The sequence below is a fragment of the Macrosteles quadrilineatus genome, unplaced genomic scaffold (assembly GCF_028750875.1).
Source record: "Macrosteles quadrilineatus isolate MER2022 unplaced genomic scaffold, UCM_ALF_1.0 Scaffold_9__3_contigs__length_116548681, whole genome shotgun sequence".
Classification (NCBI taxonomy): domain Eukaryota; kingdom Metazoa; phylum Arthropoda; class Insecta; order Hemiptera; family Cicadellidae; genus Macrosteles; species Macrosteles quadrilineatus.
The window spans coordinates 46,231,525-46,282,922 of record NW_026542602.1 but is presented as its reverse complement, the minus strand read 5'-3'; the positions used below and the strand labels follow the sequence as shown (position 1 = coordinate 46,282,922).

General features: G+C 33.4%; 2 protein-coding genes across 11 annotated transcripts; both read right to left on the bottom strand.

The window, feature by feature from the left end:
* Positions 1-8,081: 8,081 nt before the first annotated feature.
* Positions 8,082-20,531, bottom strand: LOC129002337 (zinc finger protein 668-like). Of its 4 annotated transcripts, none has more exons than XM_054430069.1 (2): positions 19,643-20,511; positions 8,082-9,832 (listed from the first exon to the last, which is right to left on the bottom strand). In XM_054430069.1, the coding sequence occupies exons 1-2, from the start codon at positions 19,656-19,658 to the stop codon at positions 9,075-9,077; spliced, it is 774 nt and encodes a 257-aa protein (XP_054286044.1). In that variant the 5' UTR covers positions 19,659-20,511; the 3' UTR covers positions 8,082-9,074. The 4 variants fall into 4 exon arrangements, with proteins under 4 accessions (XP_054286044.1, XP_054286045.1, XP_054286046.1 ...); XM_054430070.1 differs by having other exon boundaries at positions 19,513-20,510; XM_054430071.1 differs by having other exon boundaries at positions 19,744-20,506.
* A 5,846-nt stretch (positions 20,532-26,377) lies between these two features.
* Positions 26,378-48,427, bottom strand: LOC129002338 (longitudinals lacking protein, isoforms F/I/K/T-like). 7 transcript variants are annotated; one of them, XM_054430072.1, is made up of 3 exons: positions 47,977-48,427; positions 34,469-34,561; positions 31,587-33,912 (listed from the first exon to the last, which is right to left on the bottom strand). In XM_054430072.1, exons 1-3 carry the CDS (start codon positions 48,026-48,028, stop codon positions 33,002-33,004), a joined length of 1,056 nt encoding a protein of 351 aa, XP_054286047.1. In that variant the 5' UTR covers positions 48,029-48,427; the 3' UTR covers positions 31,587-33,001. The 7 variants fall into 7 exon arrangements, 2 of the variants coding, with proteins under 2 accessions (XP_054286047.1, XP_054286048.1); XR_008491570.1 differs by lacking the exons at positions 31,587-33,912; positions 34,469-34,561 and adding exons at positions 38,141-38,675; positions 40,352-40,678 and having other exon boundaries at positions 47,977-48,033; XR_008491572.1 differs by lacking the exons at positions 31,587-33,912; positions 34,469-34,561 and adding an exon at positions 26,378-26,470.
* Between the last annotated feature and the right edge of the window lie 2,971 nt (positions 48,428-51,398).

Here is a 51,398-nt window from a genome sequence, read left to right as displayed (position 1 = left end):
GTTGGCAAACCAATTGGTTGCTGTGGCAACAACTTTCAATAACTAAAAGGCAAAAAACAATTTTTTTCCACTTTAACCTCTAATAAAATAAAGAAATGCTTGAATTTAAAAGATGGTTACAATGGACACGTATGAATAGTTGTTTGTAAAAATGAACACTGAAGTGATGACCTAAGAAAATCTTGAATGTAGCCATCCCTTCAACTAAATCAAATATTGAGACATTAGAGGGAGCTGATGATGGTACTGTAAGTGATAATCAAGGTGAGTTTTATCATTGACTGTACTGTATTATACTGTTCATTGAGTATGGTTTTTCCTTAGCCTTTATGGACATGGGTTAGGAAACCTAGGAAGAATGCTATATTCATACTGGTGATGTCTTACTGAAGACACCCTCTTCTTGTCTGTTCAGTCACATCTTGCGCTATGGAGCTATTAGTAGAGGTTCACCTACAGACATACTAACATAAGGTAATTTATGCGTTGATAAAAATAGTCAATCACAGTATTTGCTGAAAAACAACTTGAATAAGTATTTTTAATCAGTCTTGATAGACTATATTTACACTTTTGAGTCGGTATGTGTCTGTATATGTTTATTTTTTAGCGGTAACTCTTTTTAACTACATTATGAGGAGAGATAATGTTCTGTTCTACTTAAAAATAAAATTTTGTGTATAAAACCATCAGTAAGGTAATTGAAGATTGTTAAGATTATTATATTTTAAAGTAGCCCAAGTGCAAAACTATGGAAAATAAACAAAGTTTTTGTTTAAAATTATTTGTTGAATATCTGACTACAGTAACAACAACAACAAAATAGTTGCACTTTGACTTCCAAGGTACTTTTCAAAGAAAGTTCGATTCAAAACTTAATAACCTAAAAAGCCAAGGAACAAGAGGAGAAAATTAAACCATAAATCTGAAAAGAAGTCAATCTCTGGTTTAAAACTAAGTAAGTTTTTAATATTTTATGACAATTTCATGTCTTTGATCTTCTAATGTCTGTAATTTTGAGATTATCTGTAAACTATATGATCAATAGAGAATCAAACATCTTATTATTCAGTTTTATTTCAGTAAAAATTTTCATCAGAGTAGTCTACCGATTCGTAGTATAAACAACGAATTAACGTGTAGCAGACGCAACAAATAGTCAGCTGATCACATACCCACAATTCTATCTAACCACACAAAGTGGAAGGGGTAGACCCAAGCCGCCAGCAAATAGTCTGTCTGTTCCTCCCTTGTCTCCAACGTAGCTAGTTGGTAAAACTTTCGTTTCGTGCAAATTAAATTCATTTCGCGGTGTTGGTCGGATAAATCTTTATTTTCTGAAAATCGTTTAGCCTATATCCCGAAGGGAATTGCAACGCGAGTAGAAAATAGAATCAGTTTTGTTTGTGAAACAAGTTGTAAAAAGTTTGTTTTTGCCGATCAACACAATCCGCCATTTGAAAATTTCACGTTTGTCACAAGAATCAAATCGATCGCGTTTCTTTCAATAAACCGTCTAGTTACAATTCCCCATCCTTATCCCTGTATGTGTATCAGTGTTTTTGTGGACGTCCGAAATCTGTAAGTAATTTGTGTTATTTATTGATATATATTAGTTTCAGTGAGTCGCACATGTGGTAAATTTCCTGTTGTATTTTGTTAGTACCTGTTAAATAAGCACATGTTTCCAGGTTCGATCTCAATTTGATGATTTTTCATATCCATTCATAGCGTAACAATCTGTATTATTCATTAAGCTGTGATAATCTAATAGTATTAAAATTAAATAGATGAAAATGTTTTTGTAGGATAGTTCAGAGTTACTTTATAAGATTTTTATAGCATTGGTATTTATTGCAAAGTTGTTATCGAAGTTCATTATTGAATATTAAAGGGTAATACATTTAAGAGTGCCACAGTCAGTATTTTATTTGGGGGAAATTAAAGTAATATCAAAGGTGGGAGCAGGTAGCTGGTTCGACTTGATACGGAGGTGTTATCGGAGGTTGTGACAGTTTATAAAATAGATGAACCGCCATAGTACCAAATTAGCCATAAAATAATAAGCAACATTCCAATACATATTACTACGATTAAGCACAATATTGTTTAATCAGTTGGACTGCAAGACTCGACCTTCGTTTTTGAATCGTTGGCCAACGAACAAGATTTGCTTGGTACTGGTCATCTCAAACAATTAAATTAAATATCACTCTTCCGTTGACACATTCGCGATCAGTGTGTAACCGCGTATCTTCCCTTTTGATAGATCCATTTCACATTCTTAAACAAAGACTTCAAATAAATTGATTGTAGCACTCGAGGTCATTCATTATTGTATATAAACATAACAAGCAATTATTAGGTACAATCAATTGTATAACTCGTTAAAACTGTACAATAAATCAAATTGTTACTCACTTTTTAGTTCTCAATAACCTTGGTAATTCATTATTAGCAATATTGGTTATCTGGTGCAATAATAGTACAATTCAGTAAGTCACAGGCCACTACAAAAGATTCACCTTTGAAGTGCAACACTAAATTCTAGTGTAGTAGTGAGCAGGTTAAATTCAGTGTAGATTAAGATTGGTTATTAATCATTATATTAAAGGTATTTCAGTCTGGAAGAACTTCAAACAGTACCAAGGACGTCCCATAAGGACTTCTGGGGATAATTTTTTATTTTACAGGGCCCACTTAAATATTTCTTTAACACCAAGCTTCCACTGCCAAAGCTCTGTTCTATATTATTATTGCCTTCCAAGTTCTTCAAACCTAGGGACAACCAAAATTTGTAAAGAATTCATTTTGAGAGCATTGCAAGGAGTAAATATATTTAAATACAATATTTAAATATATAAAAGTAGAAGTCAGAATATTTTTATTTTTCTTTACAGTAGAGACAAAAACAAATAGTAAATAAACCTAATAAAACTAAATTTTGATAGTTTAGTTAAAATTAGAGTGTTATAGCAGTATTTATTGATACGCTGCTTTAAGATGTTTCCATTAGACTTATAAGTAATATGACCGACTGTTACAGATATTTTTTATTTCTCTATTTTACTGATAAAATATTGCAATGCTGAAGAGTGAGACCATATAAAATACATTTTTTGCTTGTTATATTAATAAATAGCAAGTTATGGGATGAAGGAATAACATAAAATAATAACAGAAAGATTTATTTACCATCAAAGTGCACCCTGAAAATACACACAAAACATCCAAAAAAGTTTACCAACACATTTAGTATATTAGTTGTGAAACAATATTAAATGGTACCAGAAATACCACTAAAAACAAAAAATAAATCGATAATATAGTATTAACGTATTATAAACTAAGCTACCAAGAAATAAACCATAGACCTACTCCTTTATTGGTAATGCTATTCTTTGTGCTACGGAGGATCATTTTACCAAATTATTCTCATTACCAATCCATTTCCCAATCTTTGCTGGTTGTCAAAGTCCTTCTTCAGAAATAATGTTAAAAATACAACCGCTATAGACATTTTAAGGGAACATTTATAACATACTTAATTGATGTTTACAGTGAACTATTAACTTTCAGGTATATTAGTAACACAAACAATTTTTAGTTAAAAATAATTTCAAAAGTTTGCATTTCAATTGTAAATAGAAATGCTTAACATTATACTAAATACTATTTTAGCATATAGAGGTGTTTAGTCAGTAAGTTTCTAAAATAATTCCTTAAGATGTTAATGATATAATGAGGAGTCTAACAATTAGTTGTAATTGGCCACTCAAAGATAATTAATTGTAAATTTACAGTTCTATATGAGTTTTTGTATTTATTATTGTATTTTTATTCAATGAATATAGCAAACATAGACCAACATAAGAAACAATTAAACATTACTAGATTATATGTAATAACATGAAACTTTATATCATGTACATTTAGGTTACAATATATTTTACAACTATGTTTGTCACAATAAACACTACATACATGCTCTAAGTTTTATTAAAACTTTTAGATAATATTATTACTTGACAATAGTTAAAACAAACAAAAATTAGTTTCAAAATTCAGCAAATGGATAGCTGCTCTAGTAATAATGTACACCTTTAAAATCACAAGTAAAATTTGCTATATTAAAATATAAACTATTAAATATTTGTATTGGAAAATATAAATGTAACAACACTAATATGACATAATGTTACGACACTAACATTTATTTACACTAATTCTAAACAAAACCACAAATCCAACAAAACGTTTTACTATACAATAGTAGCAAAATACTATCCTGAATCTTATATGTATTGTTATATATAGAATATTATGTTGGTAGGCCTACTAAAAAAACTGTAAAACAACAACTAAGTCATTAATTTAAATCTCCAAAAGCTGTTTTGCTTAGCTATTGCAACATATTGGTAACTAAATACGAGTAATAATAAAGGTAACTTAATTATCTATTAATATGCTGTTAGTAAATAAATAAAATAAAACAAACCCTAACAAATATTTAAACTGCAACAAACTTGTCAAATAAACAATATTTTGTATATACTCAAGTTTATTCACATTTACAATTTTTTGTTTTCTGAAAACTTACAAAAAGTTGTGAAATAAATTTATGTATTTTCTTATTTATATTATGTATAAAATATGATTGCAAATCCATTCTTTAAAGAATGCAACTGAATTGTATCTGGGATTTTTTTTAAATAAAAAGTGAAGTTCACAAATATTCAAGCTGCTGTTTCTACAATACTAAACTAGCTTATGACCTTTTGAAGCTTTATTTACTTAAAAACCTCTTACTTCACTGTTATACAATTGTAGTGCTTGCCTGTGAATTATATTTCCAATTTAATGAGATTATGGTTACAGAACCTGCAAGTCCGTGACTCTTAGGCAATCTTTCCAAAAGCCTCATAAATTAAGTTTGTATATGACATGGTTTTACTCAATCTGTTTTCCTTTTCCTTGACAATTTAGAGGACTGGTAGAACATACTATACCATCGTGCAAATGCTTGGGTATGCTCACCGTGGACGTGGTTTCGGATTTGATGTCGATATCGGAATTTCAAAGGGCAGTATGGACATGGAAATTGAGGTTCTTGATTGCATTCTAGCCTCTGATGTTGAAGCATGCCTTTGCGATATTTGTAGGTTCGTCCACAAAACTCGCACTTGTGTCCTCCCGGCCAGGCAACATGTTTTTTTCTTCTTTTTTTAACAGAAGGTGCTGGTAGTGGGACCTCAGATTCGTTTTCTGTAGAAATTGTGTTGTTAGTATCTTCCAAATCCCCACTGAAGGATGGGTATTCAGGTTCAAATTGGGAACTCGTTGAAGGTTCATCTGGTGGTTCTGTTTTGATCTTAGGGGATTCAGAAGTTTTTGTAGAGTCGTCTTTCTCCTCAAGGGTATCTTTTGGGGTTGTTGTGTATGATGTAGATTTACCTGGGGATGGAGATCTAGAGTTTGATTTCTTGGAAATTGAAAGATCAGAAGTTAGCTTCTCTGATTCTGTTTTGATTTTTTGTTTATGAATTTTCTTGGAGCCTTTCTTTCTTTCTTGGGGGCTCTCAGAGGTTTTTGAAAGGATCGATCTGGCTGGAGAAGAAGACTTATAGTTTGAATGTTCTGGAATTGCAGAATCCAAATTTATTTCCTCATCTGTAGGCTCTTGTTTTATTTCAACAATCGGCAGCTTTTTAATTTTCTTATGACTTTTTATATTGCGATATCGACACTCTACGCTGACATATGTCTCGCTTTTACGACGTGAGCGGCTACTCTTCCGACGTCCCCTTGGTTCTTTATTATTCTCATCGTCTGAAAGACAAAAAATGTGTTAGGTGTTTGAAATAGTCTTTATTAGATCAATTTTATTGAAACGATTAAGGTAAATCAGTCTACAGTAATGCCAGAAAAACTACTGAGAGGCCTAAGAAATATTTTCCTTAGTCAAAAGAATTTAAGAAACCTTCACATGAACAATTATTCTGTGTCAATAGAAATATACCAATAGTCCACAAACTGGAAAACCGGATTTACAATTTTACCGAATTGAATTTCGGATGTCTTACATTTTTTATTCTATGCTGATAAAATTTTACTGGGAAAAAGATTTTAGTTTTAGATAAGGTTTCATGGTCAAACAGATAAACCCCCATATAAATCAATATCGAATCTCTCCACTATGTTGATACGCTACTAAATTAAACTATCCAAAGGCACCTGTTTTTAAAGGATTAACCTAATCTCTTTTCTAAGTTTTAATACAAGAAACTTTCCCACCTTTAAAAACATAAATATATATACTGTAAATACAATATTTTTCCAATATCAAAATGTCAGCCTTTGTCAGTAACAAGATTACAAGATCGAGCCACTTATCCTACACTTATCTCCATTCACTTAAAATACCTACCTTTGCATGGTCGCCATTGTTTAAAGTATTCATATTTAAGACAATTATCCCCCACCACAAAAAATTTTATATACTACGGGGAAATATTTGTTAGGAACCACAGAATAGAGTCTAACGCCTAAAATGTCCCTAATTATAAAGAAACTTCCTTTTCTATGCTAGTTTCTTGCCGAGATACTGTGTACTATAAAATCTGTATGGACTTTGGAACCAGTAATACAGATAATCATAAATAATGGAAATAAACGCTATCAGCAATCTGACACATACTTTCTCCCATCAGCTTTGCCAACAACCCTTATCAAACGGGTCAAACGGGAGTAAGTATGGTATTTTTATTTTTTTAATAATTTGCAAAAACCCTAGAAAAGTAATTTTTACAGCAATGGGAGTTGTAACATTCTGTTTTAAATTATAAGAATCATAAACTACTAAGCTTAAATGAAAATTGGTAAAGTTTATTTTAAATCAGATTTTTTTGTTATTTTATGAGATTTTCCATGGAAAAATCACATAAGTTACAATAGCTTTTGAACCGTAATTTTTCAGCAATGGGGGATGTACCGGTACTGTATTGTTTAGAGTTAGAAGCAGAGGCGGCCCTACATAAAGGCGAACAAGGCGTCCCCTGGGGCCCTGCGCTTCTCAGGGGCCAAAGCAGTATTTCAGGTATTAAGAGAGGCTCGCTATTGAACTTCGCCTTGGGCCCTGCAATCTCAAGGGCCGGCACTGGAGAAGACTATAACATAGGCCTACCACAGTTTCAATCAAAATTGGTCAGTTCTTTTTATCTCATTTTTTAAATTTCATTTTTCTGGAAAAATTTACAGCAGTTGAGGTGATACCATCTTGTTTATATAGTCAAGAGACTATAACATACTAAATTTTAATCAAAACCAATTGGGCCATCTTAGAAAAAATTGATTTTTCTGTTATTTTATAAATAATACTATTAAAAATCAAAATTAAAAAAAAACCTAAATAAATATAGATACTAATACTATAGATTAGTACCCACACATCAAATTAAAAAAAAATCAGACCACGGTTCTGCACACATTCATGTACAAACACACTTGCACACACGACTTCAAAAATAGCTTTTATGGGTTCGGTTTGATCAATTACAGAGCAAGGCATCGTAATTTGTTGGTTCAAAATCCCATAGGGTGTTCTATTTATGACAAGTTTGTCCGTCTGGCAGATCTTGGTGAAAGCAGAGGCCCACCTAGTGGAAGTTGCCTGCTTGAGTACCTATATTCTTTAGGCTTTATGAATTGCTTTGTACCTTTGAGCAAGCAAGTGTGATTAAATCTATAAAAGTAAAATTGTAAAAAAATAACAAAATTATTAGCAAAAATATTTGCAGTCATCTATTTCTGCAAATGTGCTGGTATATTTGTGAACTACATTTTGAGACAGGCAAGTTTTTAATGTTTTAATTTGACATATTTTAAATTACTTCTTAGTTATACTGAAGTTGAAAATGCTTAAAATATAATAAGTTACATATAGTAAAAAATCAATCAAAAACTTGTTTAAAGAGAAATATGATTTTTAGGTGGAAGGTCGGTAAAGTGATATATTAGAAATATAGTAAAAAAAACCAATCAATGTGTTATCCAAAGGGTTCACAGGGTTGAAAAAATTAACATTAATAGTAGAACTTCATTTTTAATCTCAGACTAAATAACTAAAACTACCCTGAGTGACAAAAATATACAATGGCCTGCACATTTAATTATTCATAATCAAATAACATCTAAAGCTGTTATAACTCACTGTAGATACAAAACTAAGTAAATACTATATTGCCATAACCATTTCAAACCTTTCTGGATTTAATATTCAAATCGTAAAAAAAAAAAAAATTCTAAACCAGGAATTGACCAAGACACTCTCTAGTTATTTCTAGATAACAAACGCGTTACAACAGACTTATCTAAATTACGTTGAGTAGATATACAATTTCTACAGTCAATTCTATACAGGACTTTTTATTTTGAATTACAATCATAAGGCTTAATACAGACAAAGAAAGTTTGCATATAAGGTATTCAAATACACCAATAAATTGTTACATATTCAAATATTCACACACAATAAAAAATACTCTTATTTCAAAATATACATAAAATTGGTGGCCAAGCTTAATCGAAGAAAAGGGTAATAAATGGTGCAGTTATTGGAAAATGTGCAAACTACTAAAACATGTTTAGTTTACACCTAAAGTGAGGAAATGTCAAATACCAATCCTATGCACTTAACTAAAAGATTAATATTTTAAAACACCAAAGATTTCTAGTAATGAAATAACACCCACTAGGTGCCTTTGTTGTAGAAGCAAAGAGGAAATTTAAACTGTGTAGCAAAAGTGGTATAACGGCAAACAATGGTAAAAATGTAAAAGTTTGATAAAGTATACAAATGCTTTAATCAAATATATATATATATATATATATCTTACTATCCTACAAAAAATATTACAGATTTGCTAATCTACTACTCACTTCACTGTGAGACAAAAATATATTCAAATAGTTCACTCCATGTAAGAAATAAACCACAAAACCAAAAATACATAAACACCTCTATTCAGGAGTAACACTAATTTTAAAGAATGATACTCAATGCTTCAACAACCGCATTACTCTTGTTCACTAGTGCTAGTTTGTGATTGCTTTAAAAACCGCATTACATAATGGGCGGCATACCACTTAGGAAATGCTTGTTCGTGATGGACACGAACGTGTTCTCGTATTCCGTGACGATAACGAAACTTGTTGGGACAGTATGGGCATGGGAACTGAGGTTCTACATTGCACTCAAGTTTTTGATGTTGCCTCATTCCTCTCAAATACTTGTAAGATTTCCCACATTGGTCGCACTTGAAGCCCTTACCAACGGCTTTAAAAGTGCGCTTGCGTTTCTTTTTCAAGTTTTTATTAGGAGCTGTGGATGTGGAAGGTTTATGTTTTATATCTTTAACTCTAATTTTTTTTGCTTTCTTGATAACAGCTAATTTTTCTTTCTCTGATTCAGTTTCATCACCATTGACAGTCGTGTCCTCCTCTGCCTTTGTCACAATCTTTCCTACTTTTGGTTTAGTAGTGGTGGTTGAGCCAGCTTTTTCCTTCGGCGGCTTCTTTGTTTGGAGTTCATCAGAGGGTTCTTCTTTAACGGCATATTTCTGCCAGACAAGAGAAGCTCGGCTCTTGGTCGTGCGAGGTTGACTAACGCGAACAGGTGTAAGTTCTGGCTTCTTGAGTCCTTCTTTTTTCATCGGTGAACTGTTTTTAGCTGAACTACAAATCTTCTTCGGTGAACTGAATCCAAGGAATGGAGTTGGGGAGATTGAAAGATCAGGGACAATTTTTTGTTTGTCTTCTGTCACTTTTTCATTATCTGAAAGCAAAATAAGTGTCAGAAGAAATATGGATGAAGAGTGTATTTATCCAAGTTTATAAAGATAATCACCTAAACATTATCAAAGGAATGGATTATTTTTTACTGGAGCTTTTAAGCACCACCCCATTACCAACACCAACTTTGAAATTACTTTATTCTTAACTTTTTTTGTTGTATATGAAATAAACTTAATTTTGATTAAGTAAACTTTCAACTTACAGTAACTTGTGTACAAATATGATCATATACATGATATGATTATATATATATGTATATATATCGGTAGTAATTCAATAACTACGATCTAAGAATTCAAACTTTGATATCATTAGTCAAGTAGAACAATAATACAACTCTAGATACTTATCCTTACATATATTAAAAATTTGTAAAATAAATAATGTGGTAAAAGGGGATTATAAAAAAACCAGTTTCAAACAATATAATATTTATTGAAAACTACAGCTGTCCCCCTAAAACAGAGGAAATGGTTTTGGGACAAACAACAAAAAAGTTGTACTGTAATTTTATTCTGACAGAAAGCTAATTTTTAAGATAAAAAAAATGGTCAAGCAATGATAGAGTGTTTTAACAAATAACTGACAAAATGTTTACTCTATGATCAATGTGTTGTAGCTCTCCTTTTCTACAGAAGCTTTATATGCATCACAACCTCATGCACTCGCCCAGTACAAAACTAGGGTCATAGTCAAGTTAACATTCCAAAATTGGGACGAAATAGGTGAATAATACACTTGTGCGTTATATTATAAAGTCATATATTAATATAACAATCAAAAAAGATACCGCTAATGTTCTAGAAAAGTAATACAAACATTTTAATGTACTAAACTCACAAAGAAATCAACCTACCATTGCTACTGTATCAGTTGACACTTTTTAACATAAATACATTATTTTTTATGTCCCACCTTCACAACCTGAGACGCACAAAGATAAACAATAACATACCATTAAAAATGTATTCAAAGAAATAAATAAGTTAATGCTGTGTGATGGGAATACAATAATTCCAATAAGGTATACATTACAATCAACATTTACCATACAAGAAAACAATTATAAAACCTTAATACCAATATTGTAGAAAACAGAATCTTAGAAATAACTACCTTAAATGGATAATATTTACAGTTACATGTTTTACATAATTTTTATGTTTTACTTCAATGCTCGTTTCTTAAAGTTCTAACAACACTGTAAAAATCTCAACAAAAACTGGATTGTGGAAGAATTACTAAATACAAAATTGTAAATATAAATTTAATAGCGTAAGGTCCACAACTTAAGTTTTATTTGTGGAGCTAACAATCTGAAAAATGATTACAAAAGAGTAATAATAATACATTAACAATAATATTAATTATAATAATTATAGGATTCAGAAAACAACTAATCAATATTGCATAAAAGCATCAGTCTAAGCAATGTTAACACTGTCTTTATACGCTAAATACATGTTATAAGGCTAAAAAAGAGAAACATATCGAAAATCAACTTGGAAAAAGACTAGAAAAATAAGCAATTATCAACGTAAAGTTCAAAATTGAGAATCAGGTCTGTCTATGGACTTAAAATTTTTCAAACAGTTTTAAGTAAAAATCAAACAAGGTTAATATGGTTCCAATACTTGATAGTCACTAACTTGGCACAGAAATTACATTACAACCAATGCCCATAACCAGAAGGTTTTTCCTTCTTTGTCTTTAAATGGTCGTACATCAGTTACATGCTAATACAAAAAGTTTACTGTATTTAATTTCAAATAAAGGTCTATGTTTTGCCATAAGTTTTTAACGTAGAAAACCAAATATTTTAAGTGTAAGTTTTGAATGGGCCCAGAAAAATCAAGAATAATCGCCAATAGCCCATAACCAAGCCCCAATTAATTAACAGTGATTTGTTGGTTATTTTTTAAGGTCTTCATTAATGGAACACCTCTTCTTGTAGTCATGTAGTAAACAGAATGTGATCTTGGAAGACTATCAAGGTAGCGCTGGAATTGTGAAAAATTGTCACGATATTGTTTTGATAGCAGGAGATAATCACAATATTGTCGCTATTGAAGGAGCAGCTTAACAAAATATTGTTTATTATCTATCTGATTAATTTCCAGGCTGATTCAAACAGTTGAGTAATCCGAACTGTTCCTGGTCCCACCTATTTTGGATTAGCAGAATTCGGTTGTAAAACAAAATGATTTACATACCATTTTGGGTAGGCCATCGGATGTTTGCTATTTACGTGATCCTTTATAGCATGACGATATCTATATTGTGCAGGACAATAAGGACAAGGGAACTGAGGTGGGATGTTACATTCCAAGCGTAAATGTTGCCTTAAACCTCGCAAATAGTAATATTTCTTTCCACACTGTTCACATTTAAAGTTAGGTTTTCCACCATGTGCTTTTGGTTTTTGGAGTGTTTTTAATTTTGCATTGCTATAGGGCTTAGTTACTGCATTTGAAACAGAAGGCTCACTTTTTATATTTTCCTCTGGGATTGATACGGATGAGGTGTTTTCTGCTTTTACTGTGTTCTTTTCCAAGTGCTTTTTTTGCACTTTTTTCTGACCTGTCTTTAGTTCTTCTTCGGAAACATATGGCTCATTTTTTATTGATTTCTCTGGTATTGATACAGATGAATCAGTCTTAACGGTTATCACCGCATTTTTCCTTTTTCTACCTCGTTTTTGTCCTATCCTGTTGAGTTTTGTTTTTGAAACAGATGGCTCACTTTTTATCGTTTTCTCTGACATAGATATAGAGGAATCTGCAATTTCTGTTTCCATCGTACTTTCTTGATCAGTGTGTTTGGTTACTTGACTACTGCTCATCGTCTTCAAGAGATGAGCGGATACTTTGTTGTTCCATTGCGCCCAATTTCGTTTTCTATACTTCCTCTGATAGAGGTAGTTTGTTACTTCATCAGCAACATATAAAAGGTTAGGTCTTGTTCTTTTTCTAAACGATCTTCTCCTATTCGCACCATTTTCTGTTTTCTGTGACTCCTCACCTGCTGCTACTGCAGAGGGGTTGACTACATCAGTTCCTTGTGTTTGGATATCCTGTTTCATATTTTCCCCGGGTTTAGAACTCTTTAATATTTGATCAACATTTACTAGCTTCACAGGAGAGAGTTCAACCAAATAATTTCCTTTTTCATCACAACAACGGATACCTGTGGGATGCTCTGTTTTAGACAAATCTTGATCCTGACAGCTAATACTACCTTCCCTTGTACCTTCATTTTCATATAGGTCTACAGGCAATGGAACATAGACACTTTCAAACGCATTTGAATCCTCATTTAGGTTGGCATCTACAGGAGATTGTGGTATGCTGCTTTCATCTTCAAAAGTAACAGATGCATTTAAATCCAAAAATGTGTTTTCTGCTGAAGGAATCGGCACTGCAACCATTGACTGTGTTTCTGTTTCTTGCAAATCTGGTTCTTCTAGAAGAGATTTTACAGATGAAATTATCATTCTGCATTCTGGAAACAAAATATAAATATGTTATAGTTTAAATATCTTCTTATGCTCAAATATGCATGTATCTGTAATAAATAACAACTATACTACTTGTCAAAACTCAACTGACGTTAAATTACAGTAATCCCATTATTAAGGAGAAAACTAACTCATAGTTGTAGGACAAGAAGAAGAAATAGTAAGGTAGTATGTGGTAGGAACGCCACTTTGAACACACAATAAAACTGACAAAAATAATCACAGATCAAAAATCATCAATAAAAACTTTTTACTTTGGTTTCCGAGTGGTATAAACAGTAAAAAAACAAATCCATGTTTTTAATCTTCCGTCTGTTCCATCCTGTTCTCTACGGTTGTAATTAAAGAAAATGGCAAATATAAAACTCACACCAGTAGCAAAAACAACAAGTTTAAACCTTTTCTAACTTTACACACTAACTTTTATTGATTTTTAGTTGAAGAAAATTGCAATCTTCTCTATTAATTATTTAAGTGTATTGCTTAGTGAAAGAAAAATCAATAGGATAAAAGGGTTAATGAACAGATCATAAGGTTTATGAATATTTATTTTGTAAACAAGTGACACATTATTCTGTGCTCATTTTACAAGTGTGACATAAAAAATCACTGCAGCTTCACCAACTCCTGGATTAAGCATGCCTCTGCATGTTTGACAGCGTAATGTCTCTGTAGATGTACCTTCTGTTTAGCCTTATAACTGCACACTGGACATGCGTATTGAGGCTCTACACCACAGTCCGTCTTCTGATGTAGGCTGAGTGACCGTTTGTATTTATAAGTCTTTCCACACTGACATATAAACACGCCAGGTCCATCTCCAACTGAAAAATACTATTGAGTATTAGAATATTCTCCACACCTACACTGCCTATTTTTCTGAACTCGCTTTTACTGTTTCTAATTTTTATTAAATTGATAGAAATAAATATTTTCCTTCAGTAGAAGAAAAAAAAAACAAAACAAAACTATAAGATGCTTGAATGTAACAAAATAACCTTGCACTTATTTTTCTAATATAAATGTGATGGCTCTAACACTGAAGAGTGTGTTTTTAACCTAAAATTGTTCCTATTTTTTGTGACAATGCAAATTATATTTAATCAATTATCTATGATTTTTTTTTCATTTTAGTTTACTTACAAATTATGACTATAATCAGGGCCGTCCGAAGGGGGGGGGGGGGGGCAACCGCGGCATATTTGTATCAACGTAGTATCAAAAATATGCGAATGCGACTATTACTGGTGGGAAAAGGGGGTGCCACGACCATGTTTGCTCCGGGCGCCGCCAACCATGGGACGGCCCTGCTATAATTAAGACTTGAGTGCGTATTTAAGCTGAGTGTGAGTAAAATGTAGTGAGATGATCTGCGAACTATGTTGCTGACTAAAATTAGGTTTTTTTTAGCTAGAACCATTTTCTAGCCAAATGATTAAGGACAGCTGGATCTAGTTTCTAGCCTTCAAAAAGCTACTGACTTTTCTCAGGTTCAGACCATCTTAATAAGTGAGCACTGTAGCTATTCAGCTACAGTGATGTTGAATTAAAATACAATTTACTCAGTAATATATTTTTTATTTTAGTAGGTACCAAATGGGAATTGAGGATAAAAACCTCCATCAGCTAATCAATCTTGTGAGGAACTAGGGCTGCTGTAGGAGACTTCGGTGCCACAAAGCAGAGCATTATAGATCTTGTAGATTGCAGCACATCTTCCTTGCGGTGCTAACAGTATCAATACCACGTTTTGTGATAAATGCTTATGCTTAAGCTTTAAACAACCTAAAACTTAAATATTCTAATGTAATAGTTAAAGACGTTCACTATCCCAATAGCATTAAATTTTTCATTGATATGGACCAGCGATGCACATATTGAAATAATAAATACCATAGTAGGCCTACCCTGTTTAAAATCATTTTATTTTTTAAATTAATTTAAACAGGGTAACATGGTGTTTATTAAAAAAGTATCCCTAAACAGTGATTAGAACTAAAAAGAAATATACGCTTTTAATGTATTTTGTATCACTGATTAAATGAGCTTACTTCAACTATTTTAAATGTAATCTATTTTTGTATTTGAGAAAAATTGAATGATGATAAATTAAGTTTTCCTTTAAGCTTTTAACATTTTAAGTTTTAATGAGTTGGAGATTCAAAATAAGCACGAGCAGCACTCCAAGAAGTAATACAATCAGGTTTTTTCTGACACTTCTTTCAATTTTTTTATTTAGGAGGCCTACTATTTTTGTATAAAATACATTATATAATTATATTATACATTATATTTTACTAATTGGTCCAAACGACTTCTGTGATCGGGGCAAAAAAGAACGATATTATTCTCGGTGAAGACAAAATCGTAAGCGTCCGTGTTTGTGGGGTTGTAATCTCTGTCTCCCGCGGTCGCGCGGCTTATCTCCGAGACCGCGGAGCAATCTTTAACATGTCCTATGTTTACGGTGGAATAGTGAACATCTTTTGCGGACTCTGGGATATATTTGACATGCCGAAATCGTTAACATCTCCAGCGAACGCTTGGACTTAAATATATGTCACATAGGTCTATTCTCTGCGGGATTGTACCTGTGGTGTAAAAACCCGCCAAATGCCTGATAACCAGAAAACTAGTTAACCTAATGATTTAAGTTAAGCTAACCTAATAAAGCGTTGGGTTTAGGTTAAATAAGATTAACTTAATTATAAGGTTTTTTGTGTACTTTGGAACTATCCGGAGGCCACTTATTTTAAAAGGATTTCATTTACCGAGGACCAAAAATAACTAAATAATGGGAATGAACAAACTTTTATCAACTTACTGTCCATATTAGACATGATTATGATTAGCGGCCTTTGAGTTCTGCCTCGACGAGGATTGAGTTGAATGTGTCCACGCTGCTAGCTGCTACATGTACATAACCGCCAGGTATTTAGCATACTGCAGCGATTATGTTAGGTCGGGTTATCATAATAATGTTTGTAAGACTCAGGGCCCTAGCACGACAATCAACAAAGCGTTGGATTCGGTTAGATTGGTTTAGGTTCTAGGTTAACTAGAACCTGAGTTAACCTAGCCAAACCCGGCACTTTGTTAGGTAAGGTCAGGTCAGGTAAAGTTAGCCTTATATTATGAGATTGTTGTATTGTGAGATATGGGTGGACTCAGGGTCCTAGAACGTCAATAACAAATCCTAAAAGATCAACAAAGCGTTGGGTTTGGTTAGGTTGGATTAACTACAAACTAACTTTCACCAAACCAAACCCAACAGGTATAAGATTAGGCCAAACTAGTTTTCAGGTTATCAGGGTTTGTCAAGCTTTTGAAAAGTTATTAGTTTACAGTTGAATTCGCCGTGAATTCTGCATGAGTAGGCCTACCCACAACTAATGGGCAAATAAGCTAAAATGTTTCTGCTTTTCCAGAAAAAAATTGCTGAGTTTTGAATTCAGAGCTAGGCCTATAAAAATATATATAAATACGTTAAATAATCATCAGCCTAAGTTGTAACTAACGTTCTAGCGTCAGGTTGAACCAAACTAGTTTTCAGGTTATCAGGGTTTGTCAAGCTTTTGAAAAGTTATTAGTTTACAGTTGAATTCGCCGTGAATTCTGCATAATAAGAGTAGGCCTACCCACAACTAATGGGCAAATAAGCTAAAATGTTTCTGCTTTTCCAGAAAAAAATTGCTGAGTTTTGAATTCAGAGCTAGGCCTATAAAAATATATATAAATACGTTAAATAATCATCAGCCTAAGTTGTAACTAACGTTCTAGCGTCAGGTTGAAGTTCGGCATTAATACCTGAAAATTTAAAAAACATCAGTAGACCTAGGCCTATCAACTTTTGTTTTTATAAATCCCTATCGCCTTAGACCCTATAATTGTTATTAAGTTAATAGGCTCTAAGGGCACACTTCCATATCTGTTGGCATAAACAACCGAATGAAAATATCGATCGATATATCGATTGTTCGATATATCGTTTGGTTAGTTAGGTAAGGTTAACCTAACCTAACTAACCAAACGATATATCGAATTAAACAATTGAATAATCAATATTACTCATTCAGTAGTTTGTACCAACAGATATGGAAGTGTACCTGGCTCTAACTTACCTATCATAAGTTAAGCTAAGTTAAAACCAAGCCAAACTTGAAAGAGTCTTCTTGAAAAGAACCTAACTTAAAACCCTAACTTAGGCCTAAGGCTTAAAATGTTGGTATTTGTTTACTTTGGGGCATTCTAACATGTTGCAAAAAGAATTTGTCTCATTGTTTGGCCTATTTTGAACACTTTTTACATTTGGCGCAAACGACTAATTTCACCCTGAAAAACACGTTTAAAAATAGCAAAAATGCTAAAAATCAGCGTTAATTGTTATGTTATTATGTTATTAACTTTTAAGTTATTTTTTAGGCTATACTTTTAATGTGTTTTTACTATTATTTATGACATTTTAAATACTTTTTACCTCTGGCACTTTTTCGGCAACTGCCCCGTTTTTAAACAGAAAATCGAGTTAGAAATTTCATAAAAACTGCAAAGACCTGAAAATGCCCGGTCCACTCCTTTACCTAAATACAATCTAATCCAACCAACCTAACCTAACTTAGCCTAACCTTGGTAACAAATAATCCGTCAGTTTCGGCATTGCTAACCTAAGCATGGGTTAGGTTGGTTTAGGTTAGTTAAGGTTAAGTAGGCCTAGGTTAGGTTGGATTAAGTTATATCCTAAGTTAGTTTGGTAAAGGAGCGGGCCGGGCATTTTCGGCACTTTGTGGTTTTTTTGATTTTTCAAACCTGGGTAAAAACGGCAGTTGCCGAAAAAGTGCCAGAGGGGAAAAGTCAAATGTCCTAAGTAGGCCTAGGCCTAAATTAATAGTAAAAACACGTTATTGAAAGAGTCTTCTTGAAAAGAACCTAACTTAAAACCCTAACTTAGGCCTAAGGCTTAAAATGTTGGTATTTGTTTACTTTAGGGCATTCTAACATGTTGAAAAAAGAATTTGTCTCATTGTTTGGCCTATTTTGAACACTTTTTACATTTGGCGCAAACGACTAATTTAACCCTGAAAAACACGTTTAAAAATAGCAAAAATGCTCAAAATCAGCGTTAATTGTTATGTTATTAACTTTTAAGTTATTTTTAGGCTATACTTTCAATGTGTTTTTACTAAATTATTTATGACATTTTAAATACTTTTTACCTCTGGCACTTTTTCGGCAACTGCCGTTTTTAAACAGAAAATCGAGTTAGAAATTTCATAAAAACTGCAAAGACCTGAAAATGCCCGGCCCACTCCTTTACCTAAATACAATCTAATCCAATCTAACCTAACTTAGCCTAACCTTGGTAACAAATAATCCGTCAGTTTCGGCATTGCTAACCTAAGCATGGGTTAGGTCGGTTTAGGTTAGTTAAGGTTAAGTAGGCCTAGGTTAGGTTGGATTAAGTTATATCCCAAGTTAGTTTGGTGAAGGAGCGGGCCGGACATTTTCGGCACTCTGTAGTTTTTTATGATTTTTCAAACCTGGGTAAATCGGCAGTTGCCGAAAAAGTGCCAGAGGGGAAAAGTCAAATGTCCTAAGTAGGCCTAGGCCTAACTTAATAGTAAAAACACGTTAAGAGTAAAAAAACTCAGATTTTTAGAATTTTAGCTATTTTTAAACGCGATTTTCAGGGTGAAATAGGCGTTTGCCCCAAAAATTCCAAATGTAAAAAGTGTTGAAAATAGGCCAAATTATGAGAAAAACATTTTTTTTTTTTCAAATTCGGTACAGGCCTCTCAATCTTAACAAATAGGTAGCCTAGCCTACTAAAATATTCGTTGCCTAGGCCTGGCTTATAGGCCTACAACACTATCGATTTCATATCGCGTGAAAACTAGCCTAGGCCTAAGTTATATCTGCTAGGCCTACAATAAGTTAGGCCTTAGTATTTAAATCAAATGAGGATTTTATCCGAAAATATAGCGTTTCATTGGTTCTCTGCGGAAACGTAGGCCTACATAGCCTAAATCTGCAACATTGTAGCATACGTTTTAAGCTTTGTGTCATGTTTAAATTGCACGCACAATCCACCACCAAACCACGGTTAGGACTAGACGACGATAGCTAACATTAAATTAAAATATTACTTATCATTCTGATGGTAGGCCAAGGATTCCAACGTCTTACTAATGGTTCATTGAAGTTAAAAGAAAATACCAGCCTAATTGTACAAAACTTTTAGAACTTCATACACAAACATGATAATCCTAACCTAACCTTGCCACAAAATCATAACAGGAACAACAAAACAAACAGTCCACAGGCCCAGCTCACGCACCACAGCACAGAGGCAACGACAACCAAACAAACAAACAAACCGATTAAATCGTCCGATCCCACTCCGAAACTGATCCACTGAAAAATTTTACGCCACACTACATTATTTTGATGAACTTTCCACTAGTGATGTGACGAGTGGAGTCGGGTACTTTCCTGACTCGAGTGACTCGACTCGCCAACTGCCGTGAACTCGAGTTACGAGTCGAGTCAGACTCAACTCGAGACGTTCCGAGTTCGTGTGAGTTCGGCATTCTCCGTACGAGTTCGTTAGTTTTGCGAGTCGGCCGACTCGGTACCGGCCAATAGCGTGTCAGCTTTACGAGTCGACTCGACTCGACTCGAGACGTTCCGAGTTCGTGTGAGTTCGGCATTCTCCGTATGAGTTCGTTAGTTTTGCGAGTCGGCCGACTCGGTACCGGCCAATAGCGTGTCAGCTTTACGAGTCGACTCGACTCGACTCGAGACGTTCCGAGTTCGTGTGAGTTCGGCATTCTCCGTACGAGTTCGTTAGTTTTGCGAGTCGGCCGACTCGGTACCGGCCAATAGCGTTGAATCTATGCGAGTTGACTCGTAAAGCTGTGACGCTATTGGCCGAAAGCGAGTGCGAGTAAACTCGAGTCAACTCGTTACGTCCCGAGTTCGTTAAGGTTCGGCTTTCTCCGTATGAGTTCGGTTTCTTGACTCGGCTTTTGCGAGTCGGACTCGTAACGTTACGAGTTCGTGTAGCTTCGGCAATCTCCGTACGAGTTCGTAAAAGAACTCGAGTTGGAATTGAGTTGACTCGACTCGGGTCTTGACTCGAGTCAACTCGACTCGCCAACTCAACTCGTCACATCACTACTTTCCACGCAAGGATTTAGTCCAGAAAACAGCTGTTTGCCGCCAGCTTATTCAAATGGGGTTTCATTGCGTAATACTGTTCTGCAATGAGTTTTACCGGACACCAATCAGCTGATTATACTGTACTAGCTGTGTACCCGTTCTACGCACGGGGATCTTATAATATTCAGTTGAAACCTTCTTATATAAAGAACAGCAGTTGGTTTGCATATTTTAAGATATGCTGGCCAAACTATTATACATAGCTTCATTTTATGTTGTTTTTTGTTGTTCCGGATCGGTATGACAATCAATAAAAGGTTAAATTACCTCTGTGTCTGCCGGTCGATCCTATAACGGTAGGCTTACTTTTATTTTTACTATCTGATCTCGTTTGCATGGCTCAATCACGTCCTGGTTGAAGTTCGTTCGCTACGCTCACTCACCTGTATGTTGGAGCTCGTTCGCTGCGCTCACTTTCCTTCAGGTTAGCTCGTTCGCTACGCTCACTTGCCTTCAGGTTAGCTCGTTCGCTACGCTCACTCGCCTCCAGGTTGCAAATTAGCTGTTGTCATAAATGTAAAAGAAATAATAGTGCTAGTGCTGCACCCTGTTGGTAATCCTTGTAACTTTAATGCTATTGAACATCACAGAACAGAACCAACTTGTTTAATTGAAACAGCTGTTAAGATTCAATAATTTCATTTCTCATAAGGTTAACATGGGCTTCCAGAAATTCCACGTCAAAAATCGACAAAAACTTGATTTTCAAGGGTTTACTGTTAAATATCTAACTGTCTCATATTCGATGAAATACGTCTAAAACCATCTCATATATGTATAGTATTTGGAAAATAAGTTTCAGGCGGGACAGTGCTATAGTTATTGAGGAGTAGTTGTAATAAAGTGCGTATTTTAGCGTTACCAAGAGAATGACAGATAGACAGACAGACAGACAGACAGACAGACAGACAGAAATTGAGATAAGGTTTGATTCGGTTTCTCTGACCTATGAAATGTAAAAATAACCAAAAAGTTCATTATTCTAAGCAATGTACAGACAAAACTCTAATTTTATTTATATAGATTTTCGTGGCAATTAGTGTTTATAAACAAAAACATAACCTCTCTCAGAGGTTATGACTAGTGAGTTTTAGTCCTTTAGTTGGTGGAAATATATAAGGATTTGTACGGATTAAGTAGTATGGCGTAAACTATCGTACGTAACTCGTCCAAAATGTGTGTACCGGACTCGTATGGTAATCCCGTACTCGACTTCGTCTCGCACGGGAACGACCACACTCGTCCGGTAAACACTTATTTTCAGGACTAGTAACGTAATATACTATTACCGCCTACCGGACACCAACCAGCTGATTATACGGGGTGATTGAAAAGTCTGGGTACGGCTTAATATTTTGAAAAATAATAAACGTAGACCTACAAAACTTGGAATCAAGTTATAAGGCATATAAATCTATCTTAACACATATCCAGTGATCCGCTACCTCCTCAGGGGGACGGCCCGCCAGGAGGCAGAAGAAAATCTTAAATGGAAGCATAGGTCAATATGCACATCAAATTAAAGGCCTTTTTTAGTAGAATACAATGCCGCAAACCGCACTTCAAAAGGTTGATCCTGCCTAAAATTACAGTTGTTCAAAGATTAATTTAATTTACATTGCTATTATACGCTTTCTCCTCAGGGGGCACAGCAGGAATCGGAAGAAAATTGTTAACCTAAGAATAGGTCGATATCACTGAGCTATAATTCTAACTGGAGGTAGCACTGAATGTCAAAGATGCGTGTCGCCAGCCGCCATGTTTGCGTGAGGTGGGTGTCATAAGAAGCCATATTATTGCTATAACTATTATTATACTTGGCTTAAAATACCTACTTTGTATGGTCGCCATTTCAAAGAAAATTATTAAAGTATTAAAAGTATTCAAGTATGACAAAAATACTCACTGCTATACCAACCTAGTTATAAGAAGCCATGTCATTGCTATGATAAGAAAACTTACTGCTATACCAACCTAACAAAATCAGCGACACGCTTTTGACAGACTTCTGCCATGGCAGTGCTACCTCCAGTTATAATTTTAGCTCAGTGGTCGATATGCACATCAAATTAAAGGTCTTCACTTTTAGATTACGATGCCGTAAATTCAAGCTCAAAAGAATGCCTGAGTAAAAAATGGCAGCCGTTCAAAGATTCAAAATGGCGGATTCAAGAAATCTATCTGCCATTTTGCGCAGGATCAACCTTTTTAAGTGCGGTTTGCGGCATTGTATTCTACTAAAAAAGACCTTTAATTTGATGTGCATATTGAACTATGCTTCCATTTAAGATTTTCTTCTGACTCCTTGTGGGACGTCCCTCTGAAGAGTTATTGGATCTATGAATATGTGTTAAAATAGAGTTTATGCCCTGTAACTTTGTACCAAGTATTTTAGCTCTATCTGCATTATTTTTTAAAATATTGAGCCGTACCCAGACTTTTCAATCACCCTGTATACTGTATTTGGCAATGAGTGAGAGTGGTTAGATTATAAAAGAAAAAGTAACACAATCTTTCTTATTAAAGGTTATGAGTAGTGATTGTTACTCCTCTAGTCGGTGGTAATATACAGGGTTAGTAAAAAGGCTGAAGACCCCCTGTTAATTTGTTAACGGTCCATACTAGAAAAACTAAACTCGGCACACCATTATGGCATGTTATGTAGTACTTTTTGGGCATAATAACCGCCACTTGGTGTACATCATCCCCAAAATGGGGGAAACTCAACAATTTCAAATAGTAAGGCCCATCGAGTAATTTTAATTGACTGCCATTTTTTACTGGATTGAGATAGAGACCTTTAGATTCCGTTTTTGGTTTTCCTTTACCAGGACCTTCAAATTGAAGGGTCCCTCGATGGGCCTTACTATTTCAAATTTTTGAGTTTTCCCCAAAATCCCCGATTTTGGGGATGTACACTAAGTGGCGTTTATGCCCAAAAAGTACTTCATAACATGCCATAAAGGTGTGCCGAGTTTATTTTTTTCTAGTATGGGCCGTTAAAAAATTAACAGGGGGACTCCAGACTTTTTACTAACCCTGTATAAGGATTTGTATGGATTTAGAAGTATGGCGTAAAATATTGTATGTCACTCGTCCAAAATGTGTTTACCGGACTCGTATGGTAAAGGTCCATAAAGTTGGCCCCCCCATTTAAGCACTAACGTCAATCAGGACAAAAAATTGAGTCAAAAATGGTACCAATCGTTAGTGCTGAAATCCCCAACGTTAGTGCTCTTTTGGTTCAAGTGTAGGCTATTAAAAAACTGTGGATGGATTTAGCCCCCCCCCCCCAGTCCAAAAAATAAAGCACTAACGTCGGAAATGGTATACCAATCGTTAGTGCTGAAATCCCCAACGTTTGTGCTCTTTTTAACAAATATTTGAGGTGAAACTTAATATATAATAGCCTATAATATTCTCTAGCTTCATGCATCATTAAAAGAATGCTATTAATCATTAATGTTGTTGCTTTCTGTCAGGGATAGTGACACTTTTGACTACTCGGCCAGTTAATTGTTGACACCTAGCCAAGTTAAGTTTATTTGTCATAGCATTGCTTTTAAGATACAGATACGTCCTTACTACAAGCTCCAGTCAATTCTAGCAAATTGTATTATTATTACTATGCATTCAAGAAGTTTACACTCTATCATTCACTGGAGTATACATTTGTTTTGCAATTACATTTTTATTACAATTTATTTGGCTTGAATTAACACAACAGCATATCAGCAATTAAAGCCTACCTTAGGTCAGTCTCCAGTGTTATTTATCTGCAAGGTAAAAAATATTTTTTAAGTGTGTAGAAATAACAGTTACTGTACTCATCAAATATAACCACATTTAATAAAAATAACGTTCAGTTCACACATGAAATCCAATTTTGGAAATATGTGAAAAAATCCAACTACTCGTTTATTACTAAATATGTTTATTTCATAGTTTAAACATCAGTTACAAACAATAACCTAATAATAATTATGAGTAGGATTAAATTAACACACCTAGTGTAACCACACCTTACTAACATATAGTCTATGTGAATCTATCAAAGACTGATAAAATGTTTTTGATTTTAACATATAATAGACATAATCCTTCCTTTTAATACAATAAACATAGCTGAATCAACGTTATAGATTTGTACTGGTACTAATATCCAATTATTTTTATCATAAAAAAAACAATAAAATAATGAAATATAAATAGTTAATTGTCTGTGAATGTATTGCAATTGTTTGATGTTATAAGCTATCTGAGATCACCCAAAATACTACATAAAGTAAAATACAAACTTAAGCAAATCATACTAATAATAGTTGTTATACTTATAGTTACATTCCATTATCAAATCAACAAACAATGATGCACTAAATTACTATAACACTTAATAAAAAAAGAAAACGAACCAGGTAGGAAATATATTTAGAACCAGCAAGATATTTCTAAAACAATTACATATTTGATGAAAAAATCTAAAACCACTAAAAAAACAACTGTTTTCTATTTAAAAGTGTAGTGTTTGTTGAAAATTGAATTACCAACAGAAAATTTTTTTTTGTTAATTAAGTACCTAAAAAAATAATTACACAACAGTACATCCATAAGCTGAACAAGTTTATAAAACTGGATAGTTTTACAATATTTACAAGCACTTATTTACTTTGTTAATTTATTGAGTTGGTTTTTTTATAGCCAGGCTTAAACAATACCTTTAACAAATTCAGTAAGAGCTTAATAAGCTTACGAACATTTTGTAGGTTTACAAAACCCTGTGCAGTACATGTGTATGCACAATGCACGGGAAAATAATCATGACTTTTAGTTGTTTGAACATAAAAAAACTCCGATATCATTGAAAAGAACTTGATACAGCTTTTGTTTTTGTAACTATAATATAATAACTATGATTCCTCAGATAATGTCGAAACAACTACAAGTAACTCCATGTACCATCTTTGTTGAGTTGTCCCCATTTTCCATGTGCTTTTCCAATATGGACTCGGAGGACAGTGGGATTTCTGCCTTTGTAATCGCAAAAGAAACATTCATGCTTCGGTTCTCGTTTACAAATATCTCTTTTGTGTGCCATAAGAGTCTGCAGAGATTTTAAGGATTTCCCACATACTTTGCAAATGTATTTATTAGTCGTTTCATCGAGTTCGTATTCAGTTAGCTTGGGTGTACATTTTTCCTTGCAATCTCTTTTCATATGTCCGTTAACAGACTTTTTGTGTTTGAATGTATGTTTACATATTTTGCATTTATACTGATTAGTTTCTTCATCAAGCTCAAAGTCATCCATTGTTTTCTTTCTCTTTTTAATAACCGGGTTAAAGTCTTCGGGCTCATAATCTGGGTCATTGTCTGTGGATTCAAATTCGTTATCTTCATTTTCCAAAACAGTTTCATCAAACAATTTACTGACTAATTTTGGAGTAGACAAAATGTTTGTTTCCTCTAGCTTCTTTTGCGAAGGAGTTGTAGTCATTTGTTGTCCAGTTATGCTTCCTATAGACTTGATAACAACTACTGGAGACATTGTAGTGGGACTTTTTCTTGCTTCTGGTGTATGCCAGGTTTTTCTTGTCACAGTCACTGCTTCTGTCTGTGGCCTTGGAGTCAATGTAGTAGGGCTTTTCTTTGCTTCTGATGTAGGCCAGGTTTTCTTAGTCAGAGTCACTGCGTCTGTGAATGGTCCGAGCGATTCTACAACCACTTCTTCCACATCACCTGTTTTCTTCTGTGAAATAGTTTTGTACTGGGAACTAATATTGCTTTCCACCTCATAAATCTTTATTGGAATCAGAGAGATGTTACCATCATCTGTTTCCACCATTTTGCCAAATACCACCTTCTCTGTTTTCCCAGCAGATCTTCCTAAAAAATAATGTATACTTTAGTAAAAATACATTTTCAAGCAGTAAAACACCAATTTCACAAATGATTGGAAAATACTACTTCAATAGGCTAATTTAAATAATTAATTTAACTAGAGAGAGTTAGTGTAAGTAATTTATTACTAATTCAATTATAAAGACCTTAAGATTTATAAATATATATATATATTTATATAAATAAAAATTAATCAAGTAAGTAATCGCTTTTTTTGATGGTATTCCATAACTCAAGAACGAGTACACCGAATTGGATGATCCTTTTTTGTTGTGTCCCTTAGTGCCAGGAGAAGGTTTTTATATAAGAAATTTATAATGCATCCAAACATTATTTAGTAATTTGATTTTGAAAATTAAAAAAAATTGCCTTTACATTAGCTCACTCACTTCAACCTGGAGGCGATTGAGCATAGCGAACGAGCTCATCTTGAAAATGACGAGCATTTGACATAAAACCACATTAGGACAGGGCGACGTCTGTCGGGCCAGCTAATATTAAATATTTTATTTTAAAGACATTTTTAGGAATATTGGAATAAAGACCTTAACCATACACGTACTTCATTCAGAAAATACACTGAGTACATTGAACAATATTATGGGTAAATGTTTGTCAAAATGATGTATTATTTATTTACTAAATGCAATAATCCTAGGTACAGATATTTTATACAGAATAACAGATTACAGAATAATAATTAGAATAATAATTAATAATTAGAATAATAATTAACAATTACAGAATAATATGGTCTACCGGTAGGTATATAACATTCATGCAATCAAAATTCTAGCTTGCATCACTGTTCTATTTATTGATACAATTGTTGAGTAGACATGTATGATCATAAAGATAAAGGTGAAACATAGATATATTAGATAAGAGACATTTTATCATCAAAGCCGATTGTATAACAGACCTCTAAATTAATTTAATATATTGAGATAAGAATGCCCATTACCTATATTTGATTAAATAACTTCTTGATCAGCATCTTACGTGTTATTAAATTTACGGAAAGTAAATGAAAGATACGTCCTATAACACTTAAAACATATATTTACGCTTATACTGTTACTCACAAGACTGTAAATATACAAGAAAGATGGCAAGTGGTGATCGATTTTGATTGGACACTCCAATCATCATCAGACCAGATTGGGCAACAGATGATTGATGATCACAGATTGGGTCTGAGGATGATTGGAATGTCCAATCGAAATTGATCACCACTTACCATCTTTTTTTATATATTAACCGTCTTGAGAGTAACAGTATAAGCGTAAATATATGTTTTAAGTGTTATAAGACGTATCTTTCATTTACTTTTCTATATTTTATTGATAAGGTAAATCTGATCAAAGAGTTAGTATTGTTACAAACATAACAAGATTATGTAGTTAATTAATGACTTTACAAACTGAATTACAAAAGAATTAAATAAAAGTGTTTTGTGTCAATAAAAATTCTAACTCTAATGGGATGCAATAAATAGTATACTGTCTTGAATGATAATTCTTAACATTGGTTTATAAAAAAAAAGTAGTTACAGTTTAACATAAATATTTACTAACCACATTAATAATCACATATTACACTAATTCCCCAAACTAAATAATCATCAATAATTATTAGAAGTAGGCCTAGTAAAGTTATTAGGAAGTTAGTAAACATTAACATCGGACATTTGTTAAAACTACAATCTCTACACTCAACTGGTAGTACCATTAACATTTTCCATTTATATTATTTTGTTCTATTATTAATATCACATAATGCATGAGTGGTAATATATACCTATATGTTGTGTCTAAATATTATATTATATATTTAAGGCTGGTATATATTTTAAGGCAAAGGGGAATGAAGGACGAGCTTTGAATTAATTATATAATGCTAACAAATAGGCACGGGCCTAGGGGCACAACAGGCTGTAGGTTTGTTGGGGGCTCAAGGTAGAAAAATTTTCCCTCAAGGTAGGTGAAGAGGGGAGCATCATATGCAAAGCACCAGCCTGACGCTAAATCATGTCCAAATTAGCCTACAGTAAAATATTATATAATTTCCTGATTAGCATCAAGTCCTCTTTTGATGGACCTACTTTTGATTGAATGCATAAAAGATAAGACTAAAATAACACACAAAATATTAAACAAACCTAGTATTAAATTATATTTACTTAAGCTTATAATTTCAATGATTTAACAAAAGGAACATAGGATCACGTTAAAGGAATCTTCCACAATAGAAATTGAAATTGCTCTAAAGATTATTTTCTGCTAAAAGGAACTTATAAGATCAAATAAATAGCAGCTTAAACTGGAACTGAATAGGCCTACTATTCACAACTTAAGGCTTGTCACACACTGCGTCCGGTCCGGTAAAATGGGATCAGGCATGCCGGAATAGGTAAATTCGAAAAACATTAATTTAAATGGAAGTCCCCACACTGCATCCAGTCCGGTGCGTCAGGTACGGTCCGGTAAAATTATTTCAGATGAGAAGCGATAGGCTTCAGGAAAGCTTCTGGCGGCGGAGAGCTCGCGCATGCACAGACAACCACATGACCACATGACTCACCACATGACAGTGACAGTAGGCACTGACAGTAGCAGCAGACGTGGTTTTCTATTGATTGTTTACGCTGTACGCTTTGTTACAAAATGAAGTTCCATAAATTTCTCGAAACTCATCCGAAAATACTGAAACAAACATTTTGCTGTCCTCAATCAAATGTGAGAACAAGGTATGAAATCTCCCTAATTTATTCTACTTGCGTTTATACTGTGCACCCTTCTTGTTGATTAAACACACTCACAGTACCGCTGTCCTCGCATAGACTGGTTGCCTGAACTGGAACGCCTGATGCAGTGTGTGGAAATTTTCCGGAACCGGCGAAAAACACTGGATCAGAATTAACGGGGCCGGATGCAGTTTATGACGAGCCTAACTTTATATTCTTTAGACAAATTGCATGACCATTCTCTTGCTTAGACTACAGACTAGACACTTCAGAATATGTTGAATGATGTTAGTTTTTACAAGGATTAAATTATTTTTGTTAAAATCAAGGATTACCTGAGTCGTAAAGAGTGCATCTTTGCACTATACTGTTAAAAGACTTTACACTTTACTGAACAATTTGAATATATCACTGCCTTTGACAGCTTTTTCAACCAAGAAATGTTTGAGTTTAAAAGAAAGATTAGTTTTGATAGCAGCCTGTTACCCATAAAATCCTTATAATCTAGACCCTTGGACCCTACGTGCATCATTTGCTAAACTATTTTGATGTTAGGGATAATAAAATTTACTCATAAACCCAGCAGCCATCCTTAAGTTTTGGATACTTCCCATGTTTTTTAGCACAATGAACTCTTACGGCAATTGGTGATCGACCTTTGAAATCACAAAAGATGCAATGGTGTTTCTTGCATATGCTTCGTTTATGGCGCAAATAGGAGTTTTCCGAATCAAAACTCTCTCCACACTCATCACACTTGTATCTTTGAGACTTGTGATCTAAACAAATTTGAGTTGGCCTATCAGTAGCTTTAGACTTTAGGCAGTGATGTTTCTTGTGAGATTTGGAGGAATTGAATAGTTTGTTACACACAGAGCACTTGTACTTATCCTCTTCAATATAATTTAAGACTTTTCTTCCTGTTGTTTGCATTTCACTATGAGTTTGTGTGGAATCAACCGTTGCAACATTTCCACTATAAACTTCATTAGCTAATTTATTCTGTGTATCATAGTTTTCGGCGACTGTTGAACTACCTTGTGATCCTTCTGAACAAGTTGATTCGTTTGGTGCTATTTGTTCAGTATTATTGTCATTAGACATATCTTCATCGGTTGTAAATGTTACTAACTCTTCAATCAAGTCTCTTAGAGGTTTGGCACAAAGGTATTTTTGACTACATTCTCCGGCGTCTGACAAATTAGGTTTTTCGCTCTGCAAACTAAAGTCTTCTTGATTTCCTTGTAGGGTTTTTGTGTTGGATTCTGTTTGAGTCTTTGAAGGTGTGTTAAGAGGTATTTTAATATGTTTGCCCTCTTCCTGTTGAAGTTTAAATTTCTCATCATAAATTGGTACCAATAGTATTCCTTCCGATACTTTTCCGACAATTTGTTGGACAGAGAGTTTGTCTGGATACTTTTTCTTACCTGAAATAAGAAAAGACTGAAGTTTAAGTTGAAAGACTAATAAAAGCAGTCATGTAAGTAATGCAATTTATTGAGAATAGAAAAAAATCTGTTAAATTGTAAGTTTTATGCCACATTGGTCATATGAATATGATGGTTATTAACTGTTAACTAAGTTTAATGTAATTTAAATATGTAATACTTTCCATTTTAGTTTAGTACCAATGTGTTAAATGCAGTTTATTTTTATATACACTAATTTCAAGTTAGTTAAAATTTGATCTTGAATCAATGTCAAAAATTTGTATCACTAGATACGAATTCAGCTATTTCATTTTGAGATTATTTCACTCAAGGTTATTAGTTATTTTTCTAACAGTTGTTGACAGAAAGTTATAGATAAACAATTTGTTTCCACAGATAGGGAATTCTGGGTGTTTTAGTTATTACATATACATACCGTACTCAATTGGTTTAAAAATAAATTTTTCGAAGAGCAAAGCGTGGAAATAGTTAAACTAAAATTAAAAAATATTTTTCATGAAAACGTGATCTTTCAAACTTACTAAATTCTTCTATTTTTCATTATCCAGAAAGACCTGCATTCTTTACAATAATATTATATTGATTGTGAATTAAATGATATTTAATAATAATTAATTGTTTGTTCAATAAACAAAACCATTACCTAACAGTATGGAATCTTAAGAGTTTTAGATTGTTAGGGAGTAGGATTTTTCCTCTTTCTGTAAAACCTATCAGGATCAGACACTAATTGTTTCTAAAAGGCATTTAATTAAGTAATAAAATAGCTGAACAACAATTATGTAAAAATACAAAAATTAAAACAAGAAAGAGTTTTTATGAAAACTGTAGCATAAATTTCAAATACAATAACACATAATTAAAGCGGAGTTAGGTTTTTGTGAAAGGAAAACTCATGTTTTAATGAAAAAGTTATAATCACTTTTCAAATAGCTAAAGGATTAATTAAATATATTAATACCTTATACCTAAATCTCTAAAATTACTAACTTATCTAGGCTACTACTGAAAATATCCAAAACCATAATAAATAATAATGTTCCATGAAAAATATAAAAAGCCGATCTTAGATACAAAGAATTAAGCTAGTACTAGATCAAATATTTACAACTAACCTGATCTAAGATAACCACACATTTTCAAGTAAGCATAAAATTTGCAAGTTACTTACTCTACATACAACTTTTAGTCATAATTAAATAATAACATATGATACTGAGTGGTTAGTACCGTAGATTGCTTTAATTATTTAGGTTGATGATTTAATTTCAAGAAGAAACCCCTCTGAACCAAGTTGCAAGAAATATGGATGATATTTTTTATTATTATTTATATTACAATAGATGGGCATTTTTAAGATGAGAATTCAAACAGCTATCTTATTTACAACTTTTAATACCCCCTCCCCCCAGGCATTCAACCAAACACAAGTACAGAAAATAAAATACGTTTTAAAACAAGACATAAACAAATTAACGAAAATAAATGCTACAAAATAATTATATGGAGTACCATATACTATTTAAATCCACAGTGATAGTAAAAAATGTATCAATTGTAATATAAACAAAAGGCCTTGACCTACAATAGAATCTTGATTATTTAACCTGAACTAGCTGCAGCAAGATAGGTTAAGTGGCAAGGACAGACAATACGGTCAGACATTTTGAAATTTGTTGAAAAGTTACTTGGATACTTGGAGTGTATCGCATCAGCGACGTGGTCGTAAGGTTTTATACTTTTCTTGCTATTAATGTATGTATGGATTCATTTCGTCTTCAGGGATTCACATGGCCTGGACATATATTTTATTAACACTGTAGTAGGCCGCTTGACTTAAATCTGTTTTTAGCAGGTGAAATTGTTGATAGAAGGCTCTTGCATGATGTACTGAGGCAATTTATTGTAAATTTTTATATTATTGAAGTAAGGGCTCTTGCTTGCAATTGTGGATTTTACTTGAGGTACATGTGGATTTGTTGCTTTTCTTGTATTTTAATTGTGGACCATGCTGTTAGTTACAAAAATATTGGGATTCTTCTTAAAACGAGCAATGCGGATTCCAATATAAAGAGAGACGGAAGTGTGAGAATGTTTAGTTCTTGAAACAGAGGTTTACAGTGTGTCCATCTAAGGACTCAGTTAACCGAAGATCGGATAATCAAGACTCTACTGTAGTTGGCATTATTTGAATATTTATAATCCCAGAAACCTAACTATCTGTGATTTTGACCAATGCTTAACACATTTTTCATGTGTAAGTGTCAAATAAATATGATCTAATCTTGTAAAATAAATACACATTCTGTTTTATGAGTTTTAATAGATCCAAGTGCCATCTTCATTCAAACGCGGAATTATCTTGTGCTGATTCATCATATGAACTCTGACGGCAGTTGGGCTTCGTCCTACATATTCACAATACAAACACTTCTTCATCTGGTTTCCACACTTTATTTTGTGGGTGTTTACAGACTGTTTCGATTTGCAAGTTTTGTTGCAATTCTTACACGCCCACTGATTGTTTACTTCATCAAAAGTAAACAATCTGGCAACACTTTCTTCGAGAGGAGGAATTTTTGACCTCTTAGATGTTTTGCTTTTACCATCACCTTTCTGCTTACTTTGACGGGGTGTTTGGATGTTCTGAGATTTTCCACATTGATGAGTGTGAATAACAATGCTTTGTTTTTTTGTGTAGTTTTTACCACATTTTTTACAAGTATATTTGTTTGTTTCACTGTCAAACTTGTAATCGTCTGTGTTTAAGCTTCCTGATTTTCTTCCCTTTTTTTTGGGAACAAGAGTGAAGGACTGGCTTACTTCTATAGCACTTTGGTCGATTGTTGTTAATTCTTCTTTTGGAACAAGAGTGAAGGACTGGCTTACTTCTATAGCACTTTGGTCGATTGTTGTTAATTCTTCTGTAGCCACGTCAACTTCTTGAGCTACTGTTCTTACAAGTTCATCTTGGTCTACTGCTACAGCTTCAATGGACTGCAAAGTTGGAAGTTCTTGAATCACTCTGTTTTGATCATCAATGACCACAACAACTTCTTGCTGGTCATTTAAAGTAACAAATACTTTTTTAATGGATTCTTCAATCTCTTCGGAGACTTCTTTCAACAATTTGCTTGTTTCAGATTCACTTTGTGTCGCAAGTTTGATGGCTTCAGCTATGGCTTCCTCGTCCAGATTTTCTTTAGATCTTGGTCCGGTGGTTTTTTGCACTAGAAAAATTACAGATATTAGAGTATAATGTTGTTTTAAGTCAGTATTTAAAAGATTTAAGTTTAGTTTGGAATGTGAAATATGTGAAAATATGAATAAAATAGTATATTACGTTACTAGCCCGGTAAGTGGTGTTTTACCTTGCGACGCCTCTCACGTGATTTTCGTGCGAGTACAATAAAGCTTTCCGGGCGAGTAACATACCATACTTTACATCATACTGCACAGAAAAATTAGTACACTTTAAACTCATAACACAATTTATTTAAGACATAACAAAAATTATAATATTTTTATATTTTAGAAAATAAAATAGGCCATTGCAATTAGCTGTTTTTTTCATCAGCAGACTAAGCGCACGGTAAAAGCTCATGGTAAGCGCTGTAGTGTACAGTAAAAGTACATTACATTACTATTTTTATGTGTAGGCCCGTGCCGTCAAAGGGCAACTTTTCAGCCTAACAATACGGATGGAAAAGTACCTTTTTCTATGTCGTATGATGTAAAAAAACATAAATTAATATGTAGTCAGAAAAAGGGAGTAAACATACTAACCTTCCTGATGTGGTGTTTTACTTGTAGAATTTGTCTTCCTAATTTTGATAATCTCGACAGATTTCCCCAAAGATTTTACTTGAGTGGGCTTGTCTGAAAAAAAAGAAATGTTAGAAAAATGCAAAGGAAAAACTTGTTGACAAAATAAAACTTAATTTAAATGGATAAACTTATAATCTTATTTTATATTTTTTGGACGTTGATTACTCAATTAACTGTTTATTTGCAAACAAGTATAAACAAAATTGTGTGTCAAAACTATTTGAACCCAAACACAAAAATCAATAAGAAACAAAAATAAAAATCAATCAGTATTTGAGATAATTTATTGAGTAAAGAAATTCAATACTATATTCATACAATTTTTTTAAAGTAAAGTAAACTAAATAAAAAATACCATAATTAACAAACCCCTCATAATTAATAATTCTGAAATTTTATAAGTACCTTTCTGCAATTTGTCACATACTCTCAATTATCATGTTCACCAGACGACCTTACAGATCATGGAAAGAAAGACTTACGATACAAATCTTTTGTTTAGCCTCTAGGTTACAATAAAAAACATTTTTCAGAATACTCGAAACATTTATTTTAGCAATAAAATTTCCGATAATATACAAAATAAACATAGGAATAATCTTATAGTATAATTACTAGCAGTGCATTTAAAAAGTCAGCATCAAAATCATCTATCATTTAATCAAAACAAAACTTTCATAGTTGATATTGGAAAGGATTTAGCTGCTAAAGCTGGATATAGGTTAAAACATGAACATGAACTTTATTCACGAATATTGTTTTAACATAAAACAAAAAAAATACTTAAAAAATAATTTAAAATTTACAAAAGATATATAAAGAAACGTGTATTGTTAAGAAAAATTAGAGCCAAGGATACCAATTAAAAATTTACAAAAAATAAATTAAAAAACCCCACCGTAGCAAACCTGCAGACTATGCCAGCACTTGATAGACTAAACAGTTTAGAAATTACAGAAATAAAACCCAAAACAAAACACAAAAAAAACAAAACACAAAACAAACAAAACAGAGAGGGAAGATTTCGGTAAGCGAATGAAGTCAAGTAAGTAACCTATAACGTCATGCTTAAAGGTACTTTGATTTCTTAAGACTGTTGACCGGCAAAACACATATTTTTCAAGCGCCCCTTTTTTGAAGGCAAAACTCCCAGAAATCACCTCTTAAATGATGAAATACAATTTTTAAATAAGTATGCCACGAGTAAGTATAAGGTACGACATACTTCAATTAACAATTACGAGTTTAAGGTTAGTCTTCTTTAATCAAATTACATTTTTTAACTGAAGAGACACATTAGTTGGTTAAAAGAAGCTAAATTTAAACAATCAATAACTATAATTTGTATCAGTGGCAGCTTAGTTTTTTTTTTATTCAGTCAAAACAAACCTTAAAATTGTACAATTTAAAATATACATTGAACCTTTAAATACTGATAGAAGTTGACATCGGACATCCCATTTCCAAATTAAACCTGTTGCCAGTTTTAGACTAAAAATAGATAAGCCACCAACAGAAAATCATGATGTTAATTTCTCATTTTTGATGAGTAGGCCTACTTCAACTTATGAACCTTGCTTTGGAAGCACAGCTTATCGTAAAGTATGGCTTCTTTTTTGTCACATCATAATATCATAACCTCAAGGAGGAAATAGTATTTCAATGTTGATAAACTCTGCGAAAGGCTCATTCAATTATGTTCTTTTTTAACAATTGGCTGTAGATGGTACCTATGGATGGGATGTCTACTACATTAATCTAAAGCTAATATACATACATATCATACATAGATACCGATTCGAAAATATTAATATATCCATTTATGGTCTTGCGTAAGTCGAGGCCAGCAGTTATGTTTTCTTCCCACATGAACTCGCACAGCTATGGCAGATCTTGCTTTGTACCTGCAGAATGGACAATTGTGACTCGGGGCTTTCCCACAAATATAGCGTTGATGGCCAAGCAAAGATCCTCTGGTTTTGAAAAACTTGTTACACTTCTTGCACTTGAATTTTTCTTCGTCGTCATCAAACTCGTAGTCATTATCATGCCCAATAAAGCTTGGATCAATTTCAACTTCTTTGGAATCACTTGTAGAACTTTCCCCAGTTTCAGAGACTGAATTCATCATTTCCTGATCTAATTTAGTTTTCTGTTCTTTCCCAAACTTTTTTGGTATTTTCTGAATGCGCTTCTTAGTCTTTGTGATCACTTTTCGATCATCACTTGTTTTTAACTTGATTTCATCCGTTTGGACATTTTTCAAACGTATAGTTAATGGGATATCCTCATTTGCCTGAATACTGCCTAATGACATGCTTTTTTCAGGACTAGGTGTTTGGGTTTCATTTAAATTATGTCCAACCTCTTGGGAAGTTTCTGCACTTGTATGTAATCCCAATACGGATAAGAAACTCATGTTTTTCTCTGGACTACAAAGGGTTTGGGTTTGATTTAAATTATATTCCTCTAGGGAAGTTTCTGCCCGTGTATGTAAGCCCTCTACAGACAAGAAACGTTCAGCTTTTTTATTCTCAACATCCAAATTTGTCAATTCAATTGTTGTGCTATGTTCTATCACTTTAGTTGAACAGCTTGGTATATCCTCTATAGGTGTTACTAAAGATTTTGAGTTTTCAGAACTATTAAGAACTACAACAGTTATTCCCATTTTACTTTTCACAAATTCATTGTTGGATATCAGCTCTGAAATTGGCAGGTTCTGTGCAATCACTTCGGTTGACTTTTCTGTCCCCGTATTTACAGCACTCGATTCTGAAACAATAAATGACAAGTAAATATCAAAATATTTTTTTCTGTGAATTATTTTTGATTACAATTTAGTATTAACATTAAAATACTGTACTATACACATAAAAGAAGTACAGTTTGACTTATTCAGCTACCATGTTCAGACATACAACTTTAAATATTTAGTATTCTATTCTAAGTGTAAGAGAGACAATTTACAACATTGACATTAGAGAAACCTAATAGGACATTGACAGTTCCCTTGAACACATCAATCTTAACTTATGCACCTTCAAGAGTAAAACACTTATTAAGTAACTTAACTTAAAATGTAGCTTATTACGGTGAAAGACAAAAATAATAATTTATTTTGTATGCGAAGAAATGTAGATTAATCAGTTGACCTCTCCATTTTTGTCAAATCATAATATGTAAAATTAACACAGTAATATGAACATATTTTTCCATTTTAAAATCAGAGTAAATGGCAGAGTAATCAAATTATATTTTTTCCAAACAATAAAATAAGATAACTGAAAGAAATTTCAAAGATGGCAAAGAAAAAACGATTTTGAATACATTTACCATTTTTCATGAGTCAACTTCAACCTTTGGCTATTAATACAACTTAGTATAATAAATACAATATTATTAATACAATTAATTCTTCAGTATCCAATAGTCAATGCTTCAACCCAACTTGTCAAATTCTCCAGCTTATAAAACTAATTAAACTCATTCGGACTCAATTAGTTGTTATTTAATGTCAACTGAACTGAATGTTACTGAACCATTCATGTCATAAAAACGTTAAGTAAAAACTGTTCAAGGGAAAAATATTGACCAGTCACTACTAAAAAACTGTATTTCAGTGTTAAAAGTTATAAACTGTTTTAAAACTATAACCTAAAATAAAGTAGAATCTATAACAAATTTATTGTCATGTTCCTATTCATTGCATTGAAAATAGATTGTCAGCTTTCTATGTAAATACTAAACTCATAACCAAATTTAAATTAAACTTGTGCGAACAATGATGCAAATTATTTTTTCACTTTAGACTGTACATGAATGTTGGGATTTCGACAAATATAGCGCTGATGTATATCCCAAGAACTTTTGTACACAAACAACCTTTTACAAACATTACACTTTATTTTTTCTGGAAATTTATCATCGGATGACTGTGATTTTTCTTTTGAGGATGAACCATTCTCGGATGCGACAGGTCCGAATATATCACTACGGACTGATATTTTCTGGCTATCTTCTTGTAAGTATTCAACGTTCTCCTCCTTTACAAGGACTTCAAGCATATCTTCGACCCCATCAGAAACAGATTCTTGTGATCCAATGCTTTTCGGGTGATTTTCTTCAACATTTGAGTTGTTTTCTGTTGAATTATGTGATGTGTCTGAAATTGAAAATGTCATTAAGTGCATTGTGAGTGAGTGATACGTTGGTTGCTGATTCTTGGATCTTTGATAAATCTACATAAAATAATATACTTGACTGATCAATAAATTAAATTTTAAGGATGTACTATTGATTAAAAACTTAACTAAGACTAAAATTTCTACATAAAATTAAAACTTTAAATACAATTCGAATAGTTTAAAGGTGTGATCTAATAAAGATAGTAAATTATTTACTTAAAGTATACTATTATAAGTCATAAATAGTGTACGGTAAACTAAAAGTTATTATTCAATTTAAATTGAAGATGTAAATATAATTTGTTTTGTTTTGTCAGACAACTAATATTTTATTATATTAATTAATTTTAGACAATGGGATTCAAAACTATGCCATGAATAAAAAAAACATTTTAGAAAAAGAGTCAAAAGGTTAAGTCCGGGGATACATGGAAACTAAAATACTATCATGGTTTGTTATACTAGTGCATTCTAAAGAAAATATTTTAAATGGCTAATATGCTGGTTGCCTGTAATTGAGTGTAAAATAAATGGTTACCAAAGTCAGTTTGATAAGTCTGACATCCTATAAGACATATTATAATAACTTTGAGGGAACAGGCTGCCTAATATTTTAAGCTGAATGAATGCAATGTGAGTGTAAAAAGTTTGAAATCCTAATGATGACTTACATTTATTTGATATTTTTACTAGCCTTTATAATCTGCATTATGAGGTGTATAAAAAATGAGTTTACTTACTTGCCATTTAAAAAAAAAAATTGCTTAGTATATTCAATATTTAGGCAAAAAAGCTGAAAGGTAAATTGTGCAGGTTGGTATTTAGAATATTATGGCAAAAAATCTTTATTTTGAACTCCATGCAATAACACAAATCATTAACAGCAATAAAAATATACTCGGGAAATTTCACAAAAAATGAATAATTCTTTAATAAATAACTCATAATATATTAAATAACATATCACAGTTTTATAATACTTAATTTTCTACTTACAGCTATGTTTCAGAGAAAATATTTGTATGGTTACACTCCTGGTGCATAATTTGAAGCTTGAAGGTATAAGCTATAGCTAGAACAGAGCTAAAGTTCAAATAAAAGAGTTAAAAAAATTCTATCACATAGAATACACCCTAAATTGACCTTATAAATACAGGCTTTTTGATTTAACAACAGTTTGACAAAACGTGACACAACTAAATGTACCGCTGTAAACTATTGTTGCTGCAGTTTACAGTTTTTAAAATCTAGAATACACTATTCAAGCTATTTAAAGTTAAATGAATGGGTTACCAAAACAATTTTGTAAACTTAATATTTACGTTAAATTTGCTTAATATAATCTGTTCTTTCGTTAATCCAAAAGTTCCAGGAGCTCGCTGGTCTAGTGATAGAGAGCATGACTTAGGTCTCTGAGGTCCAGGGTTCAAATCCCGCCAATCACCAATGGATTTTGTCGATGTGATAATGCGCGATCCTCTATAACTAGCCTGAAGTATTTTTAAAACAGTTTCGGGCTAGAACCTAGTGTCCTGAGATGTGAAAGTGGGGCATAAACAAAAATCCAAAAGCCCCCCAACTTGGATCTCTAATTAATCTAGGTTATTGAGGGTTTACTCTGACCCAACTGTTCAGTAAGTTAAAGAATACCTACACAGAATTTCCTAAGTTGCTTTAAAGTTTTTCCTTCTGAACACTCTTAATGGACTTTTAAAAATATCGCTTCTAACCATAATTCTTCTCAATCCTTCTGGCTGAGAACATTTGGTTTGTTTTTCCACCTCTTCCTTTTTTTGAACAACATTATTCGTTTGGCTTACTCTACAACATTTGTCTGTCGTGTTTATTACGCTAAGACTAGATATGGATTTGTTACTTTCTACAAGCTTCCAAACTTGATTCTCTGTTGTAAAGTTTTCCTTCTTCAATGAAATCTTTATCACTGGCCTTCTTGATTGTTTACACTCTGATTTTCGGTCATCTAAAAGACCACAAATAAACAAATTAGTAAACACTGAGATGTTGGTCTTATACACTCCATTCCACATTAATCGAACAGTACAGAGCATTCATACGTAATGTATTTCAAACGGCTCGGCAATACTAACTGTCTTAAAAATATAACTCACAAAATGCTCCTTTACTTTTTCCCTACAATTTGTAATAGCCTACTACACCAATCTTGCCTGTCCAACATACTGTAAATCTAATATATAAAATTCTCGTGTCACAGTGTTTGTCTGTAAACTCCTCCGGAACGACTTCACCGATCGTTATGAAATTTGGTGTGTAAATTCTGTAGGTATGCGAATCGGACGTAAACTATTTCCCGTTTCGAAATTTTTAAAAGGGCTCCGCCCCAGTGGCTCTGGAGTTTCCCATGTTAACCTTATGAGAAATGGAATTAACGAATCTTAACAGCTGTTTCAATTAAACAAGTTGGTTCTGTTCTATGATGTTCAATAGCATTAAAGTTACAAGGATTACCAACAGGGTGCAGCACTATTATTTCTTTTACATTTATGACAACAGCTAATTTGCAACCAAAAGGTGAGTGAGCGTAGCGAACGAACTTCAACCTGGAGGCGAGTTAGCGTAGCGAACGAGCTAACCTGAAGGCAAGTGAGCGCAGCGAACGAGCTCCAACCTAAAGGTGAGTGAGCGTAGCGAACGAGCTCCAACCCAAAGGTGAGTGAGCGTAGCGAACGAACTTCAACCAGGACGTGATTGAGCAAGGCAAGTGAGCGCAGCGAACGAGCTCCAACCTAAAGGTGAGTGAGCGTAGCGAACGAGCTCCAGCCCAAAGGTGAGTGAGCGTAGCGAACGAACTTCAACCAGGACGTGATTGAGCGATGCGAACGAGATCATCTTGAAAATTAAACGTAACGGTACTTTCTTTCCATCGGTCTGTCTTAGGGGAAACCTATAACTTAGGCGATACGAAGTTCGCCGGGTCAGCTAGTGTCTTTATATATTTATTAAAAAATCATAAAAGTACAACAATCAGCAAAATATTTTTAGCTCCTTCATCTCATGACAATGCGATGATATTTATAGTAATATAGAAGAGCCTCGATAAAAAAAAATCTTATGGAGATTATCAAATAAGACTTGTTATCGAGGTTGACTTATCAAGGTTTGCAATAACAGGTACCGGTACTGTAACTAAAGGTAGGTAATGTAAAATCGAAGGTATTTGAAAATGACGCTTGTTATCAAGGGGTATAAGTTTCTATGTACTATTATCTTTTATAAGACCTATACTGGACGGTGAGAGGAATTAAGTATAAATGTCCCATAAAATTAGCTTTACACATGTTAGTTTCTGAATGTATAGTCTGTTTAAGTTTTAAACACCATGAATGCTTAACTGCAATTAAAGATTGAATGTTTTAAAACTTTAAATACCTTGGATTGGGATTTACTATTGATATTAGTCCATTCTATCATATAAGTCAAATGAGAATTTTATAGGCTTCATATAATGTAATACTTGGTTTTTTAGGTGGTATCTACTTGTTGTTTGAGCTAAGGAGAACATTTTAAAGCAGAAAATATTCAAACGAGTTTCTAAAACGATTTTAATCAACACTGCCATTCACTTTCAACTCCATATGAACACCATGACGATACTTCAAATGCTTCCTAAGGTTTTCTTTCTGCTTGAAGGGGTGTGAGCAGAATTCACACGGAAACTGAGGTTCTTTTTGGCACTCGTAGCGGAGATGTTTCACCAATGTCTTTTTGTACATGTAAAGACGGCAACAAAGATGGCACTTAAACCTCTTCACGTGATGAACGTCTGGAAGCACCATAAATATTAACAAACACATTCAATATGGGGTATCGAATCTTGTATTTCCAGAAAAAAATTAAATGGAATAACACTGTGGAATAAATTTGAATAAAGATTTTTAAGTATTACAGTAACTTATGTAACAAAATTTATGTCTACTGCATGTGACAAATTATCGTGTGTTTTTTTTACACTAAAAACTCATGCTTTTTAGATTTACAATTAATTGTGACCAAGAAATTAATTACAAATCCTTTTACTGAAGAGGCAATTTCGTTGTTTAACAGTTGACAGAGGTAACACATAAAATTAAAATAGCAATACTGTAAAGCAATTCTGGCATAGACAGATAGCGCTGGACCAAACCTAAGTTGACCCTTAATAATCAAGAATGACTTTATTTTATTGTTATTGTTGTGAACGGAGTATATTGAATACAGTGACCATGAGTTATGGACTTTAAAAAATGGCTGGAATAGTTATTGTTTTAACGTTTTATATAAATGTAAAGAAAGTACCCTAACTTGTTTGTAGGCCTGATTAAGTTCATAAATGAAATATTAAATGCATTTATTCTATTGTACAAGTTAATTTGCTCACTACCACAACTGTTTGACTGCTATGTTGCTTATAAGGAAAATAAAAACTATGTTACAGTGAGCCTAAATAAACAATTTAGTTAAGACAAGCAAGAAGGAAATAAATGACTCCCAACTTACAATTATTAAATTAAGTCTTAACATTCCAGACTGCCAAATTTTGTAGCAGCAAATAATTGAAGAGGAATCTTAAGTCACTGGATATTAAAAGAAAAAGGCACTTTGAAAGTATCACATTTTAAGAGATCAGCAGATATTCATTAAATTATGTTCAGGAATGTACAAATTTATTCTTCATTTAGGCCAAGATGTGCTTCGTTCGGTAAAATGTATATGACTCATGCACGAGCACACACAGAACTCAATCATCTTGAGCACTGTTTTATCCATACAGATTTGATTTTGGGTTTTAAACTAATTAATTCATTGTTACCATTTTGAAAATGTTATGAGTATTTTTTCATGCTTCATTTACATCTTGAATACTTGAACAGAACCGGTGTGGATCATAAACATAAACAAATGACGTTTTTGGCCCGAAAATAAACATTATTAAATAATGTTATTGAATTTTAACATTGCTCAAATGGAACAGTCTAAACCATATGTTAATGCTATTAGTATAGGAGTCGGGCCAGCAACGTGATTTGTTTATGTTTATGATACCTACCGGTTCTGTTCAAGTACTCCTGGAGTCTACTATTAGGCTACCTTATTACTGTATATTTTAAGCACTCAATTTAGAAAATTTTAATGTTATAAATAGCTAATATCTAGGCAATATGTTTATCATGATGATTTAGTTGATCCCAGTGTCTTGTCATGGTGTGGCTCTTCACATTGCCCCGTTGTTTAGCTCGATACGGACAAAACTGACAGGAAAATTGCGGTTCTTTTTTACATTCATAGCGCTGATGTAAAACTAAAGTTTTCTTGTACATATATGAACGACCACAGATGTCACACCTAAGTTTCTGCTTAAATTCAGAACCTGAAAATAAATGAGATTTGAATAACTCTATGAATTAAGAAACAATCAGCGTATTCGATAAATTTTATGAATTGCGTTTCTTCAAACCCCATAGTTTAGCATAAGCTAATTCTTCATGGAATGGTAAGACTGGTACTAGTAAAGAGCACAATGATAGGAAAAAGCAATAGGAAGAAGCATAAATTTAGTTTAGACAAGTTGCCTATTGGAGTAGAAAGTTTTAAAGCAATACAAGCTACAAAGCTATATTTCATATCCTGGAATTTTGTAAAATAAAATATGAACAACCATTCCATAGCCTCCTCTAACACAAGGTCGAGGCATTGGTGTATGGCAACATCGCAACCATGTCTATTGCCATGGTAACAACAGAAATGACAAAAGTGTAAACATAAACATTTCCTATACTATCCATTATAAATTAGGGCAACAGATGATTTGATGTGACGGAACAGTAGTGTTGCCACTTTTGTCCCTCCGCAGCCTTATATTAGAGGAGGCTATGACTATTCCCATTCTTTGATACTGTATCTGCACCATCGGGTACCATTTGTTGAACCTGTTTTAAAAGTCATGAGTAGTAGATGGACAAATGTAAAATACATTCATGTTACCAAGTTATAAACTAAAACTTAATATTTCACTAGGCTTACAGTGTTTGTTGATAGGCCTATATGAAAAAGTGAAGAGTGAGTGTTAGGGCTACATATTCAACATAGGCTATTAGACTCTGCAAGTTAGAAATAAATGTGAAATTTGTGTGTGAAAAAATACCTGTGATAACATATAAAAAATTTTAATAAGTAAAAGAACAGTGTAAACCAACTCATTCGCCATCAAATAGTAAAACTCATATCTTTATGGACGCAGCGGACGTGTAACTGAAGTGAAGCCTTGCGTTTGGTCTTGAAAGGGCAATGTGGACAGGCGTACGATGGTGGTTTGCCGCACTCGTGACGTTTATGAAGCAAAAACGACTTCTTGTAACCATACTTCCGTCCACAATCACAAATAAATGGTTTCTCGTTAAACAGTAAATTGCCTGTAATCATGAGAACATTAGACATTTCATGAGCATTTTGATCGCACCAATATTTTATACACCTTTGTTTATTGAGGTAAATATACTTCAAACGTTTTATGAGTTTTGTACGATTCAAGATTAAAATGTTTAATTTACTGAAAACTTACCTTTGAATTATGTGTAATGCTCGTAATCCTTAACGTTGGTAAAACTCCTAAAACTTTCAACTGATATGGAGAATTATTTTGGGGCTGTTTTCATTCAATTATCAATAGTTCTGGATTCAACAAGAAAAAATTGTAAAAAAACGCAAGAATAAAACTAGCGGTAATTGTCTCCAGCTGATCGATCTGGTATTTGATCTAGGCTATAATAACTTAATTAACTTAAGTTACCTGGATATTCACAATGAGTACCTAAGTAAATTTAATTATTATCTCAAATTTATAAATATCCCTACCAATTGTTGAATGTAGGCCTATAGGCCTAATCCAAGAATTAATTGGGAAAAAGATCAATTTCAACACAAGAAATAACCATAAAATGAAATTTCCATAAAGATTAGCAGATATCTAAAATTATATTAAAGGAAAATGATAGGAGGCCTACTTCATTTTACCATAAATTCCCATCCAAAGGTACAACACCAAAAAAAATGGTAGGCCTACAGTCAATTGAAGTCATTTGATTGTACCTAAGTCTTAAATATGCTATTGGTGATAAATTATGAAATTCTATTTAACTTGAGGCTAACTAACTATAGGCCTACTGGGAGATTATACAATAGGCGTTCAAGAAATTTAGGCAGTTTTAGGGAAATGAATCTATCCCCTCCACGTCTAGATCCTACCATTAAAACATAGCTCAACAGCTGAGATTTGTCAAAATGTCAATCAGCTGCAACATTAAGCAGAACAGATTTTTGGGAGAACTTCCCCTCAATCCGCCTTAATTTTGTGAACCGACTGTAGTTAAAGCCAGGTTTTCCCATGCACAGAGCAGGAACGCGGAGCAGTCCACTCTCCTCATGTTTAGGTAATTTAATGGTAGGCCTACCGGTCTACTGTTTTCCTAGGGGCAGAGCAAAACGCCATTGAAATCGCTTCTCCCCATTCCGCAGTCCACTTCCGCGCTTTGGAAACCCCGGCTTAGGATGACATGTACCGGTATCCAACTGTGAGACAATGTTTAATGACACACGGATATATTGAAAAATATAAATTTTTATTGAACAGAAATATGCCTTATACATTTGTATAAAGCAAATAAATAATCTGAAAACATTAACTTTTTCTGCTGAACACATAACAATATAACAACATACACAAATAATAGAGAAATCTCATTAAAATGAAACTAAAATCTCTACGTTTGACCATTTTCAAACACCTGTTCAACGCCCATACGTTGATTTGCCCAGACAATTGATCAATATTTTTTTCACAGATGTTTATATTATTCCAAAATAGTTTATACCTTACCCAATTACCGTAAATAAATAAATTTAAACTATCATAGTCTTGGCGTCACAGCCCCTTTCAATATCAAATCAAATCCTCCTCATCATATGCAAACTCAATACGACTAGGTTACTAAATTACCACTAGGCCTACTTCGTATATTGGATCAGTTTAAGAAAAAATTTTAATTTTAAGGAAAATGTGTGTCTATTGTGCTCAACGATTGACTTAGACCAACCAGAAGAGCTTTGAAGTTAGCCTAAAGCCTCATTCCCAAATTTAAAGTGAACAATGTAAATTGCCTACTAATTAATGCATATTAAGTTTTTATCAGATTTCTTCAAAAACCCTTTCTCGCTTATAGGCTTAAGCCTCGATTCCATGACGTGTGGCGTGATACGGTACCACTTGATCAAGGGCTTGTATCAATACGTGTCGTGGGAACAGCATGTCCGTGGTCCGTGTAGCGGTACGAGGTGGTTTGTTTAGGTCCGAATTGTTTCCGCCCGAAGTCGGTAAACTCATGAAACATCAAAGGACTGTGCCTCGTGTTTGGTGCAGGGAGGTTTTCTCCCAGCCCATCGGTGGCTCTTGAAACGTACGAACCAACACACATCGCGGTAAGAGTACATTTGAAAAGATTTGCATATTCATAAGTTAGATCAAGGACATCTGTGGTATCGCCCTACAACGCGTTGTGGAAACGAGACTCAAACCTATAAGCAAGGAATGGTTTTTAAGAAATCTGATAAAATTATTAAGCATTAATTAGTAGGTAGGCAATTTACGTTGTTTCACTCACTTCAAAATTACTTACTTCAAAGTAAGTTATTATTTACTTGGCTGTAGTGAAACTTTTAGACAGGGTTTTGGATGGGAATTTCCTTAGGATGTGTAAACAAATGTTAAAATACCGGTACCTAAGTTGCAGTAGCTTTGAGCTCAATTTTGCCTAACAGGATTAATTGATATAGGCCTAGGCTAGGCACGTGCGGAAGGTGCAACTTTACAGGGCCCTGCTCCGCGCTTGGCCTAAGCAATCCTGCTTTGAATGTTTGCACTGGGCCCCCGCACCACCCAAGGTCGGCTCTGCATAAGGCCTAACTTAGACCTATTCCTACCCATAACATGACACTTAAATCAAAATCTTTAACTTATCTTCTTAGGTCCATCTAGGCCTATCAAAATCTTAGGCTAACTTCACTCTTAAGACAGTGTTTCATAGACAATATTGACAGGCAACCTATGTGTTCAAATTACCATGACTAAAAATCTTCTAGATGGGTTACGCTATACCAACCTTGCTATTATTTTCAGTTAGGACACACATTTTAAGGTTATTAATGCCTAACCAAAATGAATTAAGTTACGCTGGGTTGATTAAATTTGTCTTATAAAACTAATTTCACCTGAATGTAATGTTAATAATGCTGATGAGGAAACTGTATCCCAAAACTGCATTCCAGATAGTCATATAACACTGCACTTAACCTAAAAACTGTATTGTAATACAGATCACAGCTCACGTTCATTGTGGTATATAACACGGCAAAAATAACATCCACTGTTGCATTCAAAAGAAAAATAATTTAGATATAGCTGGTTTTAAAAGAAATCAACCGTTAAATATTTGCAAGAAGGGATCAACGAAGAACACCAACTACCAAAACAAGCACAGCACAGGAGCAGGAGCTAGAGCTATTAATTGAATTCTCAAACGAAAACAAAAACAAACTGTAACGTAAACAGTGTTGCCAACCAACCTCTTTGATTTTCCCCGCACGAAACGACGGAAATCCTCGATTTTCCTCGCAAGGATTCTAAAATTACTCGCAAAATCCTCGCTAGCATCAAAGATTAAAATAATTTGAAATTTCCCCATATTTACACGATTATATACGTTTCCAAATTTTCTTTTTTTACTAGAGGGGCTATATAACCGAACATACATGCATAACCTATTGTACTTGAAAAATTATGGGGTTTGGTAAATAGTATGAGTGAGGTCTTGCCATAGACCAACCAACACAATGGAATTATAATCTATGATTTAACGCATGCATTATAATCAATGGTAAAAGTAGGTTTTCCATCCCTGAACCCTGATCCTTTGTAAAATCTGAATAATAGTACTTGTAGTTCATCTTGGTTAATTTGTGGGTGTGCTTATGACAACGTCGAAATTCTTTAACAAATCATAAACTATTTTTTATATTTTTATTTTAGGGTATGATAATTCACTTAAGGTTGTATTAAATCACGGCCACCTAAATAAGAAAAACCCTGTGTTTATACGGTACCTGAAAAAATACAGTATAAATTATATAATACTTATAACCTTCATCAATAATAATATATTAGTTATTAGCTTTGAAAATTGGTAATTACATTATAAATCATTCAGATGGGGACGCCACCTAGGTACTTTTTTTACACAAATTTGAGTGAAAGATGAGTGTAGAATGGTGTGAGATGATCTGGGTAACTTTGTTACTGATGACAAAGCTATTTCATCAGACAGGATAATTGATTTAAAGCCCAATCTATCTATCTATATATTAATAGGCAAGCACGTTTCTTTAAAACCTTTTTTCTCAGCTCGTGTGCATCGTAGGGAAAATCTATGCATACCGTTAGAAAGATATTTTCCTGTGGAAGTGCAGAATCCCTTTAAAAATTAAAATAGGCTCAAATATAAGCACAAAAAATGGATTTGAAGTTAAAAAAAATTAACATGGGCTTTATGGGTTGCCATGTTGGCAACGAAATAACAACAAAATATAAACAGAAAATCAAAACAAATGGAAGAAATTACAATCACATGTTTTATTTACAGCGTGGGGTGAAAATAGAGAAGCCTGTACCTTTACATTCCATCCCCATGTTAAAGTTGTCACCAGTTTTTTTTTTTAAATTAAATTCGTCGTAGTTTATGTGAGCCACCAACAGATTGCGCTGATCTAAAATGACTAATTTCTGTCGGATACACGATGTTTTTACCAAGTAAAACTTATGGAATGACTTATTATGAGCTATAGCAACTGTTATGACCCATCAACTTTGTCAGCAACAATTAAAAAATAAGGTAGAAAATAGAATTTAAGACACACATTCGGTGACTGGCTCACACAACTGTGTGTTTAAAAAAAATTGCGACATCTGGTCCATATAGATGGGATGTCTACTTCAGTATCCAATAGTCAATACAAGATTACAAGTTTTTGGTCGAGTTTTCGACCACTGGACGACCACTTGTCATTATGAATAGCTGAGTAATAAATCATAATTTGTTAGGTTTTAATAATTTCACTACGTAGGCCTAATTGAAAGAAAATTTGAACTGAAAGCAACCAACAAACGACAAGTTTCTGTACAGGTGAAAAAGCTAAAAAAGGTGGGGTAGTTTGTTGTTAAACACACATCGGTCCCAGTCATATCCTCACAACAATAGTTCAATTCGAATTCACATTCGCTTCATGATTACAGGCTTATAGCACGCGCTCAGCTGAGTTGACATGACAGCGACAGCTGGAGCTGAGCATAGAATTACTTCACTTCACTTCACCTCAGTCCAGTTTCCAGTTCGGCAGTTAGTTCTAAGTTCACCCTCATTTCATCGTCTTCTTCTTCATCTACTTGTTCTTAGATCTTGATTGGTTGATTTATTGATTGATTGACTTTTTTCAGTTGCGGAAACTGTTCTTTCAATGCTTAGATTCAGAGGGATTTTCAATATATTTTTAAACAGACCCAGGCACTGAGAATACTCGATTATCAGAAAAATCCTAGTTGCTTTACCTGAAAATCCTCGAAAATACTCGCAAAATCTGAATCCTCGCATAAATCCTCGCAGGGTCTGGAAATCCTCGAAAAACGAGGATTTTCCCCGCAATTGGCAACACTGAACGTAAACTCAAACTGTATTGGATTGGAATCAACAGCTGGTTGGAGGCTTCACCTGATTTTTGTAGAATAGAGACAGACATTCAGAAAAACGTACGAGTCTATTTTGCAATATGAAACAGTGGTCACACTTTTGTCTTTTTCCTATATTGAATCGTTATAAAAGTCGACTATTTAAGTTAAATCTTATAGAAACTAAACACTTCTAATATCCTACTTACTTTGCAATAAAAAGCTACGCAGTTCATCACGCTTATCCTTCACTCACATTTGGGTTAAAATACTAAACTAGGTGGCGGTCCCATCTCAATGATTGGTACTTGATAAAAAAAAAACCTCTTGAGAAACAATAATAAAATTGTTTGTACATGTAATTTTACTAACATTATTGTTTTGATCATAACATTTGAAAGACACCATCAGTTTACATTGTATAATTTGATATATAGTTATATCATAATTATTAGTTTGTTAAAAATTAGAATGGGTGGATTTTTATACACCCTAACAAAACTAGACGTAGCTAGTTGTTTGTGTATGTTGCTAGAAAGTTATTGATACAGTTAACAACTTTTTCCTCCTTTATTCAGTCTCTTTATTTTCTACATTCTACAACCCATTATTATTGGTCTTGGACCCACAAAAATATTCACCTTTGACTAATAGGTACTACATGTAACAAATATAATAGTATTAATAGTAAATCTATATCTGATTGCCATGTTGAACTAGTATATGAGTTTTTAGATTTCCTCTCAGTTTTGCGCGGAAAGGGCACATCATACACTGAAATTGGGGGGGTTTTCCGCATTCGTATCTCCGGTGTTGCGTGAGCCCCCTCTTGTGACGGTAACTGCGTCCACAGAAGCATGTAAACACATTTAAAGCAGTGCTTCCCCTTCCCCTCCCTCTGCCACTTGCCCCTGAC

Excerpts from the sequence above, each read along its gene's own strand:
- LOC129002338 (XM_054430072.1), bottom strand. The coding sequence starts at position 48,028 with ATGCAGTTTTGGGATACAGTTTCCTCATCAGCATTATTAACATTACAT. Across the intron at positions 34,562-47,976 it reads ATTATTAACATTACATTCAG|ACAAGCCCACTCAAGTAAAA; the intron begins GTGAAATTAGTT and ends CTTTTTTTTCAG. Across the intron at positions 33,913-34,468 it reads TAAAACACCACATCAGGAAG|TGCAAAAAACCACCGGACCA; the intron begins GTTAGTATGTTT and ends TAATTTTTCTAG.